This window comes from Ipomoea nil, unplaced genomic scaffold (assembly GCF_001879475.1).
Source record: "Ipomoea nil cultivar Tokyo-kokei standard unplaced genomic scaffold, Asagao_1.1 scaffold2280, whole genome shotgun sequence".
In the NCBI taxonomy this organism is placed as follows: Eukaryota; Viridiplantae; Streptophyta; class Magnoliopsida; order Solanales; family Convolvulaceae; genus Ipomoea; species Ipomoea nil.
In genome coordinates, this window is record NW_017618708.1 from 5,580,537 (window position 1) to 5,652,625 (window position 72,089).

Genomic DNA, 72,089 nt, shown 5'->3' on the forward strand with positions numbered 1-72,089 from the left:
AATAATTAATTATTAAGACAAGTATAATTTATTTTGTACTAATAATATTATACATTATATATCCCTATATATATATATATATATATATATATATATATATATATATATATATATATATATATATATATGTTGGTCCCAAAAGAGGTAGGGTGAAAGTCTAGAGGGGGGGGGGGGGGGGGGGAGTGAATAGACTTTCAAACTTTTTCGCACAGCACAACAATTGCTAAGACAGAGATAAACCAAAACTCTTAACTAGATTGTTAGAGTATGGTACACAGCGGAAATAAATAAACATAAAGTGTGTGTGAGATTGTGTGAGCAGTATATCTTCGTGAGAGCGAATATGTAAAGAGCAGTATGTAAAGAAAGCAGTAAAGAACACAAGACAATTATAGTGGTTCGCGAGGTGGTGTAATCCTCCTACTCAACTTGCTCTTTTCTCCAAGAGCCAATTCACTATATCTACCACTCCTTGGTTCCAAGATACAATGAATTTCCGTGATCTAGTGCTTTGATCACAAAGCCTGCACTAATCACGCCCAGTGACACCACACTGCTGCTTCGGGTTTCACGTCGCCGCGCTACTATCCCAGGATTTCACGACTCCGCGTTACTTTCCCCCCGTCTTCCACACTCCAGTAGAAACGTATCCCGTGATCTGGTGCTTTGATCACCAAGCCCACACCAATCACGCCCAGTGCCTCCGACACTGCTGCTTCGGATCTCACAGCTCCGTGTGACAATCCAGGATTTCATAGCTCCGTGCTACTTTCCTCCCTTCTCTTGTTTTGCTCCAAAACAAGTGTTGTCTTGCTTCCAACTTCTGAGACTCTGTAGATGATCTTCAATGATGCGCAGGTCTCTTTGATGAAGATAAACACTCTGGAATGATTTCTCTTGACAGCTCTGAGTGTTTTCTCTCTTTGAATATATCAAGTAAAGCACTTGATATTTATGCTCTGTTTTGCTCTGTTTAAGAACTCTCAGAATATTTCTCTTTTGAAGCTCTCTGAGTTCTTTTTCTTTTCTCACTTCTCACTTGAAGATTTTTGGTATGCTCTGTACCAAATGAGATTTTTGCTCTATGCTCTTTCAAGCTTAATTGCTCTATTCCATCCCTTTGATGGATTCGAATTTTCTGCTCTCTTGTTCGTGAGTTCGTTGTCTTCAAGTCTTCATATCTTCATCATTTTATAGCTGGTAATGAGAATCTGTCCGTTGGAAAGAGACGCTCTCATTTTTTGAAATCTTGTATCTTTTGTCAGAGATCTTATCTTATCTTCTACAAAAATGTCAGAAAGAGATAAGCTAGCCGTTGATGGAGTTTCATCTCCATGTAAATGAGCTCCCAAACTTCATCTGATACTCCTCTGGTTTTACGTTGAGTGGAAATATCTGGGTCTCAGTTTTGGTGTAGAATGGCTTCTCTTATCAGCTCTGAAGTGGTCTTTGTATCTTTGGGATTTAAAAATATTCATCAATTTAATCCCATACTAGTTAAACTAGTATTTTTCCTTGTGAGAATATTTTCACTGTAAGTTCATCTTCATCTTCTTCATTCTCACGTCTGGGTGTTCTCAGACTTCAAACTGGCTTTGAACTTCCACCCAATTTGAATTTCTCCTTTGTAATTGACACCCAATTTCAATTGGCTTGTAATTGGCACCCAATTTGAATTTCTCCATTGTAATTGGCTCCCAATTGACTTTGACTTGCAATTGGCTCCCAACTGCTCCTGGTGCTTTCAATTGCTTCCCAATTTGAATTGTTGACTTTGACTTTGAAATTGGCTCCCAGACTTCTCCTGGTATTTGAATTTCATCTCAATTCAATTTGATCTCCATGTCTTCTTTGAATCGGTCCCCAACTTTGAAATTTCATCCCCTCAATTCAATTTGATCTCCATGTCTTCTTTGAATCGGTCCCCAACTTTGAAATTGCATCCCATGAATCGGTCCCCAACTTTGAAATTGCATCCCATACTACAACCTCAATTGGCTCCCAATTTCAATTCTACATTGGCTCCCATATTGAATTGAAATTGCATCCCATACTACAACCTCAATTGGCTCCCAATTTCAATTCTACATTGGCTCCCATATTGAATTGATTTCCATTGGCTCCCAATTTCAATTCTACATTGGCTCCCATATTGACTCCCAATTTCAATTCTACATTGGCTCCCATATTGAATTGAAATTGCATCCCATACTACAACCTTAATTGGCTCCCATATTGAATTGAAATTGCATCCCATACTACAACCTAAATTGCATCCCATACTACAACCTCAATTGGCTCCCAATTTCAATTCTACATTGGCTCCCATATTGAATTGATTTCCATGTGAAACTTGCTCCCAATTTCAATTTCTATGAAATCGGCTCCCAATTCCTTTGAATTGGCTCCCAAGTGCAATTGCTTCCCAATTTCCACTTTTCTATGAAATCGGCTCCCAATTCCTTTGAATTGGCTCCCAAGTACAATTGCATCTCAATTGCCACCCAAGTGAAATTGCTTCCCAATTTCCACTTGTAATTGGCGCCCAACTCCATCAAATTAATTTAATTTGACTTCTCAAATTTTACCTTGTAAAATTATTGATAGTGAGTTTCGAACTTGAGTCGTTTCGAATAATATATCAAGCATCATCCACTTCGTCCGTACAGCTTTTGATTAAATCTCCAATCACATTTGATGTACTTCTTTCTTTCCATAGATGCTTGATCTCCAAGTCAATTTCATGCATTCTTCCAATATTAAATTTCTTCACGAAAATTCTTCTGGGATATCTTCTTTGAGTAGTAGCGACGTGAATATTGTATCATTCATCTTCTTCTTCAATTTGTCATTTTCTCCAGACAAATTCTTGATTTTCGGCTTTATATCTTCTTCTTCTATTTTCATCCATCTTCCTCTGTTTTTCTCTTTTCATAATTAAATAATTTCCCGATCATGGTCTAAGACTCTACTAGACCTATGAAATAAAATTGGGGGATCTACAAATACAAATTTGGCATATCAAAACCATTACATTTTATTCCTATCAATATATATATATATATATATATATATATATATATATATATATATATATATATATATATATATATATATATATATATATATATATATATATATATATATATATATATATATATATATATATATATATATATATATAATTTTAATTCTATATTGATATAAGCATAATCTGTGTATATACTTTAGGAAAATATTCATTATTAAAAAGGGGATATAATTTAACAAGTAAATTATTAATTAGATTGTCTAATATAATTGTCTTACTAATTGATTCCATACTACTATAATTCATACATTTGAAGACTTTTTAAAGATTAATACCTATTAATTGCCTTAATAATTAAGATAATCATTAGTCACATCAATAGTACTAATGGCCCGTTTGGTTCACGGAATAGGCCGGGAATGGCATAACATTTCCAGTAATAGACCTATTCCTTTGTTTGGTAACCATTTCTATTACCAGGAATAATATTCCTGGTAATGGCCTATTACCTAAAATAAGGTAATAGCTATCACTAGGGCCCCCTGGTATTAGCCTATTACTGAACGCTCAGGAATAGATTTTAGAATCTATTTTCTTTTTTACCCCTTTCTTTAACCTAATTTTTTTTATCCTATATATAAATTTGTCATATTTCACCACCGTCGTCGCCACCACCACTATCACCGCCGCCACCGTCGCCACAACCGTCACCACCCCCACCACCACCGCCGCCCCACCACCACTACCACCCCAGCACCACCACCGCCACCACCACCATTACCACCACCATCGCTGCTGCCGCCGCCACCACCACCACCGCTACCAAAACCACCACCCAGCAGCACCATCGCCACCACCACCACCGCCGCCACCACAACCGTCGCCGTCCCCACCACCACTGCCACAACCATCACCGTCACCACCACCACCGTCGCTCCCGCCACTGCCACCGCCACCACCACCACCACCATCGCCACCATTACATATTTTTATAAGGGTATTTATGTCTTTTAAAACATATTTCATTTCTATTCCTTAAATCAACCAAACACTATAATATAATTCCTAAAGTCTATTCCTTCCGTGAACCAAACAATAGAATGCAATTCTTATTCTATTCCTTGCCTATTCCATTCCTTATGGAATAGCATTCCTAGTACCTCAAAATTCATTCCGTGAACCAAACGTGCTGTAAAAGTATTACTTTAAATTTTTATAAATAAGTTATAATATTGTTAAACAGAAATAATTTAAAATAATGTGTCCACACCAAAGATTTTATAACTGACTTAATAATTAACTATTAATTTTTATTGCATAATATGTATTGTCAATTATTAAACATTATTTATGATCATTATTGTATGTCATGTAATACTAAAATTATTAGGTATTATTTTTATAATTAATGTATAATATTATTGAAGCGAAATTATTTAAAATATATAGGTTCACGTTAAGTAAAACCTTATTAATTTCATATATTAAAACTATATATTTATATTAAAGGTGAAGTTATAAATAATTAAGTTTCAATAAGTTTAGTTATTTCCTAAGTTATATATGGTTAATAATGAATATTTTCCTATATTAGATTATGCTTATATGGTTTGCCCGTATTAACCATCACTATATTATATTAATATATCATTCTTTTAATATAATATATTATTAAATATAAACATATAGTTAATATTTATTCAATATTATTATGAAAGTATTTACAATTATGAATTTACAATTATAGCTTTGTATATGAAAAACATAGAAAGTTGAATAGTTTAAATCAAAATTATTAAAAATAATGTGTCTATAGTACAAAACAAATTATACTTACTTTAATAATGAATTATTAATCCTTTCAAAAAAATAATGAATTATTAATATAATTGCTTTAAAAAATTTACAATTATTAATAATCATTTATGATAATTATTAGGAATTACAAAAAATATAAATAAAAAGAAGAAGAAAAACAAAAGAGGAAAGCATGTACATATGTCATACAATATCTTACATTAGGCAAATTGATATAAAATTTAATAATTACTTTAAAATCAAATACAGAAAATATTGTAGGAAACATTGCGATATTACAATTAAAAAAACATACTATTATTTTATTAATTTCCAAAAACATCGCCGGCCAAATCACTCATTTTTTCTGGTCGGCAGTGACAGCTTACTCTTCAAAGGCGAAAATGGGATAGGAGCGAGAGAGTCCAGCCACAGCCGAGAAAGTGATTTTACTGGCGCCCCAAATTAGGGATAGAAATATGGATGACCAAAAGGACCAGCTCCTTACTCTTGACGCCGGTGACGTGATTCAGCCGGCGGTCCTCCATGAAAGCAGTGACCTCGCGCATATTACATGTCAGTTATAAAGTTGTAATACAATTTTTTAATGGGCGGTGGAAGAAAGGAATGAGGGCAAATTATTGTGTGAACCATAGCAAAAAGTACATTTTTAATATACTAAATGTACATTATTTTTGTACTGAATATACATTATACAATATAATGTACACTCAGAACAAAAATAATGTACATCCCCTGAATACAATGTACATTATTTTTGTACTGAATGTACATTATTTTACAGTAGACAAAATATGGTTCACACAACTTGTGTGGACCATGGTCCACACAATAATGATTGGGAATGAGAGAGTCACATGCAAGGGAAAAAAGGGATGCAATATAAAATGAAGACTTATAATTTTTGTAGTCATCAACTCATTGTATTTATAGGTGAAAAATATGAGAATTATAAATTTGTTAAATTGTTCAAAAAAGAAAGTGCATTTATTTATTTAAGGTATTTCCCAAATCAATTCATTATATTGATATTCCTAATCAATTTATTATATTAATATTCCTAATTAATCTTATTCCTAATTAATTCATAATATTAATATTACTAAACTTCCATTTTACATTTGCTTATCAAATAAGCTTTATTAATGATTTGACCAATAAAATATAAAATATTTAATTAATTTGACTGCAAAAGTTTGAGCGGGAAAATGAAATAGGAGGATTTTACGGTTATATATACTAGTATTTGCGCTCATGCGTTGCACGGAATGAATTTGTTATAATATTTTTGTTGACTTCAAATGGATTGTCAAATGTTGGGCGCAAAAACCTGATTCCCAATTCCAGTAGGTGTCACAGTCCAAATATGAATAGGATTAATAAATCTATTCATACACAAACTAAGTCATTCCTAGTCCTATAAAAAGCAGCCACTCTCAATCATAAAGATCACGCTTTCAACATCTAATTGTGAGCACGATAGTCATTGAGAATAGATACCCAAATCCCCTTGAAAAGTAGTACGAGTGTTTAGGTCACAATAGTTTGATAGGATTTCATATTGTGTAATTCATGTTCCCTAAACCAAAGTGTACTTTAAATATTAAGCTTTTAGTGGATTTAGGCAAATTCTCAATTTGAGAAGTGCCTCGCAGATTAGGGTTGCTTGCCTGAACTGCGTTATAAATTAATTGTGTCACAACGCCTTTTTCAACACTACCGAGCGCAACGCTTATAATTTTATTTTCAATTGGTATCAGAGCGGGTCTGCTCAAGTTACTAGCAGGATCCAAATGGAATTCCCAAGAGAAGGTCTTTCAAACAATAGACCACCGGCTCTACTTGGCACAAACTTCTCCTACTGGAAAGCTCGAATGCAGATATACATTTTAGCACAAGGAGAAGGCGTCTGGAATGCAATAGAAAACGAATGGAAAACTCCAGTCGATGACAAAGGGAATGCAAAACCTAGAATTGAATGGAGTGAAGAGGAGAGAACTGAATATGACTTCAACTCAAAGGCTATGAATGCAATATATGGAGCAGTAAGCGAAGACACATTCAAACTAATTGCATCAACTCGCATAGCTAAAACTCCGTGGAGTATATTGTGCGATCATCATGAGGGAAACTCATCCGTGAGACAATCTAAGCTACAGATGATACAAACAGAATTGAAAATCTAAAAATGGAAGAAGAAGAAGAAGAAAGCATCACCCAATTCAGTGCCAGAGTTTTAAGTATATCTGGAGATGCATTCAACCTAGGCGAACCTATACCTGAACATAAGATCGTCAAAAAGGTACTACGCTCGCTACCTGGAAGATTCCTAATAAAAGTCACTGCTATTCAAGAAAATAAAGATCCGAATACATACAGACTTAGTGATCTAATGGGAAATCTTCAAACCTATAAACTTGAGATGCTACAAAATCAGAAAAACAATGGCAAAGGAATAGCATTACAGTCCAAACAAGAAGAGAACTCAGAAACTGATTCAGAAACCATGGAACAGTCAATTGCACTATTGACAAAGAATTTTAATCGAGTTCTCAAAAAGTTTAACAAGTTCAGGAATAAAAATTCCTCGAACAACCAAGGAAATTCCATAGTCAATCAAAAACCATCCAATCCAAAACGAAGAGATAATACAATTACGGAAGGGATACAATGCTATGAATGTAAAGGTTTTGGACACATCCAATCAGAATGTGCCACATACTTGAAAAGGAAAAATAAAACATATATAACAACCCTGAGCGATGACTCAGATAGTGTAGAAGATGACAGCAACAGAAACTTCGTAGCCTTCACCGCTAGCCATGAAAGCAACAATAGTGATGACATGCAAGAGTTACTAGAGGCATACACTCAACTAAATGCCAAATGGGAGCAAATCATCAAGAAAAATTTAGAACTCATGGAAGATAATCATTATTTAAAAAATGAAAAAGAACGAGTAGAAAAACAATACAAGAAGCTCAAAACGAACTATTAGACTTCAAAAACAAAGAAGCTAAACTACTACAAGAAATCAAGGAGCTTACCGAAAGACCCAGGACTCCAAGTACAGACATTAGTGAGAATCATCAAACCGAGACACAGGAAGTGTCGCAACAGCACTTCCGACACCGAAGAAGAATAAAGTGCTACTATTGCCACAAACTAGGACACATCAAAGCACACTGCTACAAAAGACAAAATGATTTTTATTACAGGTAAAACAACAGAGTATGGCCATGACATAACAGAAATAATAGCAAGAAAATCTGGGTAAGAAAAGATCAAATTGTTGCGTATACCTCCAAAACAAACAAAGAGCAAGATATATGGTATTTTGACAGCGGATGCTCCAGGCATATGACTGGAAATCCAGAAAATTTAGAGAATATACAATATAAAAATGAAAGATATGTAACCTTTGGAGATGGAGGAAAAGGGAAAGTTATCGCAAATGGAACCCTGAACGTACATGGGCTGCCAAAACTGTCAAAAGTCTTCTTAGTACAAGGGTTAAAAGCAAATCTGATTAGTATAAGCCAACTATGTGAAGATGAACTTAAAGTGGAATTTTCAAAAGATAGTTGCAATGTCCTCAATCAAAATCATGAATGTGTTATGATCGGAAGAAAATCCACAAATAAATGCTACACATGGGACGGTGATCTAACCTGCTTACAGACAACCGTCAATCAAACACAATTATGGCACCAACGGATGGGTCACATAAACTTTCATGACATGAAAAAGGGTTTAAAGAAGGGAGTCTATCAAGGAGTTCCAACACTTGACATAGACGAAAACAAAAAATGTGATGCATGTCTTGAAAACAAAATAACACGAACAACCCACAAGAAAAGCTCAGGAATACACACCTCTAGAATCCTAGAACTACTCCACATGGACCTATTTGGGCCAACTCAGACAGAAAGCATAGGAGGAAAGAGATATGTCTATGTAACAGTCGATGACTATTCACGATTCACATGGGTAAACTTTCTTAGAGAAAAATCTGAAGCATTCACAATATTCAAAACTCTTGTTATCAAAATCCAGAATGAAAAGGATGGAAGAATAGGAAAAATCATTCGTCTAAGAAGTGATCATGGAAGGGAGTTCGAAAATTCAAAATTCAAAGAATACTGCACAGAAAATGGGATTCATCATGAGTTCTCCGCACCAAAGACACCCCAACAGAATGGAGTAGTCGAACGAAAAAATTGAACTATTCAAGAAATGGCAAGGGTTCTTTTAAATCACAAGAGACTTCCATCAAAATTCTGGGCAGAAGCAGTTAACACAGCTTGCTACCTAGTAAACCGAGTATTCATACGAAAAGAAATCAACATGACACCATATCAAATCTGGAAAGGAAAAACACCAAATTTAAAACACACACATGTGTTTGGAAGCAAATGCTATATTCTAAAAGATAGAGAACCATTGGGAAAATTTAACATAAAAGGAGATGAAGGGATTTTCCTAGGTTACTCCTCGAACAGCAGGGCATATCGAGTATTTAATCTTAGAACAAACACTGTCATGGAATCTATAAATGTTGTGGTCAATGACACAATATCAGAAGACTCTCCCAACAGTGATGAAGAAATAACTGTTGTTGAAACAACAGTTCCAACATCACAGAATCAGAAGTCTGAAACAGAAATAACGGAGAAAGAAGAAGCTAAAGATCCTAAGGAAGTTGAGGAAACCCTCACTACTGATGAGACCAGGATACAGAAAAATCATCCAGTAGAAAACATCATAGGAGGACTCAATGAAGGAATCAAAACAAGAAGAAAGAAACGAGACTATAGGAAAATGGAAGAAGGAGACAACGACTACTGCTACACCTCAAAAATCGAACCCAAAAACATCACGGAAGCCTTAAAAGATGAATTTTGGGTGGAAGCCATGCACGAAGAATTACAACAGTTTGAAAGAAACAATGTCTGGCAGTTAGTCCCTAAACCTGAAAACACCAATATCATAGGAACAAAATGGATCTACAAGAATAAGACAGATGAACAAGGAAACATTGTACGAAATAAAGCCCGACTGGAAGCACAAGGATACACCCAAGTTGAAGGAACAGATTTTGAGGAAACATTTGCTCCAGTAGCTAGAATTGAATCAATCCGGCTTCTCATAGCAGTAGCCTGCATACTCAAAATAAAGCTCTATCAAATGGACGTGAAAACGGCATTCTTAAATGGTAATCTAAAAGAAGAAGTCTATGTTGCTCAACCAAAAGGGTTTGAAGACCCCCATTTTCCACAGAGTGTATTTAAACTCAACAAAGCACTATACGGTCTAAAACAAGCACCACGGGCTTGGTACGAACGTCTCACTGAATTCCTAGTCAAAAAGGGTTACAAAAGAGGTAGCGTTGACAAAACTCTATTTGTCAAAAACTATGGTCAAGACATAGTCATTGCTCAAATCTATGTTGATGACATAGTTTTTGGGTCAACACTTGAACACCACAAAAACCAATTCATCACTAACATGAAAGGTGAGTTTGAGATGAACATAGTTGGTGAACTAACCTACTTTCTAGGTCTACAAATCAAACAACAAGACAGTGGGATCTTCATATCACAAAGCAAATATGCAAAAAAATCTAGTTAAGAGATTTGGACTAGAAAAGAGCAAAGTTGTCAGAACACCAGTTCCAACATCAGAAAGAATCTCAAAAGATATAGAAGGAAAACAAGTTGAGCAAACCCTATATCGAAGTATGATAGGTGGCCTACTATATCTAACTGCTAGTAGACCAGATCTAAGCTTTGGAGTAGGAATATGTGCAAGATATCAAGCAAACCCTACATAACAACATTTAAAAGCAGTCAAAAGGGTAATTAAATATGTTAAAGGAACTACCGAATTAGGAATATGGTATTCTTTCGATACCAATCATCACCTATCAGCCTATTGCGATGCCGATTGGGCAGGAAACATAGATGACAGAAAAAAACACCTCAGGAGGTTGTTTCTTCCTAGGAACAAATCTTGTATCTTGGATAAGCAAAAAACAAAGTTCTATATCATTATCAATAGCAGAAGCAGAATATATTGCAGCTGGAAGTTGTTGCACACAACTACTTTGGATGAAACAAATGCTAGAAGATTATGGAATACATCAAACAACTATGACCATGCACTGCGATAACAAAAGTGCAATAGACATCTCCAAAAACCCAGTACAACACTCAAGAACAAAACACATCGACATCAGGCATCACTTTATAAGGGAGTTAGTAGAAGATAAAATCATCAATCTCATGCATATCAGTACAGAAAAACAACTAGCAGATATCCTAACAAAAGCTCTTGACGGGAACAGATTTGCAAAATTAAGGGCCGAAATCGGATTATGCCATTTACAATAAAAAGGGGAAGGGTGGGCCGTACATGCAAACATCTTATGGCCCAAAACCTTTAGACTTGTTCCTTTAAGAAAATAAGCTCCATAACCCGATCCGGTGGGCCGTACATGCAAACATCTTATGGCCCAAAACCTTTAGACTTGTTCCTTTAAGAAAATAAGCTCCATAACCCGATCCACCATTTGTTTATTTAGAAAAAAAAAAGGCTCATAACAAGGTCGTCTTCTACCTTACGACCATCTTTACCACAATCATCAAAGCTCCACACAAGATCAGACATGGTGAGAACACGAAACCAAGCAAAAGGGAAATTACCTCGAAGAGGCCCTGCACCACATTACTCCGGCTCTGGAATCCTCTCCAACCCAGTCCACATCGACGATGATGACACCTCAAGAATCATCATGGACCCCGTCCCCATCTCACGAGTGCCATTCCAGACCATCCAAGAACACCAATCTGCATCTTCAGGTAATCCGGAACTCACTATCGATCTATTTGGAAAAACCCTAGATCATGTGCCCAATTTGGGGAAAAACCCTGAATCAAACACAGGTGTTCTAGGTCACGGTCAAGAACCATGTCCTTCTTCCCTCGACATCCCTGAAAAAGACCTAAACAGGTCATCAGGACAAAATCACGAAACAGAGGAAACACATTATCAGGAAATAGAAGAATCACACAGTCTAGAACCAAACAAAAAGAGACTAAAAAGGACAGACCCATATGAAGGTGGTGATCCTAGAGCCAAACGGCCAGATGATTTCCCAATCAGAGCCGGGCCTCCTCAAAGACAACCCACTAACCCCCCACCAAGATTACCCAAATCCAAAATAGCAATCAAAAGGGGAAGTGAACCAGAGGAAGATCTGAGCTGGGCTTCGGAAGAACACCCAGATAATGATGTTGAAAATATTGTTCAAGAAAAGAGAAAACCTACTAGAAAAGGAAAGCAAAAGAAAAAGGGCAAAGGAAAGGTGTCACCAGCAGATGATCAGTCTACCCTACCAAAACCACACAGCACAAAATTTTTGAGTCAACAATCAGCAAATCTGTGGAGCAAGGTTATTGAAAGAAAGATTCTTAGTCAAAAATTACTTTTGATAGACAAACTGAACAAACATGATCAAATCCGAGAAATCTTGACAAAAAATCACCTACTTGGTTCTGTCACAAACATAGAAGCCTATGATGAACAGGTTGTTCAAGAATTCTACAGTAATCTAACCAAAGACATCACCATCTCCACAAGTCCAATGTATGGAAAAATATATCTAAGGGGAAAATACTATGAATTCAATCCGGATATCATCAACAACCACATCAACACCACTGAAGGAGAGGAAAGAATACTCCTTGCAAATGATGAAGTCAATCAAGAACTCACAGCAGGGAATGTGAATCTGGAGAAAAACAAAATTAAGGCTGCATCACTAACAAGCAAATATGCCGTATTACAGAAAATCGCACTGGCAAATTGGATGCCCTCATTACATGAGTCAACACTCAAAAGAAGCCTTGCAGACCTATTATATAAGATTGGAAAAGGGATCAAAGTTGACCTTGGAAATCTCATCTACACACAGGTCACAAACCTGGCAGAAAACAAAGGAACCAAAGCTTGTCTTATATTTCCAAACCTCATATGTTCTGTCCTAGCAAAACAAGGACTCAAGATTCACAAGCCAACGTCTCAAGTAAAAATCCTCAGCACAACCATAAAATAAACCAAAGGGGGGCACCAAAATGATCTCAAAACCTTGGGACCAAAAGACAAACCAACAGATCAGCAGACTCTAATCAATTACTTTGAGAAAAGATTGTTTGAGCTAGAGGCTTCTGAGAAACATGTATTGAGGAAACAAATGGAAATCAAAGAAGAAAAAATTGAAGTACAACAATGGCTGAAAGCCCTGAAATTAGAAAGTAATGAAAATGAAGAAAATGAAGAAGGTGATCAAGAACCTGAAGATGACCAAGAAAATGAAGAAAATGAAGAAAATGAAGAAGAAGATTTTCAAGAACCTGAAGCTGAAAGTAGTGAAAACTCCACCTGAACATCTTCAAACATTTAGCAAAAAAGGGGGTGAGTTAGTATCTTGGTAGGATATGTTATCTTTGGTAAGATCTGTTTCAAGATGGATGGTATGATCCCTTTGGTATCTTTTTGGTAGGATTTGTCTCAAGATGGATGGTATGATCTTTTTGATATCTTTTTGGTATGATCTGAATTGAATGATCTGTAATGAATCGAAACATGTGTATGGGGCATGTAAATTCAGATTGTATGGAAGTTTCTCCTTTTAAGAGACTGTTTGGCAGTTTTCTTTCTGTTGGACTGTTTATCAGTTTTGGCAGTTTATCCTTTGAGGATAAAAAATATCCAAACTGTCACTATAAATGATCTGGCATTTTTCTTTACAGCTACCATGTGGAAAGATACTGACAAAAGGGGTAGATTTATTTCTTTCACCAGCATACTACATTATGCTATAGCTACACAAGACCTCTTATAAAGGGACAACAGCAAAAGCAGAGATTGAATCAAGGGGGAGTCTTCTCAACAAAAGATCATCACATTCCTCCTTATTATGAAAGAGCTAAACAGAACAACAAAACCAAGATCAAACTAATGGAGAGACACACCAGGAATCAAGACATTCTAAAAGGTCAAGGTTTTTGCAAAAGTTTGACAAAGGGGGAGATTGTTGACTTCAAATGGATTGTCAAATGTTGGGCGCAAAAACCTAATTCCCAATTCCAGTAGGTGTCACAGTCCAAATATGAATAGGATTAATAAATCTATTCATACACAAACTAAGCCATTCCTAGTCCTATAAAAAGCAGCCACTCTCAATCACAAAGATCACGCTTTCAACATCTAATTGTGAGCACGAGAGTCATTGAGAATAGATACCCAAATCCCCTTGAAAAGTAGTACGAGTGTTTAGGTCACAATAGTTTGATAGGATTTCATATTGTGTAATCCCCGTTCCCTAAACCAAAGCGTACTTTAAATATTAAGCTTTTTGTGGATTTAGGCAAATTCTCAATTTGAGAAGTGCCTCGCAGATTAGGGTTGCTTGCCCGAACTGCGTTATAAATTAATTTTGTCACAACACCTTTTTCAACACTACCGAGCGCAACGCTTATAATTTTATTTTCAATTTTAAAAATATTTAGATTGATATACAATTGTATAAATTATAACATCGAATATTATATAATATAATTGAAGAATTGAGTTACACCGATTATGTTTTCTGATGTTATCAATGCTTGAATTCGAGTAAATAATTTCTCAATTAATAGCTAACGTGTAGATATACGCATTCGTTGCTGCAACTCTAGAGATTTTATATATCAGTGTTTATAATTTGTATTAATTGGGCTAATTAGCTCGTTGTCTGGCAACTCAGTTATAGAAATTATTTATACGAAAGTTATATTTTCTATGTAGATATATAGCAAGTTTGTCATCTTTGTATAAAAAAAAAAAAAACATAATATCAATGGCTTGAATTATACATTATTGAAAATCTCTTTGTAGACGACATTGGTAGTAGTAACAGAATTTTATCCATCCTCGTCGAGAGTTAAAACAATCAGATCATCAGGATGGGTGACTCGGGAAAAAGTCACATACAATTAATCGTGATTAAAGACTGGTTTTTTCAGTAATAACTCAACGTGAGTTAGTGTTTGACCCTGACTTTTGTTGATAGTCATGGCATATGCGAACATCAACGTGAATTGTTTTCGTTAGAACTTGAAGGGCAATTTCGTATCAGGAGGGTGAAAGACATTTTAATTGAAGATTTTACTTTTATTAATAGTATAGATATAGATTGGTGTAAATAATAATTAATAAATTATTATTTCCTTATAAAAGTACATAGAATTTCAAATGAATTTTCTCATTTATTACACAGAATTTGTTTCTGTTATTCTCACAATTAGAATGGTTTAATTATTCTCAGAATTTGATAACCATTTTCCATTTTTAAGTACATATTAATTTTAATTTGTGATACAAATTCATTAGATATTAGTTAATTTTCATATAAAATTTTGTTACCAATTAAGCTTTATTGATTTTTTTTTACCAATTAATTAATATTCATATTAATTTGGACGGGAATGTTGAAGATGAGGATTTGACTTTTATTAATAGTATAAATTGGTGTAAATAATAATTAATAGATTATTATTTCTTTATAAAATTACGCAGAATTTCAAACGAATTTTCTCATTTGTTACGCATAATTTGTATCCATTATTTTTACAATTATAATAATTTAATTATTCTCAAATTTAGTAACCATTTTCTATTTTTATGTACATATTGACTTTAATCTGTGGTAATAATTCATTAGATATTAGTTAATTTTCATATAAAATTTTGTTACCAATTAAGCTTTATTAATTTTTTATTAATTAATTAATATTCATATTAATTTGGGCTGGAATGTTGTAAAGGATGATTTTACTTTTATTAAAGTCATTTATTAAGGAAATTAAAAGAAATTAAAGTAAATCTACTCATGTTATATTTCTTTGTAATTGTATATTAATTTCATTTTGAAATCATTGGTTCACATATTTGAATTATTTATTTTTTTTCTTTAATTATTCTTGTTGTAAACATAAATGATATTGCAATAATTAATTTAAGATATTTATCAAATTGTATTTTTTTAAATATAAAATTTTCTCATGTTTAGGGATTAAAAAATATTTTAAAATTATTTTTTATTAGTAAGTATTTTTATTTTTAAAATATTTTTCAGCAACCCAAACACTCCCTTAGTCTCTAATAAAAAACTGAAAAATAAAAGTCATTTCATTAAAAAAATTAAATCTAATTAAAGTAAATCTAATCATACTATATTTATTTATAACTGTATATTAATTTCATTTTGAAATCATTGGTTCACCTCTTTAAATTATTTATTTTTTTCTTTAACTATTATAAACAGAAATTACGATATTTATCGAATTGTATTTTTTAAAAAAAATATAACATTTACACATGTTATGAGGGGTTAAAAAATATTTTAAAATTATTTTTTATTAGTATGTATTTTTATTTTAAAAGATATTCCAGCAATCCAAACACTCACTTAGCATCTCATAAAAAAACTGATAAAGAAAAGTCATTTCATTAAGAAAATTAAAACTAATTAAAGTAAAATCTAATCATGCTATATTTATTTGTAACTGTATATTAATTTCATTTTGAAATCATTGGTTCACATATTTAATTTTTTAATTATTATAATTTATAAATAGAAATGATATTGTACTAATTAATTTATGATACTTATCAAATTGTATTTTTAAAAAATATAAGATTTACACATGTTATGAGGGGTTAAAAATATTTTAAAATTATTTTTTATTCGTAAGTATTTAAAAAAAAAAAATCAGCAACTCAAACACTCCCTTAGTCCCCCATAAAAAACTGATAAAGAAAAGTCATATTATCAATGAAATTAAAACTAATTAAAGTAAATAAAATCAAGCTATATTTATTTGTAACTATATATTAATTTCATTTTGAAATCATTGGTTCACATATTTGAATTATTTATTTTTTTTATTTAATTATTATGAACATAAATGATATTGTACTAATTAATTTATGATATTTATCAAATTGTATTTTTTAAAATATAGTGTTTTACCCGTGCATTGCACGAAATTTTTATTATTATTATGAATTTAAAATAATAATAGAAAAAATAAAAAGATGTTAAAATGTACAATATAATAATATAGTTGAACTTTTATATATTTGGTCAAATATTTGTTTTCATAACATACAAAATTATAATTTAAATTTTGTATGGTTAATATAATCTCTAATCATGTACATATTTAGATAAATTTATAGAAAAAAAATCATATAATTAAGTTGATTTATTTCTAATTGTATTTCAGATATGTTATAATTCTAAAAATATGAATAATAGTAACTAAAAGAATTATACTTAGAAATCAATAAAAAATATAAATTCTAAATTTTGTATCAATAAAAACTCTAATCGGACGCATATCATTATATGATTGTATAATACTTTGTATATACACATAATATTTATTAATATGTATATAGAAAAATTATATAATATAATTTCATTAATTATAATTTATATTGATAGATTTATACTTTAAAATTTTATATTTAGAAATTTAAAAAGTGTATATATGTATATTTTAAAATCATAAATATTCATGTTTTGTTAATTTTATAATTTCATTTCTTTAATTATATTTCATATTTTATTAATTATAATTTAATGAAATTGTCACAAATATTTCTACGGAAGAAATCATATATTTCTAAGTTTCATTAATTATATTAATTATAATTACTAAATATTGTGGCAATTACCATAATAATTTCATTAATTATAACATTTGTCATTTTCTAATATTCAAATACATTACCATAATAATAACACAAAAGAAGGAAAGAAAAATTATGAGAATAATCTATATTGTGGCAATTACCATAATAATTTCATTAATTATAACATTTGTCCTTTTTCAATATTTAAATACATTACCATAAAATTATCATAATAATAACACAAAAGAACGAAAGAAAAATTATGAGAATAATATATATATATATATATATATATATATATATATATATATATATATATATATATATATATATATATATATATATATATATATATATTTCACGATGAGTCAGTCTGGTCATGCCCATCCTTTTTCAAGAAACATACAATTGAAATAGTCAATTATTAAAATTGTTTATGATTTCATTTTTAATTTTTGTCTAAATTTAAAGATATATATTTTCAGAGATTATAACATTTTTTGTATTAATTGAAAATTTGAAAGTTTTACCTCACTTGAGATCACTTGTCATTTTATAATTTCAATATTGTGCCATTTTGAACTCATTCATGGTGTATAAATACTCTTTATATGACCATACACAATCCATTGAGACATTTGTACTCAAGAGTAAATTTCTCCTTAAACTAAATTCGGTTGTCAAGAAAATCTCTGTTTGTATTTATAATGGTATTCCTATTTCTGTGTCTCTCATCACCGTGCGGTACATCAATGATGTCTATTTTGAGTCTTCCATTGTTCCCTTTGATCCTTATGATTGTGCCACTGCCAACATGGGGTAACAATGATTGTTCCATTGTTCACTGGCAAATTATTATTATTTTTTTATTATTTATACTAATATGTGAATGGAGTAACACAATCTGAAATTGTATTTGTTATTTATTTCTTCTTTTTGAAAATCATTATTTTTGTGTTTTACAAAAATTTAGAAAAAATCAAATATAGCAAGATTTTTAATAGGTTAAACAAACACTCTACTCAGGTTGTGATATATATATATATATATATATATATATATATATATATATATATATATATATATATATATATATATATATATATATTAGTTAATTAATTAATTATAAAAATGCTGTAAAATTAACTCTGCTTGTTAAAAAAATATAAAAACTTGAATGATATGTACAAATCTCGAAGTCAACATACTAACTCTAAGTTTCAAAAAATCTTACAAAACTATCAAAATTACCGTCGTTATCATCCTCGATCGCATCTCTACAATCTTCCCTAAAAACTAAACCATTAGGGTTCTGTTACCAAGACTCTTCCTCCTCAGCTTTCTTTTGTTGAAGCAGAGCCTCCTTAAGTATCTTCAAGCTCATACCAGATGATATACACTGCAAAACATATTAAAGTACATGAGAATATAGTTAGAAAAATGTAGAAAATTCATACAAAAAGAAAGCAGAGAGATTAGTATGAAATTCTTTGATTGAAGAAGCCCTTGTATTTATAGGTAGAAAATACTAATTCAAATGGAAAGTATAATAATTTATTTATTTAAGGTAATAACATTATTATTATTATTATTATTATTATTATTATTATTATTATTATTATTATTATTATTATTATTATTATTATTATTATTATTATTATTATTATTATTATTATTATTAGATTACAGAAATGACCCTAAGTTTTGGGGGAAAAACTTGGTTAGGAGGATTTTACTTTTATACATATATATATATATATATATATATATATATATATATATATATATATATATAGATTATTTTTAGCATTTAAAACTTTAGTTTTAAAAAGTTCGGTTAATCGGTTAACCGAAAAAAAAAAAAATCGATTCGGTTAATTCGGCAATACAAAGTTCGGTTCTGTTAACGGTTAAAGTTCTAAAAATTTCAATTAAAACGATTCAGTTTACCGATTGAACACCCCTAGCCTTACACAAAGAGTCACAACTTAAATATGTTCGATATTTTGCAGTGTTCATGTCGCATATGTAGTGATTAATTTGATAAATAACATCTAAAGTCGGTGAGAGGATTGCTCGGCCTTCTAGGTGCGACTCATCAAGCATGTCATATCTCGCGCTTGGGAAGATGCTTTCCACTATAGTTGCTATTGGATCGGGTCCACAACTGTGCCAGAATATCGATCTCAGACAAACCTTCATTACAACCCCTGTAATCCCATCTCCAATGTCTACAATCCATTTTGAAAGCCAATCAACCGTCTGTCTATTTTCCTCTGAAGCTAAGCTCTGTAGTCTCAAGTTATTCGTGAGCCTCAATACCCTGCAATTTGTCCGAGGTAAGAAGAATTAATAGTGGCTCCGACAACTATTGGTCTCGTTTCTTTCAGATTAACGGGAAGAATCCGTCTAAAATCGCCGCCCAAAACTACTGTTTTTCCAGCAAATATCTTTTCAGCACTACCCGGTATGGCGAACCTCGATAGATCCATATTATCAACATGAAGTTGGGAGACTGAGTTTGATTTTAATTGGGTTTATTAGTATTGTAGGAATTTTAATTTAGAATTGTAGTACGAATAGGAAAGTATGAAACAATATATTCTATTAGGAATTGTATTACATTATTTTACAATATTAGAATAAGAATTTTAATGTAGAATTAATGTCTGAATTGGTATTACACTATTTTGCAATATTAGAATAATAATTTTTACGTGGAATTAATGTACGAATAGGAAAGTAGAAAATAATATATTAAAATTTGAGGATTTTGGACGGGAAGTTAAATTTTAGGATTTTGTTTTTATATATAGTACTAGTAGTTTACCGGTGTGATGCACGGATGTTACTTATACAATGACAATTTAAGTAATTTTAATATTAAAGTTATTCTTTGTAAAAGTTATTAATTGTGAAAATTTACATGTAAATATATCAGAATATGTATTACTAAAAGGAGAAGTAGTAAATTTGAAAGGTAAAACATGTATAATATCATTTAAATTTTAATTGAAATTACAAATTATTAAACACTTCATGATAAACAATATTTGTAGTTGATGTACAACTCGTTTGACCTTTATTGCAAATCAAAATCTTCAAACCACTCAAATTACTAACTCTTAAAATTTTAGTAATTGTCTCGATCTACGGATAAGACTTATACACTATTAAGTAAAGTTATTATTTGAATACTAACATAGAGAATAATTTATTAATTTTTTTTGCTTAAATTAAATACAACAATTAAAATAGATTAATGTTAATGAAATTATACTAAGAAAGAATGTCTTATTAGTCCACTAATTATATTAGGAATAAGGGTCAAATATGCCATCGAACTGCACATGATAAAACAATTAGGCCACTGAACCTAAAAAATCAACAATTAGGTCCCTAAACTAATCAATTTCAAACAATTATTCCAATTTGAAGGTTTCCAACAGGTCAACAGGTCATCTTCCAAATTAATTATTTTTTTAAAAAATAAATATTAAAAATTAATTATTTTTAAATTAAACTATTAAAAAAAAAATTGGAATCCAGCCGAAGACTACCGTCTCCGGCCGGAACCATTTTTTTTGTTTTTTTTTTTTTTTTAGTTTAATTTAAAACTAATTAATTTTTAATATTTAAATTTTAAAAAATAATTAATTTGGAAGGATGACCTGTTGACCTGTTGGAAACTTTCAAATTGAAAAAATTGTTTGAAATTGATTAGTTTAGGGACCTAATTGTTGGTTTTTTAAGTTCAGTGACCTAATTGTTTTATCGGGTGCAGTTCGATGGCCTATTTGACCCTTATTCCATTATATTAATATATTAATAGCATCAAAGTGACTAAAATAGCCTCACAGCCCCCTTATTGTACTCTTTGCCTTCTTCAAACTCTTAATCCATTTCCAGTTTGTTCACTCAGCTCGTTCTTCTTCTTCGCTGCGCTTTCTATTTCGTCACTTTGAATCTACCATTTTAGTTTGTAGATTGGAGCAGTCTAGTTAAAATTCTAGGTTGAATCTTGCAGCAAAGGTAAGTTGTATAGTATATCTTTCAATTAATTTCTATTCTATCATACAAATCTTAATAATTTTAATAGATAGACCCTAACTGTTTATAATGCAGTTCTATATTTTGTTTAAGTCCCATTACAGTATGAATCTTCTGAAATCATTCATTCGAAAGCACATGCAGAACAATTTTGACTATGAATGGTATTCTGAGGTTAGTAATTTTTTGGTATCTGTTAGTATATTGGCGGAATTCGCCGTTTTAAACCCATATTTGCTACAAAATTATTTCAATTTGTTGGTTTAATTGGCCGATCTGCCAATCTTTATTTATTTTTTACATGCTATCATTTTAGTTTTCCTTATACGTTATAGTGTTTGAGTTGAATGGTTTTGGTTTCTGAAATGGGTAATCTCTATGGTAGTAGTATACTATTGTGTTCGAAGAACTATGAGTCTCTGAATTACCAATCATTATTACATGGACCACGGTTCACATAGCTATCTGGACCATAAATAAAAGACACATTTTTAATATACTAAAATACATTATTTGAATACTAAAAGTACATTATTTTATTTCTAATATTCATGTATTTAGCAATAACATCCCTGTAAAATCCTAAACTGTAGATATCTTTTACTAATATTGAGAAAAGATTAAGAGTTAGTGTGTACTTTTCTATTTGATTATGTGAGTTAGTGTGTACTTTTCTGTGACTAAGTTATTCATTTTGTTTTTTGCTAGTATTATCAGTGAATTTCTTAGAGTTAGTGTGTAGTTTTCTGTGTGTATTAAGTAGTAATGTTACTACTTAATCAATAAGTTTATGTACCACAAAATGCTATGTAAGTCATATTCATACTTAGACCACAATGTGCTCAATTTCATAGTGATTTGAAGTACGGACATCCTCTAATCTGGTACAATCTACACTAAACACTTTTGGAATCATTTCCATAGGACTTACATAGTCTAGATGTCCTTAAACTACAAAGTTAACAGTTCACGATTATTTGGTACATCTTGTGGTCTTCATTCTAGGCAGTCTGCTTTTCTTTATAGGATAAGGATAAACTTCAACCTTCTTTCATTGTTCAGAAAATTCTCTGACATAGATTGATACCTGCAAAAAAATCAAAATACTACAAAAAGAATATAAAAAAAAACTTAGGTACTATTTACTATAAGACATACTTTATAGTAAATTAGAAATAGAACACAAATTTATGCATTCATATGTGAAACAAAAAAAATCAATTTTTCAGCTCACAATTCCTATGTGAGCTACATTGTGTTAAGTAAGCTCACAACCACAATTGTTTTTCAAAAATACCCACCAAATGTTCTCCAAAGTGTTTCATGCAACAAATAGAGCATGAACAAAGTGCAAACTTAATGATCAAAGTTTTTTGAAACTTTGAGAATATATCTTAACAACACAACCAATCACATCTATTCAATCTCTATTATAATAAACCAAAAAGTAAATAAAAGAATACATACCAATCAAATAGAGTAAGTAAACAAAAAACTCAAAGAAAAAAATCTTACAAATAAGCTCTTCCTCATTACATGGTAGGTTGGGAAAGGGCCTTAGACTGTACATGTGCCATGGAAACTTTTCTAAATTTAATTCTTTCAATAATGTTTCATGGTTGAATTTTGACATGTATGGGTGCAAGCTAGTCTTGTAAGTATAAAACTTTTGTAATGACAAAGAAATTTTGACACCATAAACCTTTTGTTCTACAAAGTTGCTACATAGCAGAAAACATAGCATTGGTTTTTATTTTGATATATACAAATTGAAAAAAATACTTGTTTATGCAGAATAATGTAGAATGACATGTACCTCTTACCTTTACCTTGACGAGCAAGAACGTACACACCCATTCTGGAAGAGAACTCTAAACCTCAAAGAAATTTCTGGATTTGCTATTGTTTGTATTCGATAATTATACCTGTATTTTATAGGCTTTAGTTGGTAGATAGTGCAAGAGTTCTGAACGTACATTAATTCCCAGAGTATTAAATGGTGTTGTCGATTCTATATTTTAAACAGCAGCCCTAGATTAAACAAAAGTGTTGCGGCAATTAATCTAGGGCTGCAATTAATACTCTTTCCTTTCACATTTACACTGGCAGTAAAAAATATCAATACTATGGTTACTACCGTTTTTAAATTTAAGTTTGGACGGTAATTTAATAGCATCGGCAGAACCCGTATACCTATATGCTCTAAACGGCGCCGTTCATTTAGGCGGGAATTTGTTTGCCTGTATACTTCTTCTTATTGGATGTGTATGTGTATATTGTGTCAACTTATATTATTAATTATGTTCGTATTCAATTAAAAATTTTAACCCATTACGTATCGTGTTTGTGTTTAGCCTTATCATATTTACCTAAAATTGTATTTTTTTTATCCACAGGAACACAACAATGTTCTGCAATAAAAATTTGCTGGGCACACCCATCTAGCAGGACGGTCTAACATCAACCGGACCGAATTGCTGTCTGTACTGTGTAGCCTATGATGATGGAGCTCGATCTCGACTCCATCCTCCATTCACATGCCCACACCTTCTCCGACGACGACGATGACGATCGCTTTATCCCTCATCGAACTGTCGACGAAATTCTACTCAACCACTCCTCCTCTTCTTCTGCTTCGCCTTCTCCTCCTCCTTCTCCGTCCACTTCGGTTAGACGCCAGGAACAATCCGACGGCAGTTCAGTTTCTCCTTCTTCCGAAGCCCTAAGATTAACGCATTCGCAGTCGCTCTCTTCGGAATTGAATCCGTCTGTTTCAATTATTAGTCGAATAAAGTCCGATGATTTCTCTTCTTTGCCTCCGTTTCTCTCTGGGGTTATCAGATCAAACGCCAAGCCCGGGGCTGCTCTGGCAGCTGCAGCTGCTGCGTCGCGCTCCATTCCAACGCCTCACGCTGCCGCCATTAGGAGAGCCGGCTCCAGCTCTGCAACTGTGCGAAAGGTTTTCAAGCACGGCCAAGACTTGGCTTCTTCAGCCGCCAGTGATGCCGAGGTTGCCTCCTCTAGCAGTGCTGGCGCTGTTGAGGGCTTAGTGGCCACTGAAGATATATTTACCCCTGAGATTGATGGCAGCTCTAATATATTGGATAATTTCCAATCCCATAAATTGCAAAGAACTGACCAGGCAGATTCAAGTGGGGAACTTTCGTTGCCAGATATGAGTTTGAGCGAAACAAGTGGAGTTTTGGCTAAGGCGGATGCTGATAATGATGATGATGATGATTTAGTATCTAAGGTAGGTAATTCCGGCCAATCTTCCTCCACTAGCCCAGTTGAAACCAGCATTGATGGGAATTCTGTACAATTAGAGTTACTGGAGAGAAAATATGATAACGGTCCAGCAAATGAAGACAATACCGTTCATGATGAAACCATCACCACAGTAGAGGATATTCTCCCTTCCTCTGTTTCTGGCTGTGAAGTCAGTTTTGACAAGGAGATAAGCCCAACAGTTCCTGAAATGGAACTGGAGAATGTGGTACCTGATACTGGGAATCATGAGGTTCTTTCAGGAGGAGAGGATAACAGTTCTAAGAATGAAGCTGCAGATATTTTGGAAGAGCAAGTAATGCAAGAGGATGGTAAGAGGGATAGTATAAAGACAGAAAAGAAATCCCTGCCTTCCTTAAGACCTATTGAATTAGCTGAAGAACTTGAAAAGAAGCAGACATTTGCAGGAATGCATTGGGAAGAGGGTGCTGCTGCCCAACCTATGAGGCTTGAGGGAGTTCGTAGAGGATCTACTGCCTTGGGTTACTTTGACATTAGTGCTGAAAATACTCTTACTCACAACTTCTCCACACCAACTTTCAGGCAAGATCATGGTTCCCCACAGGTTTTGACAGTTCATCTCAACTACATAGCAGTTGGAATGTCAAAAGGACTGGTTATCATTGTGCCCAGCAAATATACACCTCATCAAGTTGACAACATGGATGCAAAGGTGTGATTTGGACATCTGTTTTTTGTTTTGTATTCTGTCTTAATTTACTTGAATAGTAAATTTGCAGCAAACAATAGAGTTCTTTTGTGTCTTGTTCAGTTTCGAACTGATCATGGACTTATATGATTCAACAATGCCAAAACTTTGTTTCTTTCAAAGCTTGAGTTTTCATCACTTAACTTGAATATATCCTATGTATTGTTTAACCACTTAAAATGATCTTATTGATACTGGTTTCATTATTAGTACTAAAAGGTGAATGTATATATGTTTCAGATGTTGATGCTGAGTTTACATGGGGAGAGGGCTCATATCCCCGTAACTTCCTTGTGCTTTAATCATCAAGGGGACTTACTCTTTGCAGGATATGGTGATGGGCAATATACGGTGTGGGATGTGCAAAGGGCCTCTGCAGCTAAAGTTGTGACTGAACATAAAGCTCCCGTAGTTCACCTCTTTTTTCTGGGTCAGGATTCTCGTCAGTTTAATGTGATCAGTGGAGATAGTAAGGGCATAGTCAAATTGATTCGCTTTTCAATAGTTCCCTGGCTCAATAGGATTTCATTTTCTAAATCCATGGTAATGTTTTGTTCTTACTGCTTTTTGTACATGGTACTAATTTAAAATGTTCCTAACCCTGATGTTAGATAAATTACTTGATTGGTTTGAAACAGAAGCTGCTAGATGAAACAACAAGCACCGTAGTCTGTGCTTCTCCATTACTCTCTGGTGATAGTCTTGGAACTGCTCTAACACCTTCTCTAGACAGCAATTCAGTGTCTGGTGGCAGTGTCGGTAGTATGATGGGGGGCATGGTTGGTGGAGATACTGGGTGGAAACTCTTTGATGGATCTTCTCTGAGTGAGGAAGGAGTGGTCGTATTTGTCACACATCAGTCTGCTCTAGTGGTATGAATTCTAGAAGATTGTATGACCATTGAATTACCTTTTTCATCCACCTCCATCCTTCATTCTCTGTAATAATTCATTGAACTTGATGGTGTTTCCTGCTCACTATTCATTTTATCTTGTATTTTGTGTAGGCTAAAGTGAGTCCTAATGTAGAGGTTTATGCTCAACTTCCCAGGCCAGATGGTGTTAGGGAGGGTTGCATGCCCTATGCGGCTTGGAAATGTGTGCCTGGGATGCACAATTCTTCAAATGGTATTGAACTTATTTGGTTGACCAATCATACTTTAGAAATTAGAAGTGCTAGAGATTTAAGATAGCACCCTTTTTAAAAAATTCTTTTGAACATTGACAGAAAATGTGCCTGTTGAATCATCACATAAAGTTTCACTGCTTGCAATTGCATGGGATCATAAAATTCAAGTTGCTAAGTTGGTAAAGTCAGACCTAAAAGTTCTCTGGGAGTGGATCCTGGATAATTCAGCAGTTGGAGTGGCATGGTTGGATGATCAGGTTGGTCCTTGCAAGTTGCAATTATCTTTTTATTTTCCATTGAAGAAATATACGTAGTACTCTATTTCTAGTTAAATCTTAAAGTGCCTGATTTGATAGAAAACAGTCTTCAAAATGAGATGAATCTGTTGAGATATACATAGTACTCTATTTCTAGTTAAATCTTAAAGTGCCTGATTTGAGAGAAAACAATCCTCAAAATGAGACGAATAGAAGTTGGGATATTATTTTTCTCTTTTTAAAGATTTCCAACCTTTCAGTTTCTTGTTTTGGACATCTATAGTTATGAAAGTGACATAGGCGGAAACTCCAGAAAGTAGTATGTATGATCCTTTTGGGGTGAATAAGTTGCAAAGGAGCTATGGGCTAGGGCGTATTTTTTTTTTACCAAAACAGGCAATGGATAGAAAGAGGAGAGGAAACAAAGATAACTAGGATGCTAATTAATAACTAAATCTATAGGAAATAACCAAAACTATCCCTAATGATTCTGGGTAAATAGCATAGATTTCTTCTCAGATTTTGATTTCTACCAACTTGCAAAATCCCTAAGAACTTATGAAAACCCAGGAATCAAAGCCCCGGCATCGGAGAGCTAATAATAGGTAATTTACAAATTTTTCTAGTGGCCCAAAAGGTAAACTAGAAAACAAATTAGAAATAATGTTTGAAATTTGGGGTGAATGAATTTTGGGTTAGATTTAAAATTTTAGATATTGTGTTCAGGTTGTTCATTCAATTTGGGTCATGGCACGCCATAATTATTTTGAATACTAAAATCTTTTAAGTTCCCAATACGCCAATAGTCAATATATAACTGATTTGAAAATAAAGTTTAGGTTTTAGGTTGTAGTATAGTGTTTGTTTGGCCAGCTAATGTCTTTATGAAACAACACTTTTTCTGACAACTCTCACTCTAAAGCTTCTTGCGAATGAGGAAAGAAAAGCCTTTCTATATTATTACTGTTTGGCATAGGGTCTGTTTCTTGATGCACATAAGCTCCAAATTAAGGTGGTTAAGTAAGCATGTATCTATATTTTGTTGAGTTTCTGATGCCATATATGGGTTTGAATTTTGTAATATTCAAACAATTTGAGGTCAAGTTTTAAATTCAGATAGTTACTTTCAACTCTGATCATGACACAATTCAAAATTACTCCGTTATAAATTATTTTGGATATCAAAAATTTTGGGTAACCTAAAAGTCACTATAAAAAGGAAGTTGAAAATTACTCTCATTTTGTGGTAAATTAATTGTGTTGGGTTTTGAGTTGAGTACAGTTAAAGTTCATGTTGTTCACTATTAGACTATTTTAATGGTTGGTGTGTAGTGGGCTGTAGTGGTCAGCGATGGTGGTGGATAAATTGAGGATAGAGATGTTTGATGATTGATGATAGTAAGTAGAGATGTGTGGATAATTGATGGTTGGGGTGGTATGAATGGTAGTAGTGGATGGAAGTGGACGGCAGTGGTACTGATGGTGGTCATGCATAGGGGTGGTAGCCATGAGTTTGATGCTTTATGTCTGTTTTTGCAGTTTTGGAAAACATGAAAATTGCTTTTATTTACTGAAGGAAAATATTAAAATATAATTTGTCCAAATTCTTCTGTTAAGTTGAAAACAATTGTTTTCCATTTTTTGTTTTCTAAAGAAAACAGTTCAATTTGAAATGAAAAATTCTGTTTGCTGTTTTCTGTTTTTCTACTTTCTAGTTCTGTAGAACACTGGAGAATTTTTTTTACTTAATAGGCCCTAATTTCCCCATGCCACAATGATAATTGTCATAATGTTTCTGGAATCTAAGTTTCTCATTCCACAATTTTCATTGTTGTTATGTGCTTGTTACAACTTATACTGACACAGTTACAGTACAGATGTTGGTAATTCTCACGTCAACTGGACAGCTCTGTTTGTTTGAAAAAGATGGAAATTTGATCCACCAGACAAGTTTCTCTACAGATGGGCCTCGTGGAGATGATGTCATTTCATATCATACATACTTTAGTAATGCCCATGGGAACCCTGAGAAAGCTCATCACAACTGTATAGCTGTTAGGGGGGCCAATGTATACATTCTAGGAACATTGCAGCTTGTTGTCTCCCGCCTCCTCCCTTGGAAGGAACGCATAGAAGTTTTGCGAAAAGCAGGTGACTGGATGGGTGCACTGAACATGGCAATGACACTTTATGATGGTCAAGCACATGGTGTAATTGACCTCCCTAGAAATTTAAGTGATGTTCAGAAGACTGTTATGCCATATCTTGTTGAGTTACTATTGTCATATGTAGAAGAGGTATTTTCATACTTATCTGTAGCATTCAGCAACCAAAGTGGGAAGTTGTGCCATTCAGATGAGTCAAATGATAGAAGCCATCTTATGCATCCTGAAATTAAGGAGCAGTATGCACGGGTTGGTGGTGTTGCTGTTGAATTCTGTCTCCATATCAAGAGAACTGATGTCCTCTTTGATGAAATATGGAAAAGATTTGATAATGAAAAACAACAAGGTAACTCCCTCACTGTCTAATTCTCTACTTCTGCTTGGAATTGGGAAACCCACACTACTATATATATGTTTTAACTTTTAAGTTTAGTGAACATCTGGTAAGATAATTCCTAATGCCTGTACTGTTCTTGCCGTTGGCATGTGATGTCCGTCTCTCTCTCTCTGCTTTTTGATAAAAGGCTGGATTGAGGATTTGAGGGTCTGTTAATGACCAGCCATGCAATTTAGGTTTTATGGAACCTAAGTAACTCAAAAAACATTGTTTCAAATGTAATCTTTCCAGTGAGATGTCGGCATTATATTAGATTATGCAACAAACAGTGATATTTCATTTGATGCCATACATTACTACATATCAACCTCTCCTTTCCTTGTGTAGATACATTCTTGGAGCTTTTGGAGCCTTACATATTGAAAGATATGCTCGGTTCCCTGCCACCAGAGGTAACTCCATCAATCTCAATCTCACCCCAACTTTATCGTCCTTTTGCATATTGTTGGAGACAGTTGAGATGCATATTACTTCAGAATGCCCAGCATTGAGTTTTCCACTATGTTCTCTTTTGCTCCCATGGGTTTTGTTGAAACCCTAGGCCCGTTACAGTGGGCCCATTAGGTTATAGCTAGTTTTCAGTATAAATTATTGTAATCTGTACAGTTCTATGTCGAGAAATAGATGAAACCCTTCACACTTTCACATGGTATCAGAGCCTAAACCCTAGATAGTTTTTCCCCTCTCTTCCCCGCCGCCGCGCCGCCGCCGCCACCGGAGTTTCACTGCCGCCGCGACTGATCTTCTCTCTCCGACCTCTGCCTGGTGGTTCTTCTCCCAAACCGAGACCACAGGCCTCACCGGAGCTTCGTCGCGAGTCTGTGCCCAGAGTCCGGTCGCCGTCCGCCGCCGCACGCGCCGCCACGCGCCGTCGCCGGGAACCGCCGCTGTTTTCCGGCCATAACTCTCTCCTCCGATCTCCGATCGAGACGCCGTCACCACCATTGGACTCGTCTCGACGAGACGCTTCCGGGAGTGTTGACTGTTTTCCTCGCCACCGCCCGCCGCCGCCGGTCACCGCCGGTCAGAGAGAAACAGACAGTGTGTTTTTCTTTTTGGGTAATCTCTATGGCTTCCTTTACCTCTTATCCCACCATTACTATGGACAAATTGGTTGGGAGTGAAAACTACACTTCGTGGGCCGCTTCTGTGACACTCTGGTTCAAAGGCCAGGGGATGTCTGATCATCTAACCAAAAAGGTTGGGGAAATTGAAGAATCGAAGAAATCAGATTGGGAGAAGTCAGACGCGTTATTGTGCAATATGTTGTGGCAATCCATTGACCCTAAATTATATCTTATTTACAAGTCTTATGACACTTGTTATGATGTGTGGAATAAAGCTTAGTCATTGTATACTAATGATATCCAAAGGTTATATTCCCTTGTATCTAATATGCTTAATTTCCGTTCCACTGCTAATATGAGTACACAGGATTTCTTGGGTCGGATGGAAGCTTTACAGCAGGAGTATCATAATTTACTTCCATATTAGGAGACGTCAGAAAGTCATATGAAGCAGTATGATAAGTTCTTTATGGTGATGACCTTGGCTACCCTTCGGCCTGACCAGGTTCACATTCGTGATCAGATTTTATCCAGTCCTAGTGTGCCTACCTACACTGACGCTGCTGCCAGACTGCTTCGTATTGCCTCAACTCCCTCAATTGAACCTATTGGAGAGTCATCAGTTCTAGCTACTCGGGCTGTGGATAGAGGACCTTCTGGACCATCTAGTGGTGGTGGTGGTCGTCGTGGCAAACGTCCTCGGTGTGAATACTGCCACAAAGATGGTCATACCAAAGATCGTTGTTGGAAGTTACATGGTCGGCCTCCCCGTTCTGTTAATCTGGCCCAGGCTGCTGCATCCGAGAGTTAGACTCATGAGCCAACCTCTACCCCAGTTGAGATGACCTCTAGGGAATATGAAGAGTATCTCCAACTTAAAGCAGCATCCCGCCTTGAATCTTCCACACCTAATGCTGGTACTTCCTCTTTGGTTTGTCTTTCACACGCCAATACTCCAAACTCTTGGATATTGGACTCAGGTGCTTCAGATCATATTTCCGGTAACCTTTCTCTTTTGCATAATGTGTCTAAGTCTAAGACTTTACCCATGGTCACCTTAGCTAATGGTCATCAAACACCAGCAATTGGTGTTGGTCAGGCTTCCCCTATATCGTCTTTTTCCTTGGAGTCTGTTTTATATGTCCCTAACAGTCCCTTCAACCTTATCTCTGTGAGTAAAATTACCCGTACTCTCAATTGTTCCATAACCTTTTGTGCTGATTCGGTTGTTGTGCAGGATCGCAGTACGGGGAGGGTGATTGGCACCGGCAATGAGTCACAGGGCCTCTATTACATGCGGGGTGGTGATGTTGCTGCTTCTGCCTCTACAGAATCTCCTTTACTTATTCATAGTCGTTTGGGTCATCCTAGTCTCTCTAAACTAAAACGGATGGTCTCAGGTCTGTCTATTGAGTCTTTTGATTGTGAGTCGTGTCATCTTGGAAAGCAATCACGTCAGTCTTTTCCGAGAAGAGTCAATAATCGGGCTGCCTCCCTCTTTGATTTAGTTCATTCAGATATATGGGGTCCTTGTCGTGTCAACTCTATTTTGGGTTTTCGTTATTTCATAACCTTTATTGATGATTATTCAAGGTGCACTTGGGTTTTCCTTATGAAAGATCGTTCTGAATTGTTTCAGATTTTTCAAACTTTTTGTGCTGAAATACAAACTCAATTTGGCAAACTCATTCGTGTTTTGCGTAGTGATAATGCTAAAGAATATCTCTCTCATCCTTTTCAGTCATATATGACATCTCGTGGTATATTGCATCAAAGTCATGTGTTTACACACCTCAGCAGAATGGGGTGGCTGAGCGTAAGAATAGACATCTAGTAGAAATTGCCCGTACTATGTTGTTACACTCCCATGTTCATTCTCAATTCTGGGCTGATGCTATCCTTACTGCTTGTTACCTGATCAATCGCATGCCATCTTCTGCTCTTAACAATGACACCCCATATTCCATTGTGTGTCCTTCTGTTGATCCTTTCCCTATTCAACCTCGTGTTTTTGGGTGTGTTTGTTTTGTTCATGACATGACTCCAGGTCGATCCAAATTAGATCCTAAAGCAGTCAAGTGTGTCTTTTTGGGTTATTCCCGTGTCCAAAAGGGTTATAGGTGTTATTCTCCAGCACTAAAGCGTCACTTTGTATCCGCAGATGTCACCTTTATTGAGTCCACACCATTTTTCCAGTCCTCATCAGGAGACACGATCCCTGTCTCTGAGGTGCTCTCCATACCTTATCTTGGTCCACTTCCTCTTGTCCAGTCCACTGTTCCTCCAGCTCAACTGACTCCTCTTAACCCGCCCCTTCAGGTTTATCACCGGCGTCCTCGCCCTGCAGTTCCTGAGGTCCCTAGTGACTTGCTAGTACTGTCCGATCCTCCGGCTGCGGTTCCACCACTTCCACTGCAATCTGACACTGATCTCACTGAGGCACCTATTGCTGTTCGAAAAGGTACACGTTCTACTCGTAACCCCCATCCTATATATACCTTTCTGAGTTATCACCGTGTCTCGTCCCCTTACTTTGCATTTCTTTCTCACCTATCTTCTGTGTCTATACCCAAATCCACTCGTGAGGCTCTCTCGGATCCAGGTTGGCGTCAAGCCATGTTAACAGAAATGGAGGCCCTCCAGTCTAGTGGCACGTGGGAGTTGGTTCCTCTTCCTCCTGGTAAAACTGTGGTTGGTTGTAGATGGATTTATACGGTGAAAGTGGGCCCTGATGGCGCAATTGATCGTCTTAAGGCTCGTCTGGTGGCAAAAGGCTATACTCAGATTTTTGGTTTGGATTATACTGATACTTTTTCCCCGGTTGCTAAAATTGCTTTAGTTTGTTTACTTTTGTCTTTGGCAGCCATTCATCATTGGGACTTACGCCAGCTGGATATCAAGAATGCCTTTCTTCATGGTGATCTTCACGAGGAGGTTTATATGGAGCAACCACCTGGGTTTGTTGCTCAGGGGGAGTCTGGTATGGTATGTAAACTTCGCCGTTCTTTATATGGTTTAAAGCAATCTCCACGAGCTTGGTTTGGAAGGTTTAGTTCTGTGGTGTGTGAGTTTGGTATGACAAGAAGTGCAGTTGATCATTCTGTTTTCTATCGTCATTTTAATGAGAAATGCATATACCTTGTAGTATATGTGGATGACATTGTTATTACAGGGAGTGATCAAGAGGGCATATTTCAGTTGAAGGAGTATCTCTTTAGTCGGTTCCAGACTAAGGATTTGGGTAAGCTAAAATACTTTCTTGGAATTGAAGTGGCTCAATCTAGCAGTGGTGTTGTTATTTCTCAAAGGAAGTATGCCTTGGATATCTTAGAAGAAACTGGCATGCTGGACAGTAGACCGGTTGATAATCCAATGGATCCGAATGTTAAACTCCTACCAGGACAGGGGGAGCCATTGCCTGACCGAGAGCGATATAGGAGATTGATTGGAAAACTGAATTATCTCACGATCACACGATCGGATATCTCCTTCGCAGTTAGTGTGTTGAGTCAGTTTCTTGAGACACCTTGTGATTCTCATTGGGATGCTGCTGTTCGTGTTCTAAGGTATATCAAGAGAGCACCAGGACAAGGCTTAGTATACGAAGATAGAGGACATTCACAAGTTGTTGGGTATTGTGATGCAGATTGGGCTGGTTGCCCGTTTGACAGACGCTCTACTTCAGGTTATTGTATTCTCATTGGAGGTAATCTCATATCTTGGAAAAGTAAGAAGCAGGATGTGGTTGCTAGGTCCAGTGCTGAAGCAGAATATCGAGCCATGGCGCTTGCCACATGTGAGCTTATGTGGCTTAAACACCTACTACAAGAATTGCAATGTGGCAATGTTGCCCAAATGACGTTGATATGTGACAATCAAGCAGCTCTACACATCGCGTCAAATCCTGTTTATCATGAGAGGACTAAACACATTGAGGTTGACTGTCACTTCATTAGAGAGAAGATTGTGTCAGGGTGTATTAAAACTAGCTTTGTTAATTCTGCAGATCAGTTAGCTGATATCTTGACGAAATCCCTTAGAGCTCCTAGAGTTGAATATATTTGTAACAAACTGGGAGCTTATGATCTATACTCTCCAGCTTGAGGGGGAGTGTTGAAACCCTAGGCCCGTTACAGTGGGCCCATTAGGTTATAGCTAGTTTTCAGTATAAATTATTGTAATCTGTACAGTTCTATGTCGAGAAATAGATGAAACCCTTCACACTTTCACAGGTTTTACCACATTATAGTTATTCTTTCAGAAGACTAAAAAGTGGTAACTAACTGTAAATGTTTAAGAATAGAACAAAACAATCAGACTATTAGTTTTTATATGGAGTTATTAGTATTAAGAGAACATGCTGCAAATTATCATCCCTCTAACTAGATATTTATGTACTATGACATGCATTGTTAGTAAAATCTTATACTCTGTAATTTATCCATAAGTGGTTTTTGTTTGTTCTGAAGATTATGCAAGTGCTAGTGGAACATTACAGCAACAAAGGTTGGTTGCAGCGAGTTGAACAATGTGTTCTCCACATGGATATTTCATCATTGGATTTCAATCAGGTAGTATTGAGTTTAGCCTTTTACCCTTGCGCTGTTCTTGTTTTGTAATGAATCATTAAACATATTTTTTGTAATATTATTCAAGAAATATTTATGCTCAATCCTTTTGTCCTGTAATTTTCCTTGATATTTTTTTCTAGTTCCTAATCTCTGTAGTCTGGTCTATAGGTTGTTCGCATATGCAGGGAACACATGTTGTATGGAGCACTAATATACTTGTTCAACAAAGGTCTTGGTGATTTCAAGGCACCCCTAGAGGAGCTTTTTTCAATTATAAGAAATAGCAAAGGAGAGACTGCTGCGCCATTTGGGTAGTGGTTTCATGGATTTTTCATTTAGTATTGAAACTTCTCATAGTTTATGCATGCTTAACTCCTATTCCCTATTTCCCTCTGCTTCCGTCTTAGTACATTTGTCATCTGGAAGTAATTTTTATCAGAATACTAGTTCAGGCTTCAGATATGATTTTATGATGGTTGTTTCTTAGGAATAATCATGTGTTACTTTAATGTAACAGGTACAAGATGCTTGTTTACCTGAAATACTGTTTCCAGGGTCTTGCTTTTCCTCCTGGTAAGGCACCAAGCCATCTAGATTGCCAAATTTTGAAATTAATTTATTCTTGGCTCTTGTTGAATCTGTTTCTCCTAATTTGGTTATTGATGCATGTCAAAATGACTAAGACTTGATTAATTTCCATGTACGTGGAAAATGCATTCTCGCTTGCTAGCTGTATATATTTGAAAAGCAGTAACTAAGGATCCTCTGCCTATGTGGCACTGCTTTAGCAAATGCCAGGTAGTAGTAACTGATCAGAATTACTGGTTACTACATCAAATTCTTCAGGATTGTCAATACTAGCTGTTTTAGGGATAATAGAGAGTCCACTAATCATTTCTTGTGCTTGTGTGTGCACACATGTGCATGGATAATGTTGGAATATTAAAAGTCTTGGGCAGCTCACTAGCCTTAGTAATTAAATGGGCAACTCACAAGCCTTAGTAATTAAAGCCTTGGGGAGATGAGTAGTTTCTTTATTTATTATTGTTTACTCTTGTAGACCTATATATAGACTTGTAACTTGAAGTTAGATGTATATACAAGAACCCTTTCTAGCTTTTAACATGGTATCAGAGCCTCTTTTTTGGGGCCTGAAATTTCTCTCAAACACCTACAGCCGATGAACAATGGTGACTGTTCATCATCCCTTTTCTGACAAAATTTTCCAAATCAGTTCGTCCCTTGTCTGCGATTATATGGTGATTTTCTCATATTTTTCTGAAAGCTATGGCAAAACATGAAAGTTTAAACAACATGCTGAAAGTTGCCAGGACCAACTTGTCTCATACTGCTCTTGCATTAAAATCTGATTCATCTTGGATTCTTGATTCTGGAGCCACTGATCACATTTCTGGTAATCTCTCATTTTTCTCTAATATTGAGTTCTCAGATTCTCTTCCCGATGTCACATTTGGTGATGGATCAAAAGGAAAAGCTATAGGAATTGGAAAAGTCACCATTCATTCTTTGTCTTTATCCAATGTCCTTTACATTCCTGGTTGCCATTTCAATTTGATTTCAGTTAATCAACTTACTCACTCACTTAATTGCCTTGTCACCTTTTCTTCTGATTCGGTGGTTATTCAGAACCGTCAAACAAAAGGGACAATTGGTGTAGGATATGAATCACGAGGTCTATACCATCTTTCATGTTCCGCCAATACCAAAACAGCTTGCTCGGCTTCTATTTCACCCCTTCTTAACCATTGTCGTTTAGGACATCCTGACCTCAATAAATTAAAACAACTGGTTCCTGGATTGTCGAATTTAAAAACCATAGAGTGTAAATCATGTCAGCTTGGGAAGCACTCAAGAGCTTCATATCCTAGTAGAGTGAATAAGAGGGTCAATACCCCATTTTCTTTAGTTCACTCTGATGTTTGGGGACCGTGTCGAGTTTCATCCACTTTGGGTTTCTCATATTTTGTTGTCTTCATTGATGATTTCTCTCGATGCACTTGGGTTTTTCTAATGAAGAACCGTTTTGAATTATTTGATGTGTTTCAAAAATTCTACAATGAAATTGTGAATCAATTTGGGGCATCTCTCAAAATCTTACGCAGTGATAATGCAAGAGAATATTTTTCTGACCCTTTCACTTCTTTCTTTTCCTCAAATGGAATACTTCATGAATCATCATGTGCTAGAACTCCTCAACAGAATGGAGTTGCTGAACGAAAAATTCGTCATCTTGTTGAAACAGCTCGTACTTTGCTTATTCATAACAAGGTACCTAAGAATTTTTGGGGGCATGCTATACTTCACTCTTGCTATCTCATAAATCGGATGCCTTCCTCTGTTTTGCAAGGAAAAATTCCTCTTCATATCTTATGTCCACAGGAACCTCTCCATAAGCTTCCATTGCGAATCTTTGGGTGTACTTGCTTTGTTCATAATACTTCTCCAGGGCGTGATAAACTTGATGCCAAGGCAATAAAATGTGTTTTCCTTGGGTATTCTCGCCTCCAAAAAGGCTTTAAGTGTTACTGTCCTAGAACACATCGGTTTTATACCGCTTCTGATGTTACCTTTTTTGAAACAACACCTTTTTTCTCTTCCACCTCCGTTGAGTCTAATTTCCTAGAGGAACCCATTGAAATCATAGAAATTCTCCCTGTTCCTACTTTCTCAGAACCTATATCTCCCACTGTTCCTGAAAGGACCATACCTATTCCTGAAAGAACTATTCCAACACCAACCATTCAAGAGGAAGGACATATTCCTCCGTTGTTGTACACCTACCAACGACGCAATCGTCAAGATTCCCAAGAGGATAGACATCCAGTTGAGTCATGTTCTACATCATTGTTACCCAATGATGCTGCCCAAAACACCACGACAGACTCTCCCATTGCCAGTCGGGTAGGTAAAAGATCCACTCGAAATCCTTACCCTATCTATAATTTCCTTTCACAAAAATGTATGTCTCCATCATATTGTGCCTTCATTGCTAGTTTGTCAACTGCTTTTGTTCCAAACAATGTCAAGGAGGCATTAACTAATCCAGGGTGGACTCAAGCAATGGTTGATGAAATGAAAGCACTACATTCTTCCGGGACTTGGGAGTTAGTACCTTTACCTCCTGGTAAAACTGTGGTTGGTTGTAGATGGGTGTATAATGTGAAGGTTGGTCCAGATGGACAAATTGATAGACTCAAAGCTCGACTTGTGGCTAAAGGATACACACAGGTTTTTGGCATTGACTACACGGATACCTTCTCACCGGTGGCCAAGATCACTTCTATCCGCCTCTTACTCTCAATGGCAGCCAACCATCACTGGCCACTGTATCAGTTGGATATAAAGAATGCCTTCTTACATGGGGATCTGAATGAAGAAGTGTATATGGAGCAGCCACCTGGATTTGTGGCTAAGACAGGAGCTAATCTTGTTTGTCGTCTTAAGCGCTCTCTCTATGGGTTGAAGCAATCTCCACGTGCCTGGTTTGGGAGATTTAGAGATGTGATCCAACAATTTGGCATGATTCAAAGCAAGGCTGACCATTCTGTTTTCTATAAACATCTACTTGGAAAAAGTATATATCTTGTGGTTTATGTTGATGATATTGTCATTACAGGGAATGATAGTGAAGGAATAAATCAGCTTAAGAAACATTTGTTTCAACATTTCGAGACAAAGGATCTTGGAAAATTGAAGTATTTTCTTGGTATTGAAGTTGCTCAATCCAAACAAGGTATCTATGTGTCTCAACGAAAATATGTTTTGGATATTCTTGAAGAAACAGGAATGACAAATTGCAAACCAGTTGACACACCCATGGATCCAAATGTCAAACTTCTTCCAAGACAGGGGGAGCTCCTATCCAATCCAAGTAAGTATCGGAGATTAATTGGCAAGCTATTGTACTTGACTATCACTCGACCAGACATCTCCTTTGCTGTTAGTGTAGTTAGTCAATTTTTGCAAGAGCCATGTCAAAGTCATTGGGATGCAGTCGTCAGAATATTGAGATATGTGAAAAGGTCTCCAGGTACAGGGTTGCTCTATAAAGATCATGGACATACAGAAATTGTTGGCTATACAGATGCAGATTGGGCTGGATGTCCTTGGGATAGGAGATCAACATCAGGATATTGTATTCTATTTGGAGGTAATCTTGTCTCTTGGAAAAGTAAGAAACAAGATGTGGTTGCACGCTCAAGCGTAGAAGCTGAATACCGAGCAATGGCACTTGGAATATGTGAGCTAATTTGGGTTAAACAACTTCTTACAGAACTCAATTTCTATAAGCATGGTCCTATGAAATTAATTTGTGATAATCAAGCAGCGCTCCACATTGCGTCTAATCCTATCTACCATGAAAGGACTAAACATATTGAGGTTGATTGCCACTTTATACGAGAGAAGGTCGCATCCGGAGACATTGTTACCACATTTGTTGGGTCAAATGATCAACTTGCTGATGTTCTCACCAAATCTCTCCGTGGACCTAGGATTGAATACATTTGTAGCAAGCTGGGAGCTTTTGATTTATACGCTCCAGCTTGAGGGGGAGTGTTGGAATATTAAAAGTCTTGGGCAGCTCACTAGCCTTAGTAATTAAATGGGCAACTCACAAGCCTTAGTAATTAAAGCCTTGGGGAGATGAGTAGTTTCTTTATTTATTATTGTTTACTCTTGTAGACCTATATATAGACTTGTAACTTGAAGTTAGATGTATATACAAGAACCCTTTCTAGCTTTTAACAGATAACAACTGGATTGTAAACTTAAAGCAGGAACCTCATGTTCTTGAAGACAAGCTGACGAATGTTACAAAGAAGTTGTAGAACTTGTACTTAGTTCTTACACCTTCCTACTAGGTTTTGGGGTGTCCAACTCACTCCAACATAAAAAATTGAGTGGTAAGAAAGAGTGTTAAACTATTTATGTTTTGCAGGGCATGGAACTCTCTCTACTAAAATCCTGCCATCTCTTAGAAAAGAGCTTGTGCAATTTCTGTTAGAAGACTCTTGCTTGCCGAATTCATTGGCAATTTCAAGCTTTCCAGCCAATGGGCCACATCCAAACCTGCTTTATCTATTACAGCTGGATACTGAAGCTACATTAGATATTCTGCAATATGCATTTGTAGAAGATGTTCCACAATTGGACCATATTTCTGATGATTCAGCCAATTCATACACTGAATCAGCTGAAGTAAATGGTTTGCCTGACAGTCAAAACTTGGTCCAAGAACTAGTAGATGTCTTAGCTGCAATTCTTGATGCAAGTTTCTTCCAAAGTAGCAACTCTTGTAGCAGTGATGATGATAGATCCATTGATATCTGGCCTTCAAAGAGAGAGAGAGATCATATTTTGGACTTCATTGCTTACTATGTTTCTTGTGAAAGGGCTCAAGTCTCAAAAAGTACCCTAAGTCGGATTCTTGAATACTTGACTTCAGAGACTGATTCCTCAGATAATGCATCTGAGAATGCTGAAACCTCAAAGAGAAGACAAAAACAACTTGTTACACTTCTTGAAGTATTGCCAGAGCATGAATGGGATGCTCCTTACTTGTTACATTTATGTGAGAAGGTTCAGTTTCAACAGGTGCCACACTCACATTCATGCTTAATAAAACACTATCATATTATACATGTTTTTTTCCTCTTTCTTCTCTGTGTTTTTCACTTGTTTTCTCAATTATACTTTATTTAGGAGAAGATATTTCTTATTTATTTAGGTTTGCGGCTTAATTCATTCTATCAGACATCAGTATCTTGCTGCTTTGGATAGTTATATAAAAGATGTTGATGAGCCAATTCATGCCTTCTCATTTATTCATGACATGCTGCAACAACTGGGCAACAAAGATTCTGATGCTTTCCGGTCTGCAGTCATCTCTCGAATTCCTGATCTGGTCAAATTAAGCCGGTAATGCCTTTGAAACTTTTAATATCCATGCAGATATTGATTTATGCATTGTGTGCAAGCTCAACTACTTGTAAATCTCATTTTGATAATCTGTAAATGATTTTTTATCTGCAGGGAAGATACTTTCTTTATGGTTATTAGCCATTTTGGAGAAAAATTCCAACACATTTTGTCTGAGCTACGCTCTCATCCAAAAAGCCTCTTTCTTTACCTAAAGACACTCATTGAGGTTCAATCAAGTGGTAGCCTCAAATTTTCTTCCATGAGAAATGAAAATGTTTTAGAATTTCCTTCTCTAAGAAAGGGAATGCATCAGTCACTAAAGATTCAAGCCTACCTGGAAACTCTGTCTAACTTTCCAAAAGTTATGCAAAACTATCCAGTTCATGTGACTGACGAAATGATGGAGTTATATCTTGAGGTGATTTCTTAATTATTCTGCTGTCATTCACTTAGGCTTTCTTTCTTAATCAAGGCATTTTGTTGTCTTTTGTAATTTCTTAATCAAGGACAATTTGTTATCTGTTCTATGAGTGCCTGGATACTTTTAATGATAAATATTCTCAGAAAGTGCTCCTTTTGGTAACATATATCAATCAACCTGATCTGAATGAGGAAACATGTTAGGATTATTGAATAGAACAAATAGATTTTGCCTTGGTAAGATTGTTGTCTCCTTCACTTATGTTTTCCTGCAGCACTTTGCAAGCTTCTGCAACACCAACACCATCCATGCTGCAGATCTTTGCCTTAAATGATCTATCATTTGTCTACCCATTTTACAATGTTTTTTTTTTTCATTAGTGCTCTCACAAAAAATTCAAGTTCAACTCATTGAGCTGAATAATCTCTGTTCTTCTTACTTGATTTCTGTGGATGTTAAAAAATCTCTTAAAAGTAATTTAGTCTTATCTCTTTGTGCCTCTTAATGAATATCTTCTCAACCAAAAAAAAAAGTAATCTAATTCGTCATTGGTGCAAAATTTTTTGCAGCTTTTGTGTCAGTATGAACGTAACTCAGTTTGCAAATTCTTGGAGAGTCTTGAAAGTTATAGGGTGGAACACTGTTTACGCTTGTGCCTGGAACATGGCATTACAGATGCAGCCGCTTTCTTGTATGAAAGGGTTGGCGACGTTGGAAGTGCACTTTCCCTGTTACTTTCTACCCTTAATGATAAGTTCATTCTACTTGATGCATCCATTGAGAAGGAGCTTTGTGGTGCTTGTTTGAAGCATTTTAATAATCTTTTAGAGACAAAAGAGGTCTACTTTCTCTCAGACATCCTTTTTTCTGTTGCTATATTTAGGTTTGTCATGATTGTTCTCTATACTTGATTTGCATAATTTGTGACAGGTCAATGACATACTCGAAATGGTGCACTGCTCTATCTCGCTGTGCCAGCGGAATAGCCCCAGGCTTGATCCTTACGAGTCTGAATGCCTTTGGTTCGAGTTGCTTGATTCGTAAGTCATCACTTTTAACAAAAGTTATATGGAATACAAAAGAGAATTATAGCCTTAATATGTACATAATAAAGATAGCTAATTTATTAGGTCATTAAGAGTTCAACAATTTATGAATTTGTTTAAGACTTAAATTGGTGTCCTGCTTATGCCTGGATAAGAGGACATTCATGTCTTTGAGCTGTAAATGTGTATCGTTGTGTTGAACACACATCAAATAACAAATAAGGTTACAAAAATAAAAATATAGGACGCAATGTTTGGAGTATTTGAAACATGATTGCATGAACCAGTTTCCTGAGTTCACATTTGGTGGGTCTTGCTTTCTAGATGTATGGTATATTTTGGGATGCTGTATATTAGCTTTTAATATTTTTTGAACACATTTTCAAGTGACTAGCACACTGATTGGACTATTGCCCATGGAGCCCAACTCTTGGTTACTCTTGGGGTTGAGATTAAAAACTTCTTTTTCTTGCAGACTAGCTGAAACTCCCCTTTTCAAATAGTAATTAGTAAGAGCACTTAAACTAGCCTTATATCAATTTCATTTTTTATGCTTCCAATTTGATGACTTTTATCCTAAGTTGGAAATAGAATTTTGGTCTTCAATCTCAGAATTGTTCATTGACCAATTTATCATTAGACAAACTTATTTCTTTATTACTCTTGTTTACTTTTTCATTTTAAAAGGTAACAAATACATTAGCTTTTTTACAGGTTTTGTGAACCTTTAATAGATTCATTTAATGATAAAGTGGAATATGAGGGAGATAAGAGTGTTGGAATTTCAGTCAATTCAATGGGAAATCTAAAGGATGAAGGGGCTTGCAGAATCAAGTGGAAAGTCTCAAAGTCCCATCCGAATGCTGAAGTTCTTAGGAGATTGCTCTCATTCTTTATTAAAGAGATTGTTGAGGGAATGATTGGATATGTTCGCTTACCAACAATCATGTTAAAACTGCTTTCTGAAAATGGTAGCCAGGAATTTGGAGATTTTAAACTTACCATCATGGGGATGCTTGGAACCTACGATTTTGAAAGAAGAATTTTGGTTAGTCTCCTTGTCTGATTTTGTCATTTTGTCCCTCCAATTATTCAATTACATCACACTGCAATCTTAACTAAAGACCAGCAACCATTGTGCCCCAAAAAACTGGCGAAGAGTGGTTAAGTTCTGTCTCATAGTTGCATTAATAAATTACCTGGTCTATTTATCAGTGATATCTTCTATTTCAAACAAATAACTAGTTTAGATAATTTCATTCTTGGAAATGCTCCGAATGCTTCAGACTGAGTAGTTGGCATTGCTATTTCAGGACACTGCCAAATCCTTGATTGAGGATGATACATACTATACCATGAGCTTACTCAAGAGGGGGGCTTCTCATGGTTATGCCCCTCGGAGCCTTACATGTTGTGTTTGCAATTGCCTTCTATCCAGAAGTTCTAGTATTCAAATTTTCAGTTGTGGTCATGCAATGCATCTGCACTGTGAACTTCCAGAAAATGGTACGTCCTCGAAAGGTTCATCGGTTGGATGTCCAATTTGTATGCCTAGAAAGAATTCTCAGAGGTCAAGAAGCAAATCCATGTCATCAGAGAATGGATTAGTGAGCAAGACTTCGAAATCTCAGCAAGGACACGGGCACGCAAATGCTTTACATCTACATGATAATGATTTTCTTGACATCTCCTTCGGACACCACCCTGTTTCAAGGGTGGGTACTCTTTAAATTATGTTTATCTTCTGTTGCTTCTATTACCTTGCTTCCCCTCTCTCTCTCTCTCCCCTGTGTTGCTAATGTACTGAGAGTAAGCACTCACAAGATTAACCTTGGGTGTAACAGTTTGAGCTGTTGAGTCATCTTCAGAAAGAGCAAAGGCCGGCACATGTAGAACAAATGCCTAAGTTGAGGCTAGCACCGCCTGCTCTTTACCACGAAAAGGTAAACAAAAGGATAGAATTCCAAACAGGAGAAAGCTCATCGAAAGTGGAAAAACCAAGCAGGAACAGACAGTTGAGGGACATAAAAGTGAAGGGATCAGCAATAAGGTTCCCCCTGAAATCAAATATATTTGGTAAGCCAGTCGTGCTTCTTCTGATTTCTGATATATGTAGTTTATTATTGGTTTGTGTCTGATGCATCCCCATAAACTTGTTCTCTTCCCACTTCCCAGGCAAGGAGAAGATTGTTAAGCGTTAATTGACTGACTGACTGAAAACTGGAAATGCAAACCGAGTAGCTGACAAGTAATCACAATCTAAGGAACATTTTGCAGAGACGGAAATTGAAAATAGATGTGATGTTTCTTAATTTCTTTCATTCTATTAATCTGTAAATAGCTTCCAGAATATATATAGGTTGTAAATTTTATGAAACAATTTTGCCTGTGCTGTTGTAATTACAAAAAAATGTTGAGGGCAGAGAGTTGCTTGGCAAAGAGGAAAATGTAGCGGACAATACATTATACATGGATATATTTAGTAATACGATTGCGTTGGATTGAAAGTTGTAGTTTTAGTTTTTAGTATGAGTTGTTATTCAAGTGATGATAGTTATCCCCAAAACTGGGGACCCCTCCGACTCCGAGTGTAAATAATGGATTGGATTGTAAGCCACACGATTTGGGTTTCAGCATACACTTGAGAATTGAGATTTGTCATTTGTAGGCCCCTTGCCACCCTTGCGCATCTCTTAATTCTTAAATGGAGTGGTAAGCATAAGCTAAAGCCTTATTTGCTTGCCAAAATCACATTCTTATATTGGGTGATGTACTAATTAGGACCCCTCTCCCATGAATTTGTATATAAATGAACATAATCTTTTACACGAATGCACACAATCTAATATTTCAGACACACAATCTATTTTGAAACAATTTGTGTGCATTCGTGTAGTAGATATTGTATGTATAATGTTGATTTTCACAAAAGAAGTTTTTATTTGATCATTAATTTGTTTCCTATTTTTTTTTTTTTTTTTTTTTTTTACTTTATGTTAATGCGACATTTCTTATTAATTAGAAAAATATATATTTTTGTTCATAAGAGTATGCTTGTATTTTCCATTACCCTCATTCTTCTCGGCTCTTGTGAAGAGAGATTCAAACCATTGCGCCGGTTTAGTAACTAATTTCACATCTAACTTTAACATGAATTGAGTTTGATATTAAGAATACATGTAATGTAATGTCGGAAGTTACATAGAGTTAGAATGTTGTTGAAAGTTTATCATTATTAAAAAAAAAAAAAAAAACACATCACTTAGGCTATTGTGGACAAATTATATATTTGTCTACATAATTTGTCTACATGTTGTCAGTGTTTAGTAAATTGTAGTGCATATATACTTATTTGATTAAATAAACTTTCTTCATAAATTTGAACCAAAATAACAAACTTAAGTGTGACACTACTCCGATACTTCCTCTCCTAAAGGGTTGAATTCTCAACCGTAAAGGCCACACCTGTAGCTTAGCAAGTAAGTATGGCCAAATGTTGGTATGCACCAGAGATTTGTGCGCATACTTTAAACATAATCTTTAGTCTCTTATTTCAAATATATCAGAAATCAAAAGAGTACTACCTCCTATTAGAAGGCTAGAACCCACACCTTTTCATATAAAACTATAACCTTGGTACCATTAGACCACAAGGTCTTGTCATAATTGGTTTAATCATCGTAAAAATTATATATTGACTTTCTTAGTTTGAATCGATCAGTTATAAACGACTTAAAACGGATCATAAAACATTTTTTTTCTTTTGTTGACTAAAATTACAATGCTTTTCGTCCATTTTCTTTTGTCGACTAAAATCACAAAAAGGGGTTTTCATGGAAAGCTAACCTTGAGCATACTAGTAATGAAAATCAAAGAAATTGAATGAAGGAAAGGTTTAATTATAGGAATTGGGGCAAATAATTGATAGCAACTCCCAACGCTTTGGGCGGTTATTCCCAGAGTGTTTCTTCGTTTTCTCCGCTTCCTCTCCTAACTCTTCCCTTTTTCCGCTCCTTTATATTCTTCCATTTCCACTTTTCTCTCTTCAATCTGTTTCACTCTCTTTCTCTGTCTTCTACAGCTTCGGCTGCTGTACTGTGCTGTTGTATTCTATTGCCCTTGAAGACGAAGACGAAGACGAAGACGAAGACGAAGATCAAGTGCAATGGCTTCGTCTTTCTCTTTGGCCAAATTGGTGCACACTCCTTCTTCTATGCCCCTCCACTCCACCAGATCTGCTGAAAAACCCCTCTTCTCCGCCTCCTCCTTTCTCGGAGGCTCATCTTCCCACAAGCTTCCCCTCATCAACAACTTCTCTGCATCTCCTCACTCTCACCGCAGATCCACCCGTATCCTCGCCGTCTCCGATGTTGTCAAGGAAAACAAGCTCAAATCTGCCTCCTCTGCCTCCAATCTGGTATTTCTCTTTTCTCCCCTTTCTTTCCATACGCTGAATCTTTACTTAATTTCTTAAATTTATGCTTTCTCTAAATTGATTCTAAGTACACAAATTGGGTAAAATTAATTTAATTTAATTAAATAATATTGACTTATGTGTCCCTCCCTGCCACTGCAGCTAATTACCAAGCAGGAAGGTTTGGTGTTGTACGAAGATATGATTCTGGGGAGGGCATTTGAGGATATGTGTGCCCAGATGTACTACAGAGGCAAAATGTTTGGTTTTGTGCACTTGTACAATGGCCAGGAAGCAGTTTCTACTGGCTTCATCAAACTCCTGAAGAAGGAAGACACTGTGGTTAGCACTTACCGTGATCATGTCCATGCATTGAGCAAGGGTGTGTCAGCTCGTGAAGTGATGAGTGAACTCTTTGGTAAGACCACGGGTTGTTGCAGAGGTCAGGGTGGCTCTATGCACATGTTTTCTAAAGAGCACAATGTGCTTGGTGGTTTTGCTTTCATTGGGGAGGGCATTCCAGTGGCTACTGGTGCTGCTTTCTCTTCTAAGTATAGGAGGGAGGTTTACAAGGAAGATTGTGATCACGTCACACTTGCTTTTTTCGGGGATGGGACTTGCAATAATGGTCAATTCTATGAGTGCTTGAACATGGCTGCATTGTGGAAATTGCCTATTGTGTTTGTTGTTGAGAACAATCTTTGGGCCATTGGTATGTCCCACTTGAGGGCTACTTCTGACCCTGAAATTTGGAAAAAGGGTCCTGCTTTTGGTATGCCTGGTGTACATGTTGATGGAATGGATGTCTTGAAGGTTCGGGAAGTAGCTCAGGAGGCTATTGGCAGAGCTAGGAGAGGGGAAGGCCCGACTTTGGTTGAATGCGAGACTTACAGGTTCAGAGGACACTCTTTGGCCGATCCAGATGAGCTTCGTGACCCTTGTAAGGATCACATTTATCTCTTTCGTTTCATTATGAATCATATTTACTTACTTTATCTGTTAGATTATTTTTGGGGCTGCTTCATCTTCAAGTACTGAGTTAAACTCACTGTTGCAATTGAAAGCCTTTTCCTTTTTAGCTATCTTTTTAAATATAGATATAACTATTTTCACCTGTCCTTGAAAATGCTTTGAGTTTTTTCAGCTTCAAACTTTGTATTAACCAAAGATATATATTTATTTTCAATCCATTTATATATAAGGTTGTATAGTTTTATGATTGTGAACTCAAATGCGTATTCAATTTGGCAGCTGAGAAGAGTCACTATGCAGCTCGTGATCCCATCGCTGCATTGAAAAAGTACTTATTTGATAACAAGCTTGCAACTGAAGAGGAATTGAAGGCTATTGAGAAAAAAATTGACGAGATAGTTGAAGAGTCTGTTGAGTTTGCTGATGAAAGCCCTGTTCCTGCTCGAACTCAGCTTCTAGAAAACGTATTTGCTGATCCAAGGGGCTTTGGAATTGGACCTGATGGGAGGTACCGATGTGAGGATCCTAAGTTCACCGAGGGCACTGCACAAGTTTAACTCTCGCTGCTTGCTGCTTCTCTCTTAATCTAGATAACATTGCCTTGGGTATTTATATCTAGTTGCTGATAATAGAGAGCTTCATATGCATTATTCAGTTTATATCAGAAGAATTTATTATCTTATGTATTGTGAGTTATTATTATTATTATTTTTGCTTGTGCACATTTTGTTTACAGATTTTGTTGTTCTTTCCTCCTGCTGTTGCTGCTGCTGCATTATTTGGATGAATGGGTAATCCTGAAGGGGTTTGCTTTTCCTGTATTTGTTAGTTGAGGCAATATTAAAAGATTGTTGAAGGTTAAATTGAGTATGAGGTCAGGTGAACTATATTTTGGTTTTGGTTTTGGTTTTGGTTTTGGTTTTGGTTAATTGGTGTTGTTGAGAAGTAGGCACAAATTGACCAAAGGTGCTAATTCTTCAAAACTCAAAACTACTACAGTATTATGTACAAGACCAATCAAGTGTGCTTCACCAAAATGGCTTTGATAACTTGAATCTAATATATCTCTGATTAAGTTCATTTATATTAGAAGTGCTGTGCTTCACCAAAATACCTTATAACTTGAATCCCTTACATATCTAATTAAGTTGGACCATCTCTTCTTTACTCCATTTTGATTTTCAAGATTTAATTATATTATATAGGTCTCTGTTGATGTTGATTGGCAAGTGCCTACAGAGTGAATGAATTGGATCATCCACATTAGGAATATTGTTTATTATATGATACATGCAAAAGAAAAGAGGTAGGTAGCTGAAAGCTTGAAACAATAAAAATAAAAATTCCTACCCAATAGCTAGCTGAGAGAGGGATTCAACTTCTTAATCTTAAACCCAACCCACTTAGACCTAACATTCAAATTTCTTCAATATGCATTAACATCAATAAATTAAACAAAGAAATGAAAAACCAATTTCATATCTAAAAATGCAATCCCGCAAATAGGATATTTTAAACTGCATTTCAACAACTCTAAAAATAACACAATTTGAATACTAAAAGTGCATAATATCTTATTTAAAAGTGATATTAAAAAACTCTAAATATGTATAATAGAAACTCTTAATATAAACAACATAAATTCTAAAAGTACACATTATGATATTTAAAAGCACAACTAAAGAACTCTACAAGTGCACAATTAAAATTAAAGATGTTGTAAGGCTTTTCAACAATTTTTTTCTTTTCCCAAAAACTGCGAAAAGACCTCCTTTGAAGATGCACATACAAAACAAATACTGTAATCTATAAGAGCATAATACATACAAAACAAATACTGTAATCAAAATTTGATTAAAAATCCAGTCATCTATAAACCATAATACAAACAAATACTGTAAACAAAAAGATGATTCAAGATAAATCATTCCTCATTTAGTCTAAGATATTGGACTTTCCGCACAAGATTTTTTTTTTTTTTTTAAAAAGAGACAAATGTCACTACATTTCCTTTGATTTCCCATCCATCCTTGCCTCTTTAAAATAAATTGAATGAAGAAGCCATAGCAAAGGAGCTATTATAATTTGAGAGCAGAAATTGCTTCAGGCTTAAAGTCAACCCTTAGTCCCAACACTCTTCTGACCTCAGCTGGAGTTAGTCTCCATGTCATGGGTCCTGAGTTTTCACCCCAGAAATCCAGAATCTCTGAGACCTTCTCTAAATTCAGTATAGTCGCCATCTGGGTAAGTCTAGCGAATTTGTCCCTAACAGTCCTCTGGGTCATGCCAGAGAAATGACTCACCAGTGCCCGAACATCTCTGTCAAGTTGCAGGCCTCCAAGTTGACTGAATCTCTTTTGCAACATTATCACTTCCAGCCTTTTAACAATAAAGTCAATCACCAAATGTATGAATGTATCATAATTATTGGCAGTCATTAAAGGCTGGAGCCAGGCTACATTGCTCTCTACACCATGAAGAAGCCTTTGAACCCATGGGTCATTCACCTCATTATCAGCATATTCTGTCTCAGAGAGTTCATAGCTGATGGTTGCTACACTATCTAACACTGGTCGAATTCGAGGTGTCACTGTAGCCACAAGTTGTTCCATTCCAACATTCAAGGCTTTCTTGAAACTATTGCTCATTTCATTCAATTCAGATACGCAAGATTTAACTCTCTCTCTATGGGCTGGAGCAGGAAATGCCTGGTGAAAATAAATTCACTCTCATTAATATGTTAGACAATAACTGAATTTATTAGGATATTTCAAGTAATCATTTTGTATGAAAGGTCATTGAAAATAGAGCAATTTTAATAAGTGCAGCATAATAAATGGAAAGATGTGATGTACAATTATTTGAAAAACAACAAGAATATCATAAAATTTTATTAACAAAATGATGTATACCAATACTGATAATACCAACTTGAAGAGCGCTAAATGCCCTTATTCATATATGTTAACACACATATCATTGACACTATAGCATTGACATAACCAAAAAACACTTCCAACATACTAAAAACCATTGCCACCAGGTCCACACATAATCGTATATCTAGTCAGAAGCCAAAATTAGTAAGTCTTAATCAGGTCTCAAGTTTAAGCCATGGAAGTCTGACATAGCAAGAAACACAAACTGACCTTTCCATGAAATAGTTCCAATTATTGAGACCAGAAGAAACCAGTACACTTATAAGCACTTAAACAGTTTTATTATAAACTCACTGCAATGTCCATCTATCCCCCAAAACTAGCAGATAATATATGGAGTTCAACTTATCAACCCCTGGCATAAGGACTATACAATCCCATTCAACCACTTTAGTTGTTAAGCATTTCAATTACTTTGGAGAATTGACCACTTTATTTGGTCTCTATTTTATTTGGTTTCTGTGCCCCTAATCCCTTTTTAGCCTCTTACCTGTTTCTCCATTTATAAAAAAAAAAAAAAAAAAAAAAAAAAAAAAAAAAACCCTAAAGTGGTGCTAATCCTCTTGTATAAAATGTCAAATCCAACTCTGAAGTCTGAGATCCCAACAACATGCTGTAAATAAATAGCACCAAAAGTATTTGACTTATTTAGCCTATCTCAGTATGCAGCGAGACTGACCAAGGAATAAACTTAACATTTCAATCGATGTTCATACTGCAAGCTATGATCCATTTGGACATGAGACTTGATTAATTCACTATTAGTATTGAAATACAGCTTTACTGTATAAATAACTTTTGATTACACTTGAAGGAAGCAGAAGTATACCCATTGGAATAAGGCACATTACTAGTATTAACAGTTGTAGTAATGGCTGAATTATTATTGTGGCCTGAGCTGATGTTATCAAACACTCTCTGATTCCTGGGGAGAGCATTATTATCTGTACTTTGTTGTCCTGGTGGAAGCATATTACAAGCATTGGTTTGCTGACTGTACCACCCATTATTTCCCCATGAAGAAGATGAAAACTTTCTTCGCTTTGAAGAAGATAATTGTAGTTATACTCCCTAAAATCTTTAAGTAAGTCATTTGAGATATCTTGGTTTCCTAAATGCCTAAAACTGCTGTCGAGGTACTGACTGTAGTTGGAGGAATTGGTTGCAGCAGGAGTGTAACTGTGGCTAGTTAGATTGTTTCTACCATAACTGCGAAAAGGGCCATTTTGTGTTTGGTAATTCTGAGCAAGAGCAATGATACCTGATTCATTTCATATTAAAGGAAAGATAGGTGCTAGGTTCCTAGATTATACAAGTTATTTCATAAGGAGAAAATCAAGGCAGCCACTGAATGAAATCAAGGGAGGTGGACACAAACACTTACCTCTGTGCATTGCTCTTCAATCTCATGGCGTAGTTTTAGCACATACTCACTACTCACATCCATGTTGTTCAAAGCTGTGGCAATCTCTGTACCAGTCTTTTGCACACCAACTCCACCCAAGAACAACTTTGCACCAAGATTAGGCTCCCTAGTCTTCTGCTGCAAAGCCTCATTGTACTCGCCACCCAACAAACTCACCGCGCTGCTTAAAACAGCAATCACAGAGTTGATATTTGAAGTAGATATAGATCTTTGGCAACAACTCTGAAGAACATAGAATACATCGTCCACCATGGAAGTCGTGAGAGAATCAAGCACATGCTCATCTATCTTTATAGCTTTCCTAACATTTTCAACCATGAAGTACCCCTCCAATATAACATAATAACCAGTGATGTCCTGAACAATTTTACTGAAAGTACCACTCCTAAAAGCTTTGGTGGCTCGAGGACCTAGTTCAGGATCAACAGAAGTCAAACCACTAATCTTTGAAACCATGTACTCTGTGTAATCCTCACCCAACTGAGCCAAAGACAATATCTCCTCCAAATATACTTCTATCTCCCTAGGGTCTGGCCCTTCAACTCCCACTGAAAGCAGATTGCTCTTGTAAGAATTAATCTCTGAAGTCAATATGGCTAATTTTCTATATTCCATGTACTTCTTCAAAATCATGGAACCCCGAGAGTCGCACTCTTCTTGGAGCTCGCAAATGGCATAAACAATGGCATCCTCTCCGCATAAGCTCCTCAAAATTTCATCATTTTCTTCTATAGCCAATACAATGTCTTTGAAAAGATTTGTCAACGAAGCCACAAAATTAAGCGGATTTTGATTCGGGGGTTGCGCTTGCTGGTTGAGGTCGCTCATACTGTCCACTAATTGTTCAAATTCGAGTCGAGATCTCATCGCAATAACCTTCTTCAGATAGCCCACGTACACCTGCAGGCCTTCCTCCTCCAGTCCCAGCGGTGTGTAGAGACGGATGAATCGTAGAACAGTAGGGTGGTCCCGCTGATCAACCGCAGCAGACAGTCTCCGGCGGACAATGGCTTCGAGCTGCTTCTTGGAGGCGAGGAGTTGCTCTCTCTGTTCGGAACCGGAGGAATCTCTGTACTTGGCGTCGATCTGGAGGAAGGACTGAATGTAGTTGGCAGCGGATTCAAAATCCTCAGAATCGAGGGCTTTGTGGACACCGTCGAGGCAGTTGGAGCGGTGGACAATGGCGTCGATGCGAAGGAGGGTATCATTGACGCGAGATTGGGCGAGATCGAGCTGGCGGACCTTGGCACTGACCTGATCGGCAAGGAGGGAAGTAGAGCCAACGTTGGAGAGGAGGTGATCGGAATCCGCCTTCACAATGTCGAGAACATGAGCGGATTTTTGCAAGCCGGAAAGCTGTTTGTCGAGATCGGAGCGCTGGGAAAGAACGGTCTCCAGTTCGAGATCTATGGCCCGTTGGTAGGCGATGCATTCATGGAGAAGACGAGTCATGGCTCCCACATCAGTGAGCTTGCGCACGTGCTCCAATGCCTCCGGAGTCCCGAAATTCAATGATAAATTCGCCGTGGAGGATTCTTCGCCGGAGTCTCCTTTGGGAGTCGCAGCAGCCATTTCCGGCCGAGAAAACTAGAAGAAGAATTCGAATTTCGAAGAAGACTGCTTCTATAAATTCCTTTTCATTTCAGAACGTCCGGCCCGGCCGTCCGGGGTATTTTTTTTTTTTTTTTTTTCTGATTTTAATTAAATTCCTTTGTTGCCCCAATTAATTTCACAAGTTCCATTTCCTCCCTTATTTTTTTTTAATAAGGTAAATAATAAATATACTTTTATTGAGTACTAGTAAGTAGTAATTGACCCCACAGATTAAATATTAGTAATACTATTGTAAAATTTCGTATGTTAATAAAATTTTGTTTAATAAAAAATTTTATATTCATATAAGTTTATTATTTAATTAATAAAAATTAGAGATGTACATGCAAGAAAGATGATAAACAATTACTCATTTTGTAAAAATTTAAATGCAAATAATTTTAAAATTACAAAACCAACAATATGAATTACAGTACTATTTTTCTAATAAAAGTACATTTTTAAAAAAATATTACAAATAGTTCAAGATTTTTTTTTTTTTTTGAAAATCAAGTAAAACAAGATTTATTAATCACTCAAACATAAATGCTGAATACATTCAGGATAAGAAAAAAGATCAAGAACTAGGACCAGACTATTCAAACTATAATATTAAAAACGTATTTTCTAGTTTGAATAGACTAATTAATATTAAATGAAATGTGAAAATATAAAACTTGTTATAAATATATCATTATGTGGACATTATTATAGATTATATAACATTTGTAACGGTTTTGTATTTATGTCTCTATTATGTCTTCCGTTATATTTGTATATTATATATAGATGTATGTAATACACAGATGAATGAATGAGAATATCCTCTTGGCCTTGTCTCTTATTTTCACTTTCTACCGTTCCTATTCCTTTGATGTTTGAGTTAATAGGTTACAACACGTTATCAGCGAATGCTCAACTTCATCGTGAAAGGAATTTGATCTTCATCTTGTTTGCAGCGATTTCCTCCAAGTCGTTCGAGGAAAAGGATTATGGTTAATACCATTCCGAGTCAACGGCATATTCAAAGCCATAGATCCAGAAGCAACACCAGGTGCAGGGTTGATAGGTGTCTCCGGCGTCAAGGCCAATCTGTGGCTCCACGGTGGTTGTAGAGTCACTATTTCAAACCTCTCTGATCTCGATCAACCAAACAAGATTGCTCCTCCCAAATCCTCAGCGATTTCCCAGATATTTTTTAAGCGATCTCCCAAAACTCTCCTCCGTTTTCCTCAATGTTGCGAATGTATTTTTAATTTTGAACTGAATTGTAGTGCCCAACGCAACGACAAACGGAGAATCATCGATCGAACACGAGTGTTGAATGACTAGTCGAAAAGGCGATGGGACTGTGAGCCTGTGGTAGATCGACGAACTAAGCTAAGTATTCTTCCTCCAAAGAGAATTTTTTCTACATGAATATATTTATGTGATAGATTCTCATTTTGTGTGATTAGCCATATTTTCTTGAAAAACTGCTTCTATTACATGCTTAAACATATTCAGAATCGTAATTACGTATTACATATTTTCTATATATTATATTCTTGAATATGGAGACTTTTGCTTCTTTAGCTTGCGTTTAATTATAGAGAACTAAAGAAGTGTATAATGATTGTTTTCAGTACATGATTAAATGGATGTGCATAGGGTGAGGCTGGAAACATTTGAAGCAAGTGGTTTGTTTAAACTAAAAGAAGTATACAGTCCTGTTCTGTGAACTTGATGTTTTAGAAAACCATGACCCTTTGCCTTGTTGCACCATCTTTGTCTGCTAGTCATGAAACAAGGTGTTTTATACAGAGCAAATTACACTTTTGGTCCTATGACTATAGGAGGCGTGTTAATTTTGGTACGTGACTTTTAAAACTAACAATTTAGTCCTTTAACTAAGATTTTTTTAGCAGATTTGGTCCTTCCGGCCAAATTACCGGTGAAAATTGGTCGGAAAAATATAAACTTTTTAAAAAAAATTATTTATGGGGGCAAAACGGTCATTTTACGTTGTAAAAAAGGAAAATTATTTGTTATCACTGTTACGCTCTGTGTTTCGCCCGTCGGCGGATAGGAAGTCCAGTTCGACAGCTCGAACTTGAGACAAGCAATGCTGAGTTGCGCCATGTCACCGTTTTCTAGAAACACAGAGCGTAACAGCAATTGCGATGGCTCGTGGAAATCATCTCACAATTTTGAATATAGAAACTCGTCGACGTCGGTGAAGATCATCCATGTACACGAGCTATTAGCGTATATTGTGCTTCTTGATGTGAAGTTCTCACAAATTTGAAGCAAAGATAGTCCTGAAGAAAAACGTAAAAGATAGTCATTTTTTTCCTTTTTTTACAACATAAAATAACCGTTTTGCCCCCATGAATAAAATTTTTAAAAAGTTTACATTTTTTCGGCCAATTTTCACCGGTGATTTGGCCGGAAGGACCAAATCTGCTATAAAAATCATAGTTAAAGGACTAAATTGTTAGTTTTAAAAGTCACGTACCAAAATTAACACGCCCCATATAGTCATAGGACCAAAAGTGTAATTTGCTCTTTTATACATCGCAATTTTATTAAGGTGGATCTGAGTGTTTTGGAATAAGTACGTAGTTAATATATAATTTGATGCGCAATCCAAGCTGAGTGCTTATTTCTCCTTTGATTTCTACCTTTAAAAAACATTTACTGTAAATGTTGATTGCTTTGGAGCCATCGAATTGAACATGGCAGGGATTCTCTGGAAAAGGTCCTTAGCCGATTACGCACGCGGATGAACAATGTGGCCACTGTGGTGATCGGACACGCTCCGGCGCAACGTCACTGCTGATGTTGCTTTTGCCGAAGAACATGTGGAGAGCTTGAGACAACGAATCATACTAGTTACAATTGTCAAGCTTCAGTGCATGTTCTTAATGAATCCAATGGTGGACCAAATTTTCTTTCAAGCTCAATTGCATTGTGTCGTTGAGCATTGTCTTCTTGTTTTGTGTCGTTGAGCATTGTCTTCTTGTTTGAGGCTCCGCACCAAATACAAATGCAAGCCGCATTGAGAAGGCAAGGTAGCGAATATATGTTCGTTATTATTTTCGGTGAACGGTACATGCTTCCCCATATTTATAATGAAATATATTTCATAACTACTTTCTCAACCAATTGAAGCACAAAGAGCCAATAACGCCTCTACTAAGGCTCGAACTCACAACCTACCATATAGGAGTTCAACTCGGGTGCCATTTGGTTGCTAAGACATGGAAGATAAATGTGTAGTTCTATTTGTTGTATCACATGTGTTTCCTTCCCCTGAATGTCGAAATTTAATTATCTCACATCTCATAAATAAACCTTATAGCTACAACGTGAAGTTAGTGAAAATTCGACAGGATTTTTTTTTGAATGTTTGGTGTCTAATTTCATCAACATACTACGAGATGTTAGCTCCATGCATGCATGTCATATTTTTGCTCATATTATTTATGACATTTTTTTTCGGAAAGCAAATTAAGCATTTTTGGAGGAAATATTTTTTTTTGGGGACCTTCAAAAATTGAATAACCAATACCCTGATCCACTACATATCACATACGCTAGTACATGATGCATTTTCCTGTCTACGTTCAATTTTTTTTAGTATGCAACCCTTCTAACTATATCTCATCATGAGAAATCAACAGTGATGTTAGTTGCATTATAAGATCTTTTCTCGGCATTAGGGGGAGATTTGAAATTTCTAAATTAATTAAATATCGAGAAATTGATAAAAAATCTTCAAACCCATGTACTAGCCTTATAGAACCAGAAGTTCAGACATTGAACAAATTATCTGCTAGAAATCCCAAGGAGTGACTAAGTCCATAGAAAATATTTTAAGAATTGAAATCTCCAACTAGGACTAAAAATCTCTACCATTATGCCAGAAGCATATATTAGTTTAAGAATTTACAAAACTAGATCTAGTATAGAAATTTTGTCACTCCAGAAATATAGAAATTTTATCCTGAAGATATTCGTCTAGAAGGCGAAAACCCCCAGTAAAACTATAGGTGCACCAAATAACTAAAATACTGGGGAAGCAGAACAACCAAATTCAAATACTCTTGGGAAATGCCATATATTTGGTTGATGATACAAAATTGCCATGTGTATATAAAAGATATTTACAAAGCTGTTACAGTTGTCGACAACATATTTTGCCTCTATTGCTCATAAATCTGGATCCAGAAATTAAAACAGTAGTATAACGCCCGAAGCGTGCTAACTGTTTTGATAGAAAATAGCAATTAAGGCATACAAATCAAAACTCAATAATAAAAGGCGAGTTAAGAGTTTTTCGTAGAGACCTAATATTAGTCATGACTTTATATTCCGCTATTCAATAAAACTAGCAGTAAATAAATTAGATATGTAGCTAACAGTTATAGTTATCACATATTTATATGGGTAACTTGTTACTTATATTTAAAATTCTTGATGGATTTTCTCAAAATGTGATGAATGAAAATCACAAAATAAGAAGTATAAAAGTTAGTAAGTTACTAACTATGATCTTTCTTATAGTCAATAAATTGACTAAAGGTATTTTCTCCCCCATAACAAAGTATGAAAATATATTATCATAAACATGCCTAGTAATGTTATATGTGATTGGAAAACTCAAATATCGTTTCCTCTTGAAAATATCCTAAATATATCCTCTAGTTTATAATTCCAGAAATGATGATTTATTTAAGTGCCACTATTTACTTTTTAAAGAGTTGCGAATGGGGTTATTATCCTCATATAGAAGGAATAATATGTACCATTATGTGCTCAATAAAGAGTTGATAATGGACTTATTTATTATCTCAGTCAATATTTATGGTGTAAACATCAATGAAATATATAAAGAGCTTGAGGATGTCAGTTCATGTTTAAAGATTGAGATTTCTGAAATAAAAAGCTTGTGAAAGCTATATGTATTATCTCAACTTGAAGATCGAGGTTTTCCTTGAAGAATTTTTTAGATACTTATACAAATCAATATATAATGGGCTACTTGGGTACTATTTTTGTATCCCCATAATGCCAAGTCCCAAAACTGGTTGTACTATATTTACCTCCATTGTCCTATAAAAGGACAATAAAGATTGTGTCGCTCATATGATAAAAATAATATGAAATCTTTTGACTAAGATATTATGGTATCAATCTTATACCCACGTGAGCTCCAGGATAGTCACGAGATTATTATAAAGTATATTTGTTCCATTGACAATTGTACATATTTATTTACGAGATTCCTCTATACATTTTGGAAATTTAATGTATAGGACATCAAGATTGTTATCTTGAGGGGGAGTATAATTTTACATGAATCAACCCTGAAGATTGATGACTAACGACACATACATCCTTCACTCTTTTCCTCAACTAATTTTTTCCACTGAGTTTTTCTAATGAGGTTTTTAACGGGACATGAGTATGATATAGTAATGTCAATGGGGGGAGTTGCAAATAAATACTTAAATAAACAGACCCCGAAAATCCTAAAGATTATGCCTTGAAGGCTTATAGTTGCACTCTTTTTTCCTTAACTATGTTTTTCCCACAGAATTTTCTTGAGTTAAGGTTTTTAATGAGGCAACCAATAAAATATATGATTTCTACATATATCATCATGTACTCTTTTCTTCAACTAGGTTTTTTCCCACGTGGTTTTCCTAGTGAAGTTTTTAATGATGCATGAATATATTTTCTATTATACTCTTTGCTTGTCTAGGTTTTTCCCACAGGGTTTTCCTAGCAAGTTTTTAACGAGGCAAGGTCGTGGACAAATAATGTCCAAGGGGGAGTGTTATAAATATATCATTATGTGGACATTATTATAGATTATATAACAGTTGTAACGGTTTTGTATTTATGTCTCCATTATGTCTTCCATTATATTTGTATATTATATATAGATGTATGTAATACACAGATGAATGAATGAGAATATCTTCTTGGCCTTGTCTCTTATTTTCACTTTCTATCGTTCCTTTGATGTTTGAGCTAATAGGTTATGGTAGGGAATATCCCGACTGCCATAGCTCTACCACGACCGAGGTGCCTTTGTCTTTGTCTTTTTGTCTTTGCAGGTAGCAGGTCGGGCTTTTTATGAAGAACCCGGTCGGGAAGCTACCGGGAATTCCCGAGCGGTAGTGTCAACCACAGAGCGGTAGCCCTTTGGCGAGGGAGCTGATAAAGGACACGTGGCGGTTCTCTGTGGCGACAGATAGGGCACCCGGGAGGATGACACGTGGTGGCTACGTGGAGAGCATGCCGAACGACCGGATTTGTGTCTCTGGCGCAGCGGCTATAAATACCCACAGTAGCTACAGTGTAGGGGACTTTTGGATGATCGATAGGTTGTTATTAGAGAATCCCGACCGCAGTCAATCGGCACTCAGAGCAACCAAGTAGATTGTACTTAGGGCCTCTATCGTGATCAATAAAGATATTTACTTGCTTTAGTTGGTCTCGGGTATTATTTAAATATTACTCGCGTAGAATTAGCAGTATCATTTTGGCGACGTCTGTGGGGACCCGTGCAAGAAAGCAACGTCTTGACGAGCACTCGGTTCCTTTCCAACGATGTATCCGTGGGCATACAACAATTTCGCCGACGACCAGGTGGATGCAGCGAGCTCATCCGATCACCACGCCACCCAACAGCAAGGTCAGACGGTGGACTTGAATCTTAATCTGTCACCACCACATCCATCCAACACATACCCGGCTGCCCAACAGCCGGTGAATTACATTCAACCGGGATACCCAACACCCGGTCAGCCGTATCAACAACAGCCGGTGATGTATCCCGGTCAGTACCCGTACCCGGTCCCACCTCCGCCGTACGGGTATTGGCCTGGCCAACCGATGTACTACACTCCCCCGGTTGGATATCCACCATATACGCCTGCTTACACGGCTCCAGCCGCCGCCCCTCCAGTTTACCCGACCGCACAGGTAGAGCCGCAGCATCAGTCCGCTTCCCAGACTCGACGCTCGGCTCGTTCGCGGTTGGGGTCGGGGGGTGCTGATGCGATGGAGGCACCATGGCAGGCCCAGCAAGCAGCCGAGGTTCCCGCCCAAGCGGAGGATCCCGAAGAAGCTGCCCGAGCGGCAGCTTTCAATCGTCTTTGACCGGAGATGCGTCAGCGTTTGGGACCCCAAGACCCGAACCGCCAGCAAGAAGACGTACAGATGCAGGAGGCCAGCCAGGAGGCTTCATCCGGGTATAGCGGGTCGAGATCTCACCGACGGCGACGCGCTCGGGATACAGCCCAAGCTGCCCAAGCCGCCGAGCTCAACGAGACCCGAGAATTGCTCTACAACCTCTAGGCGGAGTTTGCGCAATTTAGAAACGCGCACCCTGCAACACCCCCGGTCGACCAATCGACCTTGCACCAGATGCCTTTTACAGCGGCAGTGATGGCTCAGCCCTACCCGCTTGATTTAAAGGTCTCTGGAGAGAAATGTTATGATGGCCGGACGGACCCTGAGGCCCATGTTAATGACTTTTACAGCAATATGATGTTGAAGGGTGTCTCAGACGCCGTAATGTGTAGGGCCTTTTATTCCACGCTCACCGGCCGGGCGGCGGAATGGTTCCGAACCTTGCAGCAGGGCTCGATCGACAAGTTTGACACCTTGGCGATTAAGTTTGTGAGAAAGTTCATCACTTCCAAAGTGGTGAGGAAGCCCTATATGTATCTGGAGAAGGCCAAGCAACTTGAAGGCGAGAGCTTGACCGACTTCCTCATCAAGTGGAAGGCGGCGGTCGGGGAGGTTGAGCCCATGGATGATGCGACCGCCACTCACATGTTACACATCTCTCTCCGGGCGGGGTATTTATATCAAGATTTCATTTTACACCCCCCAGCCACGTATGAGGAGGCCCTTCGAAGGGTCACAGATTATGCCAACGCCGGCGAGGCGAACGCTGCAAAACGCTCGCAGGAGGTCGGGTCATCGTCCCGTAAACCAGCCGGGCGGGCGGAACACCGATCGGTTGACGACCATCCCCGATCCCGCACCAGGCCTGGTGAGTTTACGGCCTTGAACCGATCCGCAGCGGAGGCCATGCAATATGCCCAGTCGTGCAATCTCATCAAGCTCCCCCATCCCGATCGAGATGGTCCTGACAAGAGTAAGCATTGCGCTTACCATTGATGTGCTGGGCATGACACTGAAGAGTGTACCCACTTGCGCCAACTGTTGGAGGATTTGCTCAATCTTGGGAAGTTGGACAAGTGTGTGGGGAGGAGAGAAGACCCCAAGAGGAACACCGATCGGAGAGATCACCGGCGCTCCCATCACCGTTCCGATCGGTCAGGTCAGGACCGAAGAGACGATCGAAGAGATGATCGTCGTGATGACCGACGGGACCCTGACCCTCCGTCTAGCAGCCGACTAGCAGGAAAGCCGACCATCCATGTTATTTTCGGTGGATTGGAAGACGCTTCCCGACCGCAGAGTAATTGCCCGGTCGCCGTAGTGGATTCCCGGGAGATCGGGAAGAGGCAGAAGATGGAGCCCATAACTTTCACCCTGGAAGATCAACCCAGCAGCGGCGACCACGGCATGGAGGCGCTCGTGGTCACGATTGATGTCAAAGGGACGAATGTCCAGAGGGTTGTGGTAGACACGGGCAGCAGTGTAAATGTCCTTTATTTAGACGTGTTTGAGAAACTTGGCCTTGACAGGAAGGAGTTGACTCCGGTCGGTGTACCACTGTCGGGTTTTACCGGGGCTCTTATTTACCCCGAGGGAAAGATAATGCTCCCAGTTGAGATCGGCACACCTCCAAGGTCGATCAAGACGGAGCTGGAATTTGTTGTGGTCAACCTCCATTGCGTCCACAACATTATCCTGGGCCGACCCGCCATTATGAAGATCGGTGGGATAATTTCCATGCCCCATTTGTGCATGAAATTCCCCACCCCCAATGGGGTCGGTGTAGTCCGCGGCGACGTCCAATCCGCCCGGAAGTGTTACACCCGAGCGGTCAACAGACGTGACTCCGGTCCGTCTTCCCGGGTGAACACCATAGCCAAGGAGGAGGCTAAGGATCGGAAGGAACAACCTGAGCCCTCCGAGGAGATAGAAGAAGTTCCCCTATCCGAGGACCGACCGGATAGGAAGATTAAGATTGGCCGGGCCCTCACCCCCGAGCTCCGAGCGGAAATCTTGGCCATACTCCGAGAGTATGCCGATATCTTTGCCTGGGGGCCCGAAGACATGCCCGGGATCGACCGATCGGTAATTTGCCACAAGCTAGCCGTCGATCCCGCAGCAAAGTCGGTCGTGCAAAGAACCCGGTACCTTTCGTCCGATCGCCGCGAGTTTGTTAGAGAAGAAGTCAAGAAGATGGCGGCGATCGAGCACATCCGACCGGTGATCTATCCCGAGTGGGTGGCCAACATTGTCCTTGTTCCTAAACCCCCAGCTTGGAGGATGTGCATAGACTTCACCGACCTCAATAAGGCCTGTCCGCTCGACCCGTATCCTCTACCGAGTATCCACCAGATGGTCGACGAGACGGCTGGGGCCGAGCTGATGAGCTTCATGGATGCATTCAAGGGCTATCATCAAATCATGATGCACCATGAAGATGAGAGCAAGATAGCCTTCGTGACCCCGGATGGGTTGTATTGTTACCGAGTGATGCCGTTCGGCCTCCGTAACGCAGGAGCGACCTATCAGAGAATGGTCAATATGCTTTTTGCCGATCTGTTGGGCCGAACGATGGAAGCTTACATTGATGATATGTTGGTCAAGAGTCGGGACCGATCCGACCACGCTCGGGACCTCCGGGAGTGCTTCCAGATCATGAGGAAGTACCAGTTGCGGCTGAACCCAACCAAGTGCACATTTGCGGTTCAGACCGGCAAGTTCCTCGGCTACATGATGACCAAGAGAGGAATTGAGCCCAACCCGGCCAAAGTAAAAGCGATTCTGGACATGCAACCACCTTCTACCGTTCGGGAAGTCCAGCAATTGACCGGTCGGTTGGCAGCCCTCAGCCGGTTCCTCTCTAAGTTAGCCGAGCGTGCTCTACCTTTCTTCAAGGTATTGCGAAAGGTTAATGGATTCGTCTGGGACGAAGAATGCCGAGCGGCTTTTGATGAGCTAAAGGAATATCTCATGTCACCGATCGTGCTTTCAAAGCCCGAGCTCGGAGAAGAGCTAGACGTGTACCTCGCCGTCTCCGATCGTGCAGTAAGCGCAGTATTGTGCCGAACCGATCCGGAAGGGGTCCAGCGACCGGTGTACTATGTAAGCCACGCGCTACATGGTCCCGAGCTCCGGTACTCCCGATTAGAGAAGGTCGTCTACGCCTTATACATTGCTGCGAAGAAGTTGGCTCCCTATTTCCAGGGTCGAGCGATTCGCGTGTTGACCGATCAGCCGATCGGGCCAGTCCTCCGAACTGCTTCATCATCCGGTCGCCTAGTCAAGTGGGCGTTAATGCTGACCCAGTACGCGATCGAATACCGACCGAGACCAGCTATCAAAGGTCAAGCTTTGGCTGATTTCTTGGTCGAGTGCACCGCCCGGGATACCCGACCCCCCGAGGTTGCGGATCCCGAGGCTGAGTGGTGGTCGTTGGCTACTGATGGGTCGAGTAGCAAGAAAGGAGCAGGAGGAGGAGTGGTGGTCACGAGCCCGGAAGGATTCAAAGTCTATTTTGCTCTCATGTATCAGTTCCATCCGACCAATAATGAAGCCGAGTACGAAGCCTTTGTCAACGGCTTACAGTGCGCTCGAGACTTGGGGGCTGAATACATTCGAGCTCAAACAGATTCCGCGCTCGTGGTCGGGCAGGTTCTCGGAGATTATGAAGTCAATGGAGAGCGTCTGCAGCTATACCGAGACCTAGCCATGGAGAAGCTTGCTCAGTTCCGGGGGTATACCATCCGGCACATACCCCGATTGGATAATGCCGACGCGGACATCTTGTCTAAGTTGGCTCAGGATGCCCCGGAACACATGTCAAAAATTGCTCGGATTTTGGTGATCCCGAGACATAGCATCCATCACCTACCGGTCAATCCAATCCAGCCGGTAGAAGATAATTGGATCACCGACCTGAAGGAGTTCCTCGAGCACAGTCGACTTCCAGACGACCCTCAGCGTGCTCGGAAGGCCAAGCTTAGAGCCCCGAGGTTCCAAGTCTTAGACGGTCGTCTCTACAGGCGATTGTATGGAGGCCCTCTTATGCGTTGCTTGACCGCATTTGAGGCCGATCTGGTCATGAAGGAATTGCATTCGGGAATTTGTTCTTCACATCAAGGAGGCCGATCGTTAGCCCGTCGTATCATGCTGATCGGGTACTATTGGCCGTCCCTCCAGCTAGACTGTTAAAAGTTAGCTCGGGAATGTGAGACGTGTCAATTGTTTGCCCTAATGCCAGGACGACCGGCAACCTTCTATCAGCCGGTCACAACTGCAATTCCCTTCGCTAGGTGGGGGGTAGACATCTTGGGCCCCTTCCCTCAGCTCTCCGGTCGGAGAAAGTTCGTGATTGTCGCCATCGATTACTTTTCCAAGTGGATAGAAGCCGAGCCCTTAGCCACGATCACATCTCAGCAGTGTGCTCGGTTCCTTTGGCGAAACGTGATTTCCCGCTTTGGTGTGCCCGTACATCTCATCAGCGACAACGGCCGCCAATTCGTAAGCCAGTATTTCCAGAACTTCTTGGCCACGATCGGGACGACCCACGTCCGGTCGTCGGTGGCTTACCCGCAGGGAAACGGACAAGTGGAGAACGCTAACCGGACGATTTTGGAAGGTCTAAAAAAGAAGCTACACTCGGCTGGTCGTAGTTGGGCCGATGAATTGCCATATGTGTTATGGACTTATCGGACGACCCCGAGGGAAGCTACTTTGGAAACCCCTTTCGCCCTGGTTTATGGAGCAGAAGCCCGACTCCCGATCAAGGCTTGGATCCCGACCGATCGAGAGAGAACCTACAATGCGGAGGAGAACGAACATGCGATGGTCGTGGATCTCGACGGGGTCGAGGAAAAAAGAGAGCTAGCCGCTCGGCGTATGGCCGAGTATCAGAAGCGGGTCAAGAGTTCGAAGGATGTTCGGGTCAACCCTCGCTATTTCCAGGTGGGAGATTACGTTCTACGACGAAGGGAGGCCAGTCAACCTTTGGAAGGCGGAAAGCTAGCTCAAAACTGGGAAGGGCCGTACGTCATCAGCGCTATCATACGGCCGGGTACATACCGACTGGAGACAACGACCGGTCGAGTAATCGAGGGGACTTGGAATTCCGAGCACCTCGTTATGTTTAGGCATTAGCCTATTTTTTGTAATCTCTGGACGAAGTCGGGGCTCGACCTGCGAGTTAGTCCCGGTTGTCATTTGTAATTAAATTTATGGTTGTAAACATTTGTTTAACCGCCTGCGTGCGGGAGGGTTTAATGTATATACGATCGGTGATTGCTCGACCGTTTGCATACGGCGGCCCGATCGGTTATTTTCTTTACCTTCATTGCGTACAGTTTAATTCATCGTAAAGATACATCGACCGAGCGACCCTATCGACCGGTCAAAAGCGCTCCTCCTCGGCGGACATTCGGGTCACGCTACTGATCGGGGAAGCCAGGAGCTCTCAGCATAATTCCCCGATCCACTCAACTTCTTTCCACTATCGCACTCACTCATGCCTCGAGGGCACAATAGTGTGGGGGCTGGGACAAGGAAGTATCTATAGGCCCGTCGCTCGGAAAAACCCGACCGTGGGGGCTTACCCATTTTCAAAAAATTTCGTCAAGGCCTGGAGATCGGGTAAACCTGATCGGGTTGGCCAGTATGATGCCAAAATTTCAGATGCACGACCGGGCCTTAAGCCCATAAGGTCGGGCCTCAAACGAATTCGATTGCTGCATGACCGGGCCAAAAGGCCATGAGGTCGAGCAGTTAGGGTCGGCGCGTGTATGGCTAAAAGTTAAAAACGCGAAAAGAAAGACGAACGGTACAAGTTAAATAAAAGATAAGTTTATTGATTGTCGGAAAGAGTGCCCGGTACAAATTCGGGACCGGGCTCCCGATTAAGATCATTACAAAATAACCACTACTTCTTCGCCTCCTTCGCTTCATCCTTCTTAGAAGTACCCGCCTCGCTCGGGGTGGTTCCCATTGACGTGGTCGGGTTGGCCGTAGTCTCCTTTGAGGCAAAAGGGGAAGGACCGGATCAGCCAAGTCGGGAGGGAGTGCAGACAGTACGAGTTGGAGGTCGTCTCCTTCGAGAGCTTGCCCCAATCGCTTTTGAGCTTTCTCCAGCATCTTCCTTTGGCCGGCCTTGAAGGCCCACCGACCAAAGGATAGAATTAGATCCTCCCCGACCTTGGTCCGTCGAGCGGCTGTGAGGAAGGCTGAGCCTACTTTGTCATCCTTGAAAGCTGATTGGGCCAGCTCGTCCGGATTCTCCAGTCGGGTTTTCAGTTCCTTGTTTTCCCCGATCGCTCGTTGGGCGACCTTCTCCGCCAGAACCCGGTCCTCTTCACTCTTCTTCAAGGCCTTCTGGACCTTCTCCAGCTCGGCCTGGATGTCCTTAACCTCCTGAAGACGTCGAGCAGCCATCTTCTTGTGACGGTCGGCTTCCTCGGCTAGCATTGCCCGACCTTGTAGAAGTTGAGCCGCTCGGGAGATCTGCAATGGAAAAATGTTTAGTCAGCTCGATCAGAAGCACTTGCATAAAGTTTAGAAGAGGAAGGTGCTTACCTTGGCCAGGTCATGGCCAATCCGTTCAGCCACTTGAGTTGGGGTCATCTTCCCCAAATCTTCTTTAACTGGCAGGGCGTTACTGATACGGGCCAGTATGGACGACTCGTCCTTATTTCGCCCGGTTGACGGGCTCGGGCTATGCTGTTCTCGGCGGCGTTTGATACCGCCCACCTCAGTTACGCCCCGTTCCGGCGCTTTTTCTTTGCCCCGGGCGACTTCCACCCGGGTAATCAGTACGTCGCTCGGCTCGACCACAAAGCCCTCGGCCGTCGTGATGGTCGAGGTCCCCAGGGGTCGGGCCACCGGGACCTCCTTTTGCCCGGTTGGCTTCGCCTTCGCTTTCTTCTTACCGCCAAGGGAAATTTTGGCGGGTGGGGGAAGGGAAGTGTCGTCATCTCCGAATTCGGCCATTTCTGCAAAATAGAAAATAAACAGTTAGATCGGGAAGATAAAGAGCGGTCAGAATATTAAGGGTCGGGGAAAGTAGTTAGCCTCGAACCTTTACCCTTCCTTTTGCCCCGAGCGGGCATCCTTGCAATTGTTACACCCGCCGGCTCGGGTTTGTATTTTTCGGCCAGGTCGTAAACCGGGTCGGGTAGCTGGGCCGCTTCGTAGCACTCGGGCGATTTGAAGATGCGATACTCGTAAATCTCGCTCGAGATCTTGGTCACAGCATCTATGAGGGCTTGGGTCTCGACTGGGATGACTTGCCTTCGAAAATGTTGGCTCCAGACCCTCTCGACCGGGAGGATCCACGGATCATATTTTACCGAAAAGATCCGATTTTTCCACCCCCGGTTGTTCCCGGGCAGCCCCTCAATCGAGCACTTATCTGCTCGGGACTGCGTCATCAGGAATCCACCCCCGTATGCGGCTGCCAGCACCTTCACTTGGTAGACGAAGTTGAAGAGCTCCATGGTGCAGGCTAAGTTGTGCCGACTACAAATTTAGGGGAAGCACGCAATCATCCGATGTGCGTTCGGGCAGATCTAACCGGGTACGACCTGGTAGTAACCCAGGAATGCGGTGAGGAGGCTGGAGAAGGGGAACGAGATCGGGGCCATTAACGAATCGTAATGCATCCCGAGCTACTTCCCCCGGTGCCGCTCGATGATATTCCCGAGCTGCCTGCTGGTGTCGAATTCGACCCGACCGGCGAGAATTGCCGCGATTCTGCTTGCTTCCCCTTTCGTCAGCAAGCTCATCTGGCCTTCGACGCTCTCGCTGTTGAGGAACTCAAACCCGTCCCCGCTTGGCGTCGCCGACCCGGCCGGGTCCTCCTCGACCGCTTCCGTTTCGTTTGCCCGGTGTCCCACCTCGGGCTCAGCTTGAGGGTAATCCCCTATTACCCTCGTAGGCGTTTCCCTAACGCCTGCATCCGGGGAATTTCGTCCGCTCGTGGACGTCTCATCGCTCCCCGACCCGCTGGAGCTCGACCCGGATGTCCCCGACGAGCTCGATGACCCTTCTGGCCCGGGGGCTCGGTCAGGTATGTGCTGTGGTCGTTGCTTGACCTCTGGAGAGTAAGACATGATGTCCACCTCCTCGCTGCTCTGCTCGATCGTGTTGTCGTAGTCTGCGACTGAAGCGTTCTGGCTATCCGAATCCGACATATTTTTCTACCTAAAGGTCGGTCGGGGTTAGTACAGGGTTCGGGAAGTTAGTTCGAAGTTAGTTCTACCCTACTCCTACGCAAATTTAAGAACGGAGAAAAAGATAAGGGATTAAGAGCTTACCGGTTGATGATACTTGGAAGAAAACTTGAAGTTTGGTTTGCTCGATTGGTTCGCTGAACTGCTGCTCGGGACTCTCTGAGGGTACCGATTGCTTCAGTGGATTGAGGAAAGTTCAAATGAAGGCCTCAAGGGCCTATTTAAAGGAGAGCATTTAGGCGGGAAAACGAGTCCACTTGCGTGACACGACCAGCACTGATTCCGAGGCAACCGTTGCAGTCGCCGAGGCCGGCAGTGGCCGACACGTGGCGAGGGATGGAATGACAGCTGGCTGGTCGGTTTGAAGGCCGACGGTTGGGCTTCTTCATCCCGTCCCGTTTTTTCCCGGACGGTCAAAAAGGCCCGGGCTGGGGGGCTTTTGGTAGGGAATATCCCGACCGCCATAGCTCTACCACGACCGAGGTGCCTTTGTCTTTGTCTTTTTGTCTTTGCAGATAGCAGGTCGGGCTTTTTATGAAGAACCCGGTCGGGAAGCTACCGGGAATTCCCGAGCGGTAGTGTCAACCACCGAGCGGTAGCCCTTTGGCGAGGGAGCTGATAAAGGACACGTGGCGGTTCTCTGTGGCGACAGATAGGGCACCCGGGAGGATGACACGTGGTGGCTACGTGGAGAGCATGCCGAACGATCGGATTTGTGTCTCCGGCGCAGCGGCTATAAATACCCACAATAGCTACAGTGTAGGGGACTTTTGGACGATCGATAGGTTGTTATTAGAGAATCCCGACCGCAGTCAGTCGGCACTCAGAGCAACCAAGTAGATTGTACTTAGGGTCTCTACCGTGATCAATAAAGATATTTACTTGCTTTAGTTGGTCTCGGGTATTATTTAAATATTGCTCGCGTAGAATTAGCAGTATCAGGTTACAACAAAACTAATCTCTAATGTTATTATTAATGTTAATATTACTGTACATGATAATACTAATTAAAAAAAGCATAAACAAATAATAATAATAATAATAATAATAATAATAATAATAATAATGAACAAAATATCAACAACAACAACATTAGAGATCAGACAACTATCTTCATTTCTCAATGTCAGTCTCTCTCTAAAATATAATGCACCGGTGAGAAGCTACTTCTCTCTAGGATTTCCTCACTCCAAACGCTTAATCTCTGATTCTGGATTAGAAATTCAAAGATCCTTAAACGGCATGTTTTAATGTGGAAAGAATCGAACAAATTTACTGAAATCTTAGCTGACCTAGTTTACGATATGCGCTAACAATGTTTCTTTCTCAGATGAAGAGTTCATCGGCGTTTATTTACTGGCGAGATCGGAGGGTGACTTATACATCTTTCTTGACTTCCACTTAAATCTAAAAATTATGGAGGTTGTGTTTCTTCAGTATCACTTGTCATTTCAGCTTAAGGTGAACTTTATTCTTGAGACAAATACATTGTATATCGAGCTGAAATTAACATGATGACATATATTAATGCAAAAACAATAAACACGTAATTAACAACAACGAGATAAAATCAAAAGCAACAAGCCAACAAAATCAACAACATAAACTATAAACCAAAAAAAACAAACACACAATTACAATTCACACAAACTTTTAAATCCAATAATGAAAGTTTTTATTTTTATTTTAAAAATTTTAAAAATTAGAGAAAGTGACAAAATATTCACCCGTCGTGTCGATACTGGTGACGAGCGGCAATGCATAGACTATGTAACTGTGTTCGACCTTCAGCGAGCGATTCATTTTAGACTACACATTGGGCCAGAAGACGGTTAGACACTTAGGTGGGCAGTGATTTTGTATTTTTGTTTGTGGCTCCAAGCAGTAGTAGAGTTAACCAATTAGGCACTTAGGCGAATTGGTGAATTAACATTTATTGAAAAAAAAAAATGTGTAGGGTCTGGCAGTCCCGTTATTTGGCTCACATTTTCGTAATCTCTAATTACAGTAACCCTAACCTGCCTTACTATGGAGTAATTTTAGCTCACTTTCACACCCCAGCCTAGGTATTAATTAGCCTCTATATATAAATCATAATAATGATGTAATATTCTAATGATATTTTAACTTCCTTTCAAAAAAAATGATATTTTAATTTGTTTTCCAATAATATAATAATATAATAATATAATAATGCAATAAAAGATAGAGAGAGAGAAGCCATATTTTGCGGGAAACCAGCCAGTTCAAGAGGAAAGAGCGATGACACAAACAAATTAAGATCGAAATTGAGAGTAACCCATAAGGAGTCACGTTTCACGCCTCTTGCACAACGTAACGTAACTTTGCCAAAATTGGGCGGGCTTATAAGTTATGACTCTGCTTTGTCCTACGACCACGACTACTACGTACCTTATTGTTTTCGATCTTATCTCACTTGTCGTCGGCTTGACGAACGTATTAAATTATTATACCATGGATTAGTAATTACAGACACATAACATAACATGATAATTACATAAATATAAATTGTTATCAGTTAATACAAAATATGTTAATTGGAGACAAATAAGATGTTGGTTAACATTTTATCTGTCTACAATTAACATATTTTGTATATGCAGTTACCTCCAATTTGTTTATAGATATAAAAACAATTAATTACATGTATTTTTTTATTAGGGTCTATAATGCAAAGTAGATCTT

General features: G+C 38.0%; 4 protein-coding genes across 5 annotated transcripts; 3 read left to right on the top strand and 1 right to left on the bottom strand.

The window, feature by feature from the left end:
* Positions 1–11,516: 11,516 nt before the first annotated feature.
* Positions 11,517–13,295, top strand: LOC109150835. Its single transcript, XM_019298813.1, has 2 exons — positions 11,517–12,928; positions 13,058–13,295. Exons 1-2 carry the CDS (start codon positions 11,517–11,519, stop codon positions 13,293–13,295), a joined length of 1,650 nt encoding a protein of 549 aa, XP_019154358.1.
* Positions 13,296–21,736: 8,441 nt separating this feature from the next.
* On the top strand, positions 21,737–45,158 carry LOC109150851 (vacuolar protein sorting-associated protein 8 homolog). 2 transcript variants are annotated; one of them, XM_019298822.1, is made up of 20 exons: positions 21,737–21,817; positions 24,040–25,604; positions 25,881–26,183; positions 26,279–26,512; positions 26,647–26,767; positions 26,868–27,025; positions 28,903–29,536; positions 29,915–29,979; positions 35,124–35,225; positions 35,394–35,536; positions 35,743–35,798; positions 40,186–40,841; positions 40,975–41,165; positions 41,280–41,586; positions 42,159–42,428; positions 42,520–42,629; positions 43,350–43,683; positions 43,949–44,350; positions 44,480–44,711; positions 44,811–45,158. In XM_019298822.1, exons 2-20 carry the CDS (start codon positions 24,141–24,143, stop codon positions 44,834–44,836), a joined length of 5,808 nt encoding a protein of 1,935 aa, XP_019154367.1. In that variant the 5' UTR covers positions 21,737–21,817; positions 24,040–24,140; the 3' UTR covers positions 44,837–45,158. The 2 variants fall into 2 exon arrangements, with proteins under 2 accessions (XP_019154367.1, XP_019154368.1); XM_019298823.1 differs by lacking the exon at positions 21,737–21,817 and having other exon boundaries at positions 24,631–24,795; positions 25,083–25,604.
* A 1,404-nt stretch (positions 45,159–46,562) lies between these two features.
* LOC109150853 (pyruvate dehydrogenase E1 component subunit alpha-3, chloroplastic) lies at positions 46,563–48,884 on the top strand. Its single transcript, XM_019298825.1, has 3 exons — positions 46,563–47,052; positions 47,212–47,989; positions 48,301–48,884. Exons 1-3 carry the CDS (start codon positions 46,801–46,803, stop codon positions 48,576–48,578), a joined length of 1,308 nt encoding a protein of 435 aa, XP_019154370.1. The 5' UTR covers positions 46,563–46,800; the 3' UTR covers positions 48,579–48,884.
* Positions 48,885–49,826: 942 nt separating this feature from the next.
* Positions 49,827–54,018, bottom strand: LOC109150852 (conserved oligomeric Golgi complex subunit 4). The gene is made up of 2 exons (XM_019298824.1): positions 52,345–54,018; positions 49,827–50,729 (listed from the first exon to the last, which is right to left on the bottom strand). The coding sequence occupies exons 1-2, from the start codon at positions 53,956–53,958 to the stop codon at positions 50,100–50,102; spliced, it is 2,244 nt and encodes a 747-aa protein (XP_019154369.1). The 5' UTR covers positions 53,959–54,018; the 3' UTR covers positions 49,827–50,099.
* Positions 54,019–72,089: the final 18,071 nt, after the last annotated feature.

Coding starts and splice junctions, on each gene's coding strand:
- LOC109150852 (XM_019298824.1), bottom strand. CDS start 53,958: ATGGCTGCTGCGACTCCCAAAGGAGACTCCGGCGAAGAATCCTCCACG. Junction 50,730..52,344: donor TTGAAGAGCAATGCACAGAG/GTAAGTGTTTGT, acceptor TATTTTCACCAG/GCATTTCCTGCTCCAGCCCA.
- LOC109150851 (XM_019298822.1), top strand. CDS start 24,141: ATGATGATGGAGCTCGATCTCGACTCCATCCTCCATTCACATGCCCAC. Junction 35,537..35,742: donor GAGACTGCTGCGCCATTTGG/GTAGTGGTTTCA, acceptor TTAATGTAACAG/GTACAAGATGCTTGTTTACC. Junction 42,429..42,519: donor ATCTTTTAGAGACAAAAGAG/GTCTACTTTCTC, acceptor AATTTGTGACAG/GTCAATGACATACTCGAAAT.
- LOC109150835 (XM_019298813.1), top strand. CDS start 11,517: ATGGTGAGAACACGAAACCAAGCAAAAGGGAAATTACCTCGAAGAGGC. Junction 12,929..13,057: donor CTCAAGATTCACAAGCCAAC/GTCTCAAGTAAA, acceptor CTTTGAGAAAAG/ATTGTTTGAGCTAGAGGCTT.
- LOC109150853 (XM_019298825.1), top strand. CDS start 46,801: ATGGCTTCGTCTTTCTCTTTGGCCAAATTGGTGCACACTCCTTCTTCT. Junction 47,053..47,211: donor CCTCCTCTGCCTCCAATCTG/GTATTTCTCTTT, acceptor CTGCCACTGCAG/CTAATTACCAAGCAGGAAGG. Junction 47,990..48,300: donor AGATGAGCTTCGTGACCCTT/GTAAGGATCACA, acceptor TCAATTTGGCAG/CTGAGAAGAGTCACTATGCA.